Consider the following 72,089-nt stretch of genomic DNA (forward strand, 5'->3'; position numbering starts at 1 on the left):
TCTCCCTCCTCTTCAACTTCAGTGACTTTATTAATGCATGTAATAATTTTAGCACATTTGTTTCCAGATTAACTACCAGTTGCTCAAGTTTACTGCTATTGAAGTGAACAAAAATGTCATGAGTTTGTGTTAACACTGCCGACACATTTTGCTATGTGTGTGGAGAAGTGACATTTGCTTCACAAAAACAGCAAATAACTCCATTGATTAAAAAAACTTACAGTTGTTATTTTGGGTGCAAAATAGGTGATCAGGATAAACCCTGGGCTCCACATGTGATCTGTAACACTTGTGCCAGCAACCTCAAGAATTGGATGCATGGGAAAGGACCTTCAATGCCCTTTGCAGTGCCCATGATCTGGCGTGAGCCAACTAACCATATCAGGGACTGCTACTTTTATATGGTTCCTCCTATCAAGAAGGATCTAAGAAGAAGAAGCAGACAGAGATCAATCCTAACATTCCATCTGCCATATGTCCAGTTCTACATGGGGGAGGATTGCCAATACCTGAACCACCGACAGAGTATGAGATTACTTCTCATGGGGATCCTGAATGTCCTGAACCATGAACTTTCTTCCAAATATATCATCACCTGATGATCCACAAAAATTGTCTCAAAATGAGTTAAGTGATCTCATTAGAGATTTGGAGCTCTCTAAAGCTAAGGCTGAGATTATAGTATCAAGATTGCAGCAGCACAATTTTCTGGAAAGCAATGTAAATGTTACGTTCTGCTATAGAAGAGAGCAACAATTCACTCCTTATTTTAATATGCAACGTAGTCTTGTGGCATATGTAGACATAAATAGTCCAATGAAGGCTCTCAGAATTAGGCCAATTACAACCCTGATGAGTGGAGACTCTTTATTGATGTGTCAAAGTTGAGCTTAAAAGCAGTGCTTTGACATATTGATAATGAGCTTCCTTCTATTCCAGTTGGGCATAGTGTGCATATGAAAGAGTCACACCAAAACATGAAAATTTAACTGGAAGCCATCAAGTATAATGACTCTCAATGGCAGACCTGTGGTGACTTGAAAGCGGTTGTACTGCTATTAGGTATGCAATTAAGGTTTATGCTAAATATTGCTGCTTTCTCTGTGAATGGGATAGCAGAGTTCATGCATCTCATTACAGTAAACATAAATGGCCCACCAGAAAATCTCTTCAACCAGGTATAAAGAACATTAAGATTCAACCTCTAGTAGACCCTAAAAATATTCTTCTTCCATCCTTGCACATCAAGTTGGGTCTCATGAAAAATTTTGTTAAGGGTATGAACAAAGATGGTGTCACATTTAAGTACTTAAGGCAAAAATTCCCTTACTTAAGTGATGCCAAAGTAAAGGTGGGCATCTTTGTAGGTCCACCAATTCGAGAGCTTTTTGCAGACCATACTTTTGGTGGAATCACACAAGGTGATGAGAAGCATGCATGGGAATGCTTTAAGACAGTCTGTTTACAGTTTTTTAGGGAACAAATGAGCAATAAACTACAAGGAGATTGTAGATAACATGTTGTCATCTCACGAAAACTTGGATGCAACATGTCATTGAAAATGCATTTCTTACAACGTCATCTTCACTTCTTCCCCAAAGATTGTGGTGAGGTAAGTGATGAATATGGGGAGCAATTTCATCAAGATATTGCCACATTTGAGAAGAGGTATGTCAGAAAGTGGAGCCCTACTATTTTAACAGATTACTGCTGGACTGTCATAAGGGATGCTCCTGAGTTTGAGGATAAACATCAAGCCAAGCGGAAACAGTCATCTTCTGCATTTATCTCTGAACAAAATATGTAATTGTTTGTACTGTACATACGAACATTTAACAGTTGTAATCCTTCATATACATTTGTGACCATGGCGTCTGGTGTAGTAGGATTAATGAATCGCTCCATGAAAATTAATTGCATAGTGTCTATAAAGTGTGTATTATGTAGTGAAATAGTACATAAAGGAATAAAAATTTGTTCTACATTGCAAAAATGGTACCACACATAATGTTTTGGTGTTACTAACTTTAATAATCCAAGTTGTGAGTGCGGGGTAACAACATGTAAATACGCAGAGTGAAATAACAACAGGTAGGCCTACCGGTACTGTAGACCACACAAAGGAACATGCGCAAATTAATACAGTGTTACATGCGCAAATTTCTGAATCAAATGTGTGTATATATTCTGACAGTCACGGACGTGGTCTTGCTGAAATCTTACGTGATAATTATCGTGTAAATGCAACCACCATTGTAAAACCGAGGGCACCCATGTCAGAAATCACAACGAACATAAAAGTCTGAAATCGCCCCAGCTCAACTCAGTGTACAATTACAATAGGTGGAGCTAATGATGTCTACAGGAATGAACTTTACAAATCCACTAACAATTTGAAAGAAATTTTGAGCTTTGCTAGAACACCTGTAATTGTCGTTGGTATTCCCCATAGACACGATCTTATGACTACTTCTATTGTAAATAAAGAAATTATTAAAGCTAACAGACAGTTCAAGAAGATATGCAAAGCATTTCAGAACTCACATTTCATTAGTGTAGATTCACTGGAGAGAGAACATTATACCCAACATGGCCTGCATTTAAACAACAGGGGAAAGATTGTATTAGGACAAAAAATCCGAGACTTCCTTTGTTCACTAGGCAGATGCAAGAAAAGTGAGCACATTATTCTTCCACCTCCAGTAACCCAGTCTACAGCATCGTGTGTAGGACAACAATCACCATCTTCAACAGAAGCAGATCAGCCTACACTTCTGGCAGCTTCAACAACAGTACCTACTAAGGAAAGTGAGCCCACTATTCTTCTGCCTCCAGTAGCCCAGTCTACCGCATCTTCTCCAGTACTACAATCACCATCTTCAGTAGAAGCAGATCAACTTACATCACTAACAGGTTCAACAACAGTACCAACTACCCGAGCAGAAGCAATGAAAACCACCCGCCCCTTAAGCAAAAGAAGAGTGTCACCACCAGGCCATCTCAAAGATTTTTTATTGGAGGCAGGCACCAATCAGCCAATGCGGTGAGCACTGCAACAGATGCCAAGCATAAAAAATTAGTAGTTTTGTATCAAAATCTACAGGGTATAATTAGTAAGATTCCAGAATTAGAAGTACTATTGCTTGATGAACTAAAGGATGTTTCAGTTTTATGTGTATGTGAACATTGGTTAAAAGAAAATCAAGCTTTTGCTGCCAGAATAACAGGATATGAAATGGTTAGTAGCTTCAGTAGAGAAACTTTTAAAGGGGGAGGAACATGCATTTATGTCAGACAAGGAATTGAATATAAAGAAATCAAGTTTAGTAAGATAAAAAACATTGAAAAAGTATTTGAATATTGCGTTTGCAAACAGACCTTAAAATAATTATTGTGTGTGTATACCATTCCCCATCAGGTAATTTTATGGAATTTTTGGACAGTGTTGAAAGTCTTTTTAGTGAGTTAAGACATTCTACAGAAAGCATTATTGTACTTGGAGATTTCAATGTCAACTTCAAAATCAACTGTTTAAATGTTACAAAATTGACCAATGTCTTTTGTTTGCATAATTTAGCACCAACTATCTTTGAATACACTAGACATGGAAAGAACTCTGAAACAATAATAGACCAAATATTTCTTGACTTACATAAACTAGACAATGTTGTAGAAGTGATTGACACTGGATTCTCTTATCATAAAGCACTAAAACTTAGTATAAATAATGTACTCTGTAAAAACTCTAGGCCTAGTGAGAAACACATCCACAGGAGGTGTATTAATGACAACATTAGGATTTTTAATTCCTTGTTAAAAAATACAAGTTGGGATCTAGATAAACATGATAGTATAGACATGAAGTTTGAGTCATTTCTAGCTGATTACAAACATAACTTTGAAATTGCTTTCCTCCTTAAGAAAATGAAAGTAAAAGGCAAAATTAACACATGGATAACACAGGGCATAAGAAAATCTGGAGAGCAACTCAGAATGTTAAGTAAATCAGCAACGCAAAATCCTGCTCTGAAACGTGTTAAGTGTTATAGGAAATTATACAAGAAAGTAATCACTGCAGCAAAAAAGTTAAATAATGATTCATATCTCAGTAGAAATAATGGCAACAAAAAAATGAAATCAGTTTGGAAAGTGATCAATAGTACCTTAGGAAGAAGCAAAGTAAGAAACAACATTGTTATTAAAACTGAGGACAAAACTATAAATGATCCATTACAAATTGCCAATATATTCAACTGTCATTTTACAAGTGTAGTTCAAAACCTCATACAAACCCAAAGTAGTACAGACATCAGTCATAACATCACATTGAATTCCGAAACTATGTTTTTGTATCCTGTAACAGTACATGAGGTAGAGAATGCCATCAGCAAACTAAAAAATAAATTATCCTGTGGCACCGATGGCATTCCAGACAAAATCATTAAACACAGCAGATATATTTCTCCTCTTCTTGTAGATATAATTAATGCATCATTCAGTACTGGCACTTTCCCTAGAAAGCTGAAACATCATTATGATGTAAAAAACTACAGGCCTTTATCGATGTTATCTTGTTTTTCAAAAATTATAGAAAGAGTAATGTATGGAAGACTCTCTACTTTCCTAAAAAAAAAGTGGAATATTGGTCGATGAACAAAATGGCTTTCGAAAGAATAGATCAACTGAAACAGCTATATACAACTTTCTAAAACTTGTCCTAAATTCCATTGATAATAATGAAGTAAATTGTGGGGTCTTTTTAGATTTATCAAAGGCTTTTGACGTTATTGATCATAAACTACTGCTCGAAAAACTTAGTTGCTATGGACTCCGTGGTACTGCTCATGCATGGTTTAAGTCATATTTATCTGGCAGATCCCAGAAAGTAGAAATAGTTCATGATGGAAAGTCATACTTTTCTGGTTATAAGGAAGTTAGTGATGGGGTGCCCCAAGGATCGGTGTTGGGACCCCCGTTGTTCTTGATCTTTATAAATGACTTGCCAAACTATTTAACACAAGCTGATTGTGTACTTTTTCCTGATGATACAAGTCTCTTTATAAAAGCTCAGAATGAGACTGACCTTAACAGCAAAATTGAAACAACAGCAGTTGAAGCAAGTAAATGGTTCAGGGACAACAGTTTATTTGTGAATGAGGGGAAAACATTATGGATGAATTACAGACATGTTTCAAATAACATGAAGCCCAATATAACTGTGAAGCTAGGCCAACAGAATATACTACAAACGCCAAATACAAAATTCTTAGGAATTTGGTTAGATGAGCATCTAAAATGGGACAAGCATATAGATGTGCTCAATAAAAAGTTAAGTAAATGTTGCTATGTATTTAGAATGCTCAAAAATTGCTGCAGTGATCAAACAGTATTGTGTACATATTATGCATTTATGCATAGTCTTTTGCGATATGGTGTCATATTTTGGGGCAATTCAAGTCAGGCAAAACGCTCCTTTATTATTCAAAAACGAGCGATAAGAATCATAAAAGAAGCTGCACCTAGAGATCCATGTAGGGAAATTTTCAAGGAATATAAAATCATGATTCTTCCATCCATTTACATCTATGAAAGTATATGCTTTCTGAAGTCTCACCCCCAGTTTTCTTCTTTAAACAGTGAGTTCCATGACTATACAACAAGACAGAGTAATGAATTTCACAGAGAAGTGCATAAGAAAGCGCAATACAACAAGAGTGCAATATACCACCCAAAAATTCTCTATAGTGCTCTTCCCTTAAAAATAAAAAGGATTCAGCAGCTGAGCAGTTTTAAAAGTGAACTCAAAAGAATGTTAATCAGTAATAGTTTTTACAGTGTTAGTGAATATACGAATTCTTCAGAAAGATAGCGTGCCTTCACCTATCTTATAAGTTACTCATATACAAACTTGTGTCGTGGGGTAGACTCTTTTATGTACACACCAAAATTAATTAATCTGTCAATATAGAGTGTTATAATCATTGTTTCTTGTTGCTGTCCATTATACACAGAATATATGTAACTTATTTGTGTCCTATATTGTTACAAATTTATATCATGTAAGCTATAATTGTTTTGCCCATATATTTAATTCAGATTATTCACTGATAGTTTTTACGTAATATGTTGTTATTCATATTTTTTCTGTATGTAACATATGACAAATCCCATATCATTGTACATGATAAAACGGGTGCTCAATTAACTGAAACTGTGCTTTACATAGTTCTGGTACAAAGTAGGCTTGTAAAGTCTTTTCGTTCATATAATATATTTTCTACATTTTTTTCTTAATATTTCACTTTTCTACTTCCAGAATGGCACTGAAATTTATCAATACGTAACACGTAACATAATTCAAGCAATTATTCACTTCAAATTTGTTATGTTGAATCTTGGAACATGAATGCATATCTAGTTAGTGAGTTATTTGTACAAAAATGGAGATTACTTTTTTAAAAAAACTAGAGCTAAATATTTATGAAGATGATGATTTTGTATTATTTTATACTGAAATAAACATAAATAACTCAAAATTATGCCATTTACATACTTTCACTTCAAATTTGTTTTTCAGTGTAATCATTGTCTGGCACTGAAACCTACCACAGGATTTTCTTTCTACACCTCAATGATCTGAGAAATATAAAGAAAATTTCACACCAAATAGTAAACCATCTTTTTGTTCCTATTCCTTTACAGAGTAAAGGACTGGACATTTCACATCAGATATTGTTCTGTTCATCAAAGATGTTGATAATCTGTTTTCACTTTGATGTCTAGGCTACATGAGAGGATCTTGCAAGTTGTCAGAATCATCAGCACTTCAGAGCTATGATATAGTTCTATTGTATAAACTAGAACTACTATTTTGCTTCCAGAAAGGAGAATAGTTCTGTTTGACAAAACAAAGTTGATTCTGTTTATGAGTCAGTTGCAGCTGCACCTCAAGAAGAAAATAGGTTGTTTCTTAAACATTTAAAAATATATTTGAGGTGAAAAAGTCAATGAACTTAAGCTGTATGGGCATTTGAAGAAAAAATTATTCACTATGTGCAGTACGTTGCTTTCATACTTCTCAAATCATATGACATGTTTCAGTCCCATCTATTCATTATTAAAAATATGCTGGGATAAAGAATTCCACTGAAATTGCAATGCAAGTGGTGATTCTATTCTCCCCAGGCTTGTTAGTTTTTTTTTCATAAAATTATCATCAGTGATGAGTTTTAAGTAACACCTACATTATTATTTAGCCAAAATACAGCAGTTTACAAAAATTTATCTTCTAGCATTCTAATACAGTTGCACATCACAACAGAATACCGAAAAAGTGTATCGTTAAACTATCAGGGCGAGATCAAGACAGCTCAACACTTTATGACAAAACTCATTCTTGGTGGGTTTAATTTCTTCACTTATATTCTTGCAAACCATACCCAATCTTTACATGGCCAGTCCCACCACTTCCCGAATGATGATGTGATGATGGGGACAACTCAGACACCCAGTCCACTGGCGGAGAAAATCCCCGACCCAACCGGGAATCGAACCCAGAACCCCATGATCCAGCGGCAGCAAATCTAGCCAGTAGACCATGAGCTGCAGACACAGTAGATAAGGAAGTTTTGCACATTGACCACATGGCAAAATACTCTTTCTTTTGCATGCTACCATTTGCCAAAATCTCCTTTCAATAGCTCAAACCTTTTCATACTCGATTTGTGCACATGATCAAAAGTGAGAGCACTTTATGCAATCCACTTTCTCAAGATTGTAGGTAGTGTGAAAACATCGTTATTTTCTATAGATATATATTTATCGTGTTTTTTTCCCTTTTTTCCGTATGTTCATATATCTTTGATGTTGTAGCGCATTTTTCGTTATTATTTCTATTTTGTAAGTAGATAAATATGTTAAGAGTTTATTGATTGAAAGCTTTAATTTTTTTGTTAATCGTTTACTGTAATAAGTTTGGTAGAAAATAGTTTTTTAAAGATATATGTAATTTACTTTGATGTTGTATAAACTATGGGCGAGAGTAGTGAGAGAGAGCAATATCGATAGTCGATCCAACAAAGCGGGTGTGTGTGTTGGGTAGCTAGAGGGACGTACATGTTTTTCTGTGGGGGTCGTGACTTTCACGAGCTGGTGAAGATTGAGTTTAGTGGCAAGCGACGTACGTTTTTAATGACTGTTTTATACCGGGACGTGATATGATAATAGTAAGTGTAGAAACTGGGCGAAGTAAATACTGAGACTGTGCCGTGAGTCGAAGTAACTATGACAATGCAACCGAGAATGGACGGTATTGTAGCTCTGTGTCTGTGAATTGAACTGCGCTTATATTTTGACTGTGTTTTCGTACACTCAAGTACTGTGAACTTACGTATTTATTCGCGTTTCGGTTAACTACCGGGCGCCTATAATCAGTAACAGTCGTTCTGAACTTATGCGAACTGTCTATTGTGTGTGAGTACATTCCCGCACAGGACGGTCTTTCGCGATCGCGGCACTCATAATATAAATTGACTCTCTACAGAATTTGGGGTCGGCAAGTTTTATAAACTGTGTGGCATAAGTAAACTTAAATTGTGTGTTCTAGAAACATTAAAACTGTGCACATACGAACATCTGTAACAACAATTACATCGACCAGCCTGTGGCCTGCAAAACGCCACTGTAATCACATTTGCAGCTTAATGAATACCACCGCCCGCCCGATTACTATGAAATATCATCAGCTGCAATTACACGACCGTGGGAGCAGATCTCAAAGAGTTTGACCAGGACCAGCCAGCTGCCGTCGGTATCGCGACCATCGTCACAACACACAAGATAAGATTTAAAAGCAGCGCTCTCCTCTCAAAGACTCAAAATTATTGCAAACAATTTTAATTTGTAATTTCGTTTTCTTTTGGCTGACGTTCACATAATGTTTTAAAAATGTTCTCCACGAAGTGGTGAGATCTATGTAGACATTGTTGACTTTCTTTAGCAGTATCCATTTCCCTTTTAATTATTTCCATTTTTTATTTTATTTTTAATCCGCTGTCGCTGCATATATATTTTTTTATGCTTTTTGGAGGGTATATGTCGAAATTCGTGTGCCGTAACATTTACCAGAAGTATTGTAATGTTTGGTACTTGGACAAGGGCGCCCGCCATTAATTTCTTAAACGTCGACCAATGACAGTGAAGCTCGCTTGCTATGTGCTAACATTCTATAGTGGGTAATTCAAAGGTGGGTAGCTGTCAAACCACACGGGTTGTGATTACTTTGAATGAGAGTCGTGTAAAATTGTGGATTCATCACTGAACTTTGGTATTCTTTTGTTTACTGATGTTAGAAGCAAATTCGTTTTTTTTTTTTCATTAAATCTTAATTAATATGGTTATTCTCTGCTAAACTGGGATAAATGCACAGTCAGTTATTGTGTTGAGAAGTAAAATTTGGAGAAACGTCTATTTAGATACGACTTGATTTTGATTGCATTAGTTAACACGGTACTTTTCGGGTATTTTGGCGATACTTAGTGACAGGATAGAATCGCAGTCGTTACAGTAGACAGATCTCCTCCAAAAACTGAACATGTAAGCATTTCATACACAGCAATGAATAACTTGGAATGCAGCAAATGTAAACTCATAGGTCCCCTGTTTTCCATTGCAGACTATTCAAATTTTGTGTAACAAATTACTTAATTTTATAATATCACAAAAACTGTGACAATTGACAAACTTCGTCATGAAACTGATCTGAGAGAACCAAATTTATTTGTGAAATAGTTTCTTTAAAATTGTTTAAGAAAGACCACAGAGCAGCAAGCTTGTGAATGCTGCTGTTCGTGCTGCTGCTGTCTGCTGCGTTTTCCACCAGCTGCAACAAATATTACACTGTGTGAGACCTTCAGAGACCGAGGTAACTCTCTCTACTCCCTGACAGCCAACAGTCAGGTGTGGCGGCCAGCAAACTTACGGCTAACCTTACTCCATCTGAGACAGGTTTAAATATGGAGACTCACTGATGCCTCATTCCTTCTGGTTTATCTCAAGCTCCAAACAATTCAGTGCTCAAGGGAGAATCATGCTATAATTGTGGCAGGTAGTGATGGTATGAAGCCAGAGTGTATCACACCCAGTGGTTCAAAAATGGCTCGGAGCACTATGGGACTCAACTGCTGACGTCATTAGTCCCCTAGAACTTAGAAGTAGTTAAACCTAACAAACCTAAGGACATCACAAACATCCATGCCCGAGGCAGGATTCGAACCTGCGACCGTAGTGGTCTTGCGGTTCCAAACTGCAGCGCCTTTAACCGCACGGCCCCAGTGGTTAACAATATGAATATTCACCTTTAAAGTTATACACTTTGACATTCATTGAGTGAAATTATTATTATTTAACAAAGCTTACAATTTTGTAGGGTGTACTCATCCATTTTCTTTAAATCTGCTGCTGCCTCAGACTCATGTTGTCAACTGCAAATGGTTGTTATGCCATGAATAATAAATACAAACATTAAGTTTCAGAACTTTTATTCTGTCATTTTATAATTGCACTGACATGCTTACAACACTGAAGTACAACTTTCTTAACTCATTAAATGCTTCTTGCACGGAAATTAATAAGACACTGCTCTCCCATACCAACATGGCTCCCCCTTTATATTACATAAATCTGAACAATCCTTAGTATTGTTATAAAGGGTTTTTAAATAAAATTACAATTAAACCTGTTGTCTTCACATCAATGACGAATTTCAACAGTTGCACTGACATTTAGGCCTATAGAGTAACTACATCTATCGAATTTTACGCATTTAACATTTTAGAAGTGTGAAAATATTCAAATATGAAATATTAACAATACTTTTACTATTTTTATAAAATGCTAAAGGGTCATTCCATGTCAAGTCACCCAGTCCTTGACACCAACCATGTCAGATTTTGATGAAACTTGGTACAACTACTTCTTTTATCATCCTGAAAGCGCTTGTAAAATTTTTTTGCTCTGTGTCTTAATAGTTTTTTTTTTTATAAATTTTTAAAGTTTTTAGATTTGGCGTTGTTTCAGCAGTCGGAAATCGTAACTTAAATGTGTCCTCCCAACTAAAAAAATTGGTACATTAAAGAATACTCAAGATATCAGTATGAAATTTTGGAATAAGTTTGTGTATTATATCTAAATGTTAAAAAAAAAATTACCATAAAGATATATTAAAATCTTCCAAATGAAAAAAAATTTACAAGTTGTTTTTTTTTAGCCAACAGATGTTTAGTTTTGCAAAAACTGCAATATCTAGAGTCTCAGACCTGATAGAAAGCTCAAATTTGTTTTAAAATACTCTTAATTGTATAGGCTATTAGATAAAAGAAAAATTATGTTGGCTTTTTAACCTGTTTAATAGTTATCTAATTTTTAAAATAATATTAATTATATTTTAAAAATAAAAACTACCAAGTGACTTGGACACCGAAATAAGTTTCTGTCTTCTTGGAGTAACAATGTATGCTTGGATTTTGTTTTGTTACTCATGTGTTTTGAAGTAAAAATTTATTACAGTGTTAAATAGTGCTTGGATAGTATTTTATTAAGTTTATTCGAACTTTCAGTAAGTACTGTTACTTGGTTTACAAAGATTCTTTTCCAATATCCTATAAAAGTAACCAGAATAGTAATCAGACCAAAAGTGAAATCAGTATGCCAGATATTCAAACCGGTAGCGTAGGGTTATTTAAGTAATCCGACTGTTTCCAAACAACCTACACACCTTCAAAAAAGTTACAACCGGTATCTGAATTGAGTGAGGAAGAAAAAGATTTGATCCACTTACGATCTGGAACTAATCTGTGTGAATTTAAGAATATATGTTCACACCACAGCTACTACTTTTTAAATGTTTTTGAAAAGTATGAAACAACATGTGTAGACCCACTAAAAAACACAAAAAGCCCATCAAAAAATCGTTGAGAAGTGTAGGCTTGGATCTTTCTAAACAATCACTGACAAAAAATATTAGCATAAAACCTGGACAAAAGCTTTCCTCAATATGCCGTATCTTTTGTGAGGAAAAATTAAGAGTTGAAGTCAATGAAAGTGAAACAGATGATGAAGTCATGGATGAATTAGAATCATTGGAATCCAGAAATGAATTCCTCGTACAAACAAACATTGCTCTTGATAATTTAGGTTTAACACCGATAATGCTTCATGGCTTGTCAGAACAAAGTAAAGGGTCTTATTTTAAAAGGAAGGTTAGCAGTATTGAAAAGACTGCAAAAAAAAAAAAAAAAAAAAAAAAAAAAAAAAAAACGGTTTCAAAAGCATTAAAATATTATGCACCAAGTTCTGATGATGACGAAGAAGATACAAGTGTGGTTGAGAAAGCAAGGGATTTTGATGTAATGATTTCTCTTATGAATGAGAAGATTTCATCTGTTGGGAGGTCTAGAAAAATCCAGATTCTGACCTTGGTTCCAGATTCTTGGAGTCGAAATAAAGTGATGAAAGAATTTAATGTACGTGAGTACATGGTGCGACAAGCTAGAAATCTGAAATCTGAAAACGGTATTTTGGAAACTCCTGGTCCAAAAAAAGGTAAAAACTCTTTCTGAAAGTACAGTAAGACTTGTAGCAGATTTTTATGAAAAGGATGAAAGTTCCAGAGTGCTACCTGGAACAAAAGACAAAGTAACTGTTCAAAAAAATGTGTACATGCAAAAAAGACTCATTTTGTGTAACTTGAGAAAACTCTTATTCTTTCAAATGGGAGAATCCCGAGGTAGAAGTAGGATTTTCAAAATTTTGTTTCTTGAGACCTAAATGGTGTATCCTTACTGGTGCTGCAGGCACACACACTGTATGTGTACGCAGTATCCACCAGAACGTAAACTATTACTGGATGCTGTGAAAATTGAAGAATCTTATAAAGACCTAATTAAGATGCTTGTGTGCAACACGGAAAACCAAAACTGCATGCTACATCATTGCGACAGCTGTCCTGCAAATACTGCACTAACTGAGTACTTAACTGAAAAACTAAGTGAAGATTATGATTTAGAAGAAGAAATTGTAATCGGTCAGTGGGTTAACACAGACAGGGCAGAAATGATCAAACAGTCTATCAGTGTTGATGACTACATTTCTTTATTGGTTAGGTCATTGGAAAAGCTCACCCCGCACTCGTTTATAGCAAAATCCCAATCAGCAGCCTTTAAAAGATTGGAAGAAGACCCACCACCCAAAACAGCAATTATTGTGATGGATTTCAGTGAAAATTATTCCTTTGTTATACAAAATGAGATCCAAAGTTACCACTGGAATAGAGGTGGTTGTACTCTGCACCCAGTTGGAGTTTTTCTAAGAAATGAGGAAAACAATGTTTTTGTTTCCAACCACTGTTTTATTAGTGATGACCAAGAACATGACACTGGTTTTGTTAACTTTGTACAAAAAGAAATTACAAAGTGGCTGTCATTACATCATACTGACGTTGACTCAGTTCACTACTTTACAGATGGTTGTGCTGGGCAGTACAAAAATAGAAACAGTTTTAAAAATTTGACTGAACACTTGAGAGACTTTAATTTGAAGGCACAACACTCTTTTTTTGCAACAAGTCATGGGAAGTCAATTTGTGATGGCCTAGGAGGAACTATTAAAAGAATTTTAAGGAAAGCCAGTCTACAGCTTTCAGACAAAGAACAAATAATGACAGCAATTGATGTGTTCAAGTTTTGTGAAAAAAATATTGAAAACATTCATTTTCACTTTATTGACAAAAAAGAAGCTGATTTGCTACAGTTAAAACTAGAAAAACGTTTTTCAGCAACCCGAACCATTCCTGGAACAAGAAGTTTTCATAACTTCAAACCATTTCCAACAAACAACCTTGAAATTAGAAGGACTACAGATAGTGTAAAACCCTCCTTTGGCTTTCCTTTCCATTCTTCTTCTGATTGGGTTCTTGTTGAACCATCCATAAATAGCTATGTGGCTGCAAATTATGATGGTAACTGGTACTTTGAACTGGTAAAAACAATATTCAATGATGAAGAAGATGCAGAAATTCTATTTCTACATCCTTCAGGACCAGCTGCATCATTTTATTGGCCTGAAAGAGAAGATTCTTGCATAGTGCCTTTGGAGCACATAGTCTGTGTAGTAGACGCATCTCAATCAAGCAGCACTGGAATAATGTATTACTTCAAAAAAGACTGTATCAAAAGAACTGAAAGCTCTTGGATGAAGTGGAGAAACAGTTTGAATAAGCATTAATGTTTATTAAAAAGACAAAATTACTCAAAAAATTCAATGTTTCAAGCAATCAGTTGGGTTATACATAAGTGTCGTAAGTACACTATCTTTGTACATAATTATTATTATTATTATTAGTAGTCGTAAAGCTCCCAACATGGAAGACGCTAAGTAAAGATGGTTCACTTCTGGGGCTTCTTATTCTTCTTGTTTGCCCACCAGGTCTTCATTCTTTGCGAGAATTCAGCTTTTCTTTCTTCGCTCCATTTTGTTTCAGTTCTCAGCGCTTTTGTCTCTGGTTTGACCTCCCATTTGTCAACTTTAAGTTTGAAATTGTTTCTTTTGTTCATGTCTTCAGTAGTAATGTTGGCTAATTCCAGATCTTTCTTTACATTTTTGATCCATTCTCCTCCATTAACAAGGGATGCTACGTATCTTACTATTTTTTTTTGTAAGTCTGTGATCGGGAAGTCTCATTATGTGGCCATAGAATTTTAGACGCCTCTTCCTCATGTCTATCTCTATGTTAGAATATTCTTCAATTTTAGAATTTTTCTGTAATCTATACCCCTCTTTGGTCCATCTTGGTCCCAGAATTTTCCTAATGATTTTCCTTTCCTCTTTCTTCAGGTTTTCCATATCTGTTTTCCTTTTAAGTGTCAAGGTTTCGCTGGCATATAGCATTATTGGTTTAATTACCGACTTATAATGTTTAATTTTTGTATTTATAGATAGACATTTTTTATTGTAAATGTTTTGGACCAGCCCTAGACCCCTACGAGCTTTTAATATTCTTTCTTGTTGTGAGTATTTTTCAGAAATTATCTCTCCTAAATATTTAAAGTATGGTACCCTCTTAATTTCTCCATATTTGGTTTGTAACTTAGAAATTTCTAGATTTGTTGTTGTAAACACCGTTTTCTCAAAAGATATTTGTAGGCCAACTTTTCCTGCACACTCTTTTCAGGTTTCTATCTGTTTGACTGCCATTTCACTAGAATCTGCCATTATTGCAAGATCGTCTGCGTAGGCTAAGTAGGGGATTTGTAGGTCATCTTTTTTGGTTCCCAGTGATATTGGTTTCCAGTACTTTTCTTTTTTGAGTTCTTTTTCCCATTCTGCCATGACTCTATCCAGAACTAAGTTAAATAACAGAGGTGATAATCCATCACCTTGTCTAACCCCAATTTTTATCTCAAATGATTTTGAAAGTTTTCCCATGAATTTCACTTTGCATTTTGTATCTCTTAATGTCTGCTCTATGATGTTCCATGTCTTCTTATCCAGTCCTTGTTCTTCAAGAATTTTAAATAGTGTGGGTCTGTGAATTGAATCATATGCCTTTTTAAAGTCGACAAAGACATATACTGTAGGCTTCCTTCGCATTTGTCTCATCCTTGTAATCAATTTCAAGTTTAAAATTTGTTCTGGACATGATCTGTTTGGTCTGAAACCAGCTTGGAAATCTGAGATTTTGGGTTCTAGCAGTTTTTGTGTTCTTTCAAGAAGACAAGCTGATAATATCTTGTATGTGACGGCAAGTAAGGAGATTCCTCTATAGTTGTTCACATCCGATTTATCCCCTTTTTTATGTAACGGATGTATTAGGGTACATTTCCTATCTTCTGGTATTTCTTCAGTAACCCATATGTTTTGAATAATTTTAACTAGCTCATTTCTTGAGTTAGACCCTAGACTTTTGAGAAATTCGGCTACAATTCCATCTTCTCCTGATGCTTTGTTATTTTTGAGTTTGTTTATGTGTTTGATAATTTCTTCTTCAGTTGGCGGTACAGAGTCTTGCAGTTGCGGGGCATTAGTGCTGGATATTGGAAGAGCTTCTGTTGGTTCTGGACAGTTTAGTAGCGTTTCAAAATATTTGGCTAATTCTTCACAGTTTTCTTCGTCGCTTAGTGCCAGATTCCCATCTGATTTCCGAAAACAGACATTTTGAGGGATATACCCTTTAATTTGGTTTGCAAAAGTTTTGTAGAATCCATGCGTATTATAATTTTTTAAATCTGCTTCTATTGATTCCAGTTGCTGAGTTACATACTTTCTCTTCTCTTGTCTAATAAGTTTATTTGAAAGTTTCCGTGTTTCTAAAAAGTTTTGAAGAGTTTTCTCATTTTTATTTGAACTGTACTTCGCAAAGGCTTCTGTACGAACTTGAATTGCCTTTTCGCATTCCATATTCCACCATGGATGTTTGTGCTTCTTCTTCAGTGGTATTTGCTCCTTCGCTATTTTTGTGATTTTTTCCTTGAATGTTTCCCAGTTGTTTGCGGGAGAATTTTCCCATTTTTTAATTGTTTCTGATTCTGTTAGTTTTTGTAGGTCAAATTTAGGGATTGCTGGTGGAATTCTTGGTGTTTTCCTTCTTGGGGTGAATTGGACCCGAACTCTTGTGAGATAATGATCTGAGTCAATATTTGCACCTCTCCTAACCTGGATATCTCTGATCTCTTTTTGGAAGTTATATGAGATGGCCACATGGTCAATTTGAAATTCTCCCAATTGGCTTATAGGGGATCTCCAGGTCTTCTGTTTTCTTGGTTTCTTATTGAACGACGTTGAGCTGATTTTCATGTTGAATTGTTGACAAAGTTGGATTAGTCGCATGCCATTTTTGTTGGTCAATTTGTGTGCTGGGTATAGCCCAACCGTCTTCCTGTATTTCTTTTCTCTGCCAATCTGTGCATTGAAATCTCCAAGAAGTATTTTGACATCATTCCTCGGTATCTTTGACATTTCAAGTTCTAATCATTCCCAAAATTTATCCACATTGTCTAGGTCCTTTCTATTGTCAACGTTCAGGGTGCGTGAACATTAATTAGGGTGTAATATTTATTCTTGTGTTTCAACCTAAGAAACATTAGTCTATTGCTAATAGTTTTTACAGATTTTACAAATTTAACTGAGGATTTTTCGACCATAAAGGCCATACCAAGCATGTTTGCCCCTTTACCAATTTTTCTGTCCGTTCCACTTTTGAAAATTCTGAAGCCATTGTAGTCAGTGATTTGATTATCAGGAAATCTGGTCTCTTGTACTGCTAGGATTTGGATTTTCAGCTTCTTTAATTCTTCTGTTAATGTGTATAATTTTCCGGTTTGTATTAGTGTCCGTATGTTTACTGTCCCAATGTAATCTCCATTTTTGGGAAGTTTTCCAGAGTGCTCCGATCCACTCACAAGTCGTGTAGGTCCGGTCTCCCCAGAATCCGATAGACCGGTTGCCACCTTTCTGCTAGGTGGGTGGATTTCACCACCTGGGGTACTTTTGTTATTACATACACGAACCATGATTTTACTTGTAATTGTATTTTGGTCTGACATGTGCCAGTTGGTAGGATCAAGGTTGTGGAGCCTTGAAACACAAATCAGCCGCCACTAACATGTGGAACAGACACTGTCGGGAAACTGCCACTGACATGTGGAACCGTCGTGCCCTAGTTTGCTAGTTTTGGTCCACCCCGGGTATTTTATTTCCCCGGTACCCACCATATCTGGTGAGCATTCCCCTATCCGCCACCTGGGGAGGCGCCTGGTAGGAGACTAGCAACTCCCCCAGGCTTTGTACTTAATTCTAATGTAATCTACTATATTTAATAAACATGTTAAAAAGCCATCATTATTTTTGTTTTATCAAGTAGCCTATATGTTTAAGAGTAAATTAAAACAAATTTGAGTATTCTATCAGGTCTGGGACTCTAGATATTGCAATTCTTATAAAACAAAACATCCGTTAAAAAAAAAAAAAAAAAAAAAAGAAAAAGAAAAAATACATATAATTTTTTTCATAGAAAATATTAATATATTTTAATAGTATCATTTTTATCTTCAGATATGTATAATAAATAAACTTGCTGCAAAAATTCATGATGTTATCTAAAAGAGTTTTTAAGATAAGCAAATTTAAAGTTTTGAATACAAATTAAATCTACCATTTCCGAAGGTTCGGAAAACGCAAAACATAAAAACTTTAAAAATTAAAAAAAAAAACCTATAAGAGATACAGCAAAAAAAATTGCAGGTGTTGTCAGGATGGTATTAGAACCATTTGAGCCACATTTAATGAAAATCTAAGGAGGTGGGTGTAAAATTTATTTTTTATTGGGTGATTTGATGTGGAATGACCCTAAAGATACATGGATCAGAAAAAGTTCCTACCAATATATATGTTTCAAAGTCTCCCATTGGGTGTGGCAAAATATGTGTTTTATTTATTATTGACAAAATATGTAAAGAACTACCTATGTGTACACACCACTTATAACATTTTCGCTAATTACATTTTAATTTTCTAATCAATTCTGATTCTCTCAGTTGGTTTCTCATTTAAATACAACAGACTAATTTAGTTACTGTTTTAACTCAAATCCATCTCAGTTTCAAACAAATGACTTTGACCAATGTACTCAATCATTTGTTCCAGATTTCACTTAATTACATTAATCCTAAATGTTCCTACCAATTACAGGACTTATATACTTTAAATTGATTTCAGTATACTGTTATTATGTCTCAGTTGGAACCAGTTCTGAGAACATTTGTTTCCACTTTGATGTTGGTACTTCAAAAATGTATTTTTTATAGGATTCAGCACCTTCGCGAGGACATGAAATTCACTGACCATGGTTATTTTGGTTTGGCACAGAGGGGCAAAATTAAGTCTTATCATGTTAAGTCAGGTAAACACAGAAAATGAGGCATTAATTTTGATGGTTTTTCAGTTCTGAAATAATGAACTGTTTGACATGTTCTGTGACTGGAGGAGTGGTTATGATGAATAATGATGCAACATGGTTGCTCCACAGTTTCCACTTTGTGTGTAGATATCCAAGCCCTGTCCACATGTATGTGGATTTTGTTTTTCCTGCGTCAAATTCTGGAGCATTTCCTCTTACCAACTGAAGCTAGCCTGTTTTTGAGCTGTTGTCAAATTATGCAGAATCCGTCAGATCAGATCACACGTAAATCATCTTCTTACCGTATTTACTCGAATCTAAGCCGCACTTTTTTTCCGGTTTTTGTAATCCAAAAAACCGCCTTCGGCTTAGAATCGAGTGCAAAGCAAGCGGAAGTTCTGAAAAATGTTGATAGGTGCCGCCACAACTAACTTCTGCCGTCGAATATATGTAGCGCTACACAAGTATGCTTTGTGGGCACAAAGATAAATACTGGCGCCAAAACCTCTGCGTCAGTAAATAAATTTTAAAAAAGGTAGAAGACGAGCTTTTTTTTTCTCCGCCCCGAGTTTCGACACTGCGTTTTCATACATTATCCAACGAAGTAAATACAAATTCCGTATTGTTCATCTTAGAATGTAGCAGAATTTCAATGTACTACAAAAATCCGACTGGCAAGACTGTTAGGGATGTTTTGACAAACATGGCCAACACTACGTTCCGAGTTTTATTCCTACCTGTGAGAAGAGATGGTTAGATGGTTGCTAATAGGAACCTGATGAAACGTGAATCACATGCAGTATTCTCTTCACCATAAGAATAATACGAATATAAACATTTTGCCATGCATTCTTTCGTGTTTGCTGCTATCTCATTTAAATCCTGTCTGCCTAATAAACTACGAAACTAGATTGAGACAACAGCAAATGCGGAAGAATATACGTATCGTGTCATGTTTATATTCGTATTATTCTTATGCCTAATAGTGATACAGTCAGAAATGAAGCACGGCAACTGACTAGATTTTAAATGTAAGATGACTAATTTCTGTGCAGAATTTGATGTACTTAAGAAGCGGAGAAAAATTTTCGCTAAACACTCGTTCAGAACATGTTCTATCATACGCAGTCTATTATTTGGTTCTTGTTGATCATTATCAAAGAAAGCAGCAGCAGTGTAAGTAACAACAAATAGCAGTCTCTTGCCATTGTTTCGCTAATGAGACGATTCCTCTTTTTTTTTAAGCGGCGGTAGCGGGCACAAAAGCAAGTCATCCCGCGAGCGGCGACAGGTCGTAAACACGCACTATCAAAATGCGACAAACAATGCATGACACAATACAGTAATGCATTTTCAGCTTAGAGTGACGTAAACACCTATAACAAAGAAGACGGCACTTATCAGATCAAAGGAAAATAAGCAATCGATTCAAACCTGATGAAGCACGTGAAAAAGGAAGGGTACCCGTATAAATACGGACGGAGTGCCTGACGCATAGCAATGGCTACCTGGTAAAGCTTAACTGCTAAGCTTACGACTCGAACCAAACTACTGTAGCTGTATCGTCTTTCATTCGACCTAAATTGTGTCTCATATTACAATGGACCAACTTTGTTTCGATTTGGAGGTGCGGCCTAAAACTTTTCTCTCCCCTTGAATTTCGAGTCTCAAATTTCAGGTGCGGCTTAGATTCGGGAATTTTTTTTTTTCTTTCCCCTTCATTTCGAGTCTCATTTTTCAGGTGCGGCTTAGATTCAAGTGCAACTTAGATTCGAGTAAATACGGTATTTTCATTTGGCTTTTTCTGCTCTTGTGGAGGTGATGTTCTTGGCGAGTCTTCTCCATTTTCCTTGGTTCTGTATTCGCTTTCCCTTAGCTATTTCTCCCTAAAGTCCTCTGTTCACAGTCCATCCATCTTCTTCTCAGTCTTCCTCTCCTTTGTCACCTTCTACTACTATTTCCACCAACCTCTTGCCAACATAGTTGTCATCCCTTCTCATGGTGTATCCATACCATTACAGTGTTCTATCTTGAACCTTTTGTGGTATCTTGATCAGCTGCCTCTTATTCTCTTATCTCTGATACTACTGGCTCTAGAGACTATACAAGTTCGTCTTAACATTCTCATTTCAACCACATCTATTGCCATGCAGCGTGCCTTAGTTGGTGCCCATTTCTCTGCTTCATGAGCATTGCATATCTCACTACTTCTTTACTTTCCTGATTTATTCCTCTACAGCACAATGAACATGACAGCCTTTTCCAGTTAATCCACCCTATCTGCACTCTATGGGGTTTTTGCTGTATCTGAATTGCCCTTACTAGACACTGTTGATCCTCAGTAGTTAAAGTTAAATACTTACGTATAACTGAAAGTACTGAAATCTTTGATGTGGGATAAGGATGCCGATACCCAAATATAAGAGATGTGTTGATCCTGTTCCATTGTGTTGCACACAGCAACAATGTTTTTACAAACAACAGCCAATTTAGTTGGATCTTCATGAAAGTCATTGGTAATGGAAGTATGACGACACCAAATTCTGCAAAGCTATTGTAAATGTTCTTTGCAGAAGGTTGTTCATCAAAAGTTGTAGTAACAACTGATGTCAGGGACTGCTACTCGATGAGTTTCTTATGAAAATTGTAAAAAAAAAATCCTCCAATGAAAAACTTCACATGAAATCTTTAGTTTCTCACTTGGGTTCTTCTTCAACTGCTAGCTCTAAAGAAAGTACTCAGCCAGTTACTGAGCTGTGCATTGTTTTCATAATTTAATTCATAAATTTTAAAACAACAGTAATGTCACATTTCTACTGTGCCATCTAGCAGTCATTTGTAGATAATCAAAACTTTGTAACAATAAATTCCAAATTAGAACACCTTTATGTTAATGGCTAGTACCTATCACCTCTTTCAATAAAGGGGAGCAGTGACAGGGCACTGATGACCTTGCTGTGTAGTATCTTCAACCAAAAATCATCACCATCATTATCCATCATAGTGTGGCCACTACAAGATTCTAAAATCAATGGAAAGACATCCTGATCTGTGTCTGCTTCACCATCAAGGCTGTCTCTACGGTGCTGGTATGCAGGTGAACTGGTCAGTCACACTCACGTGATTTTCTATTGCCTGTTTATCCTACCTGAAAAGTATAAACAAAATACCTTATCAATTCATGTGAATGTGGCTGTGTAGGCTCTCATAAGGTATGGAACTGCAATAAACAATCGTTATTGACAGATTATGATAGCAATTACTTCCATAATCAGACAGTCTGTATAATGGATGAAATGTTCTCTGGCTTCCAGCCACTTCAAGTAGTTAAAATGCCATGAGCTTTTGACACAGAACTCCTTGGCCATTGTTAGGTGCAATGACTGCTGATGGGCTACTGGTACACCCTTTGTACTCTAGCTGTTGGTTGTGACGTCACGGGTCCTCTTGGCACTGTCGTATATGGGTACACATAGACTCTGCTTTCAGTGCACCTGCTTCAACTTTGTGACTGCTGGGTCCCATACTGTACTGAGCTGCAGGCTGCCATCTCTATTATTGGTGTTATCTCTGACTTTTATTTTGGTGGCTTCCGTTATTACACTGTCCCAAAGGCTATCAGTGTGATACACGACAGAAGTTTCATCAAATTCTAGAATCAGCCCAGCTAAAGCAGATTTTTCGGGGTAGCATAGGCAATAAAACCTCTTATGCTCTATCATACATTGCTCTATACTGTGCATCACTTGTCTGACGTAAAATTGGTCACATTTACAAGGTATCTCATACACAAGAGCAGTTCCGAGACATTCTGTTTCTTCAACTGGTCTCAGTAATTGTCAGATTTTTGTTGGTAGCCTGAAGGCTGATTTGATTGTGTGTCTTTTCAGCATGCGGCTTATCTTCCTGAACTCAGAGTCATAGAATGGACAAACAGTGCACACTGCAGAACTACACACTAAGGAAGGAGAATGAGAGGTTTTATCACCTTATTTACACTGAAAAAAATCTTCTTTATCTGAGCATGTTGAGTCACCTTATCAGGTTTGACCAAACCTCTACCGTGGCTCACACTGAAGGCTTACAGCAATTTAAATGCTGCACTGATGCAACATGTGCATGTCATGTTGTGTGGCCGTAAAATGGCACTGATAGAGCTCACCTCTAGGAAAACAAGCTTTTTGGATGTGTACTGATCTGTGTGGTGGATTTTCATCCTGGCCCATGTGAGGATGATGGGTTAGAGAAGAAAACATGATGACAGTGAACCCTAGGAGGCTAAATGCTTGGGCCCTTGGATGAATTTTAATTGATGTGCTAGAACTGTGGCTGGTGGAGCATTATTTGAGTAATAAGTCTAGTGATTGCATTGTGGTACATGGGCATCCACAGGAATTTTTCTAAGAGGTTGACAAGACTCAGAACTTGCAAGTTTTCATATATCTCATTCAGTTACTTTGAAACATGCCATGCCCCAGGAACTAAATTCGACAAGAAAAGATTGATAGTTATCCACTTAGTATTTTCAAGTATCTGTGGTGTCTAAATGGCAAGCATATTTCAATGTTCCATACAAAGTACATATTTTTATAAAATAAATATGGATGCCACCTTTTTCACTCTACTATCTGAAATTACATCCTCGTATGATGAAAATCCAGGGTATCAAACAGCTTATGAAGTAAATATAGGACATAATTTACTAGTGTTAAGTTGAAACTGAAAAATAAATGTCTGGGATGGGAACAAATGTGAAATGATTGTGAAAATACTGCTGAATAACCACAAACATACTTCAGTACTACTCCTCAAAGTAGACCAATGGAGAATAAACTCTAGAAAAGGATTAGTCGGCTTTGGTACCAACTAGGACACTTTATTTGCTTGTAAAACTTCACCTCTGTTCACATTAATGCTTTCATGTTTTCTATATTTTATTGTTGACTCATGACTGGCATAACTGTACATCAACAAAATGCTATTTGAAAGCCACATTTTGCTGAGGTGGTTTGATAAACTGTAGTCCATGACCAATAAAGGACTAAATGAATATCAGCATGATTCTAAAACCATCGTCAAATTATCCCTTAGAATCAGATTGCACGAACATAATCCTTGTCTTTCCAGTTCACTACATTATTGTGCAGCTCTGTGACTACATATGGTACTCTGCTGTTCCCATGTACTTTGAGAAGGTCCCAGTCCTGTAGAGCACCTTTTTTTGACATTGAAATTTCACACTTTTTCCCTACGTTATAACACAGAAATACCGTTTTTCAAACTGATGTGTTTGGAATTATGATCAGATTTACACATTTAGCATAAAACATGGCCATATTCTTCCATGTGTACCACAATTGCTCTGTCACATAAAACTGAATGCAGAATCAGCAGCTGTCATATTTTCTTTTTTGATAAACATATGATAAACTACAGTTGCGATTCAACTGTCTGTCAAGGAGAGGGAGTGCATTTATGGGAATTGTGAACAGGAGGAGGTGCATTTCTGGGAATTGTGAATGGCAGACTTATGTTTTGAGAATTAGTGATGGAATCCATGTGCCAAGATGTTAGAGCAACTCCTTTCTGCAGTTCCATAAAGGCTAAATGAACTGAATGAACAAGCAACAGAGAAAGACTGAGACATTATTTCAGCATGAGTGTTTAAAAGACCATATCTATCTTAACTGCAGATAAGTGCCAAAATTGCAGTCACATCAATGAATTGATCTAATTTCTGGTGAACTGAATGACCAAGGAGAAAAAAAAGTCAGCAATGTTAAATCTGCAGTTTACTGGAGCCCCAGACAGTGACTGCTGGAAATTTGTGAGAATTCTGTAATGAATAAAAAGTCTGTAACCCTGATTTCTGGATGGAGAAAGTGCCCCTTTCCCTCCCTCCCTTATGGATGCCCATGTTACAGTACAATTTTATTTAATTCTAAATAGATGCTAAGTCTGTGTTATGTTCTTTGTGATTTGTAAATGCATTCTAAGTTTTTCTATTTTGTTTATTATTGATCAGTTGATGACTGTTAAGTCTTAAGCGCACAACCCTGAAATCAATATAGTTCCTTTTTTGATGCTTTTAACAATATTATGAAAAGGAAAGTTGCTACTCACCATATAGTGGGGATGCTGAGTCACAGATAGGCACAACTAAAATAGTGTCACAAATAAAGCTTTTAGCCAGTAAGTCACACACACACACACACATATACACACACTCAAGCAAACGCAACTCACACACATGACTGCAGTCTCAGACAATGAAACCACACTGCAAGCTGCAGCACCAGTGCATGATGGGAGTGGAAACTGGGTGGGGATAATGAGGAGGCTGGGGAAGGGAGGGGAAGTGATAGTAGATAAGGGTGACAGAGAGTGAAGTGCTGCAGCTTAGATGGTGAGCAGGGGAAAGGTGGGGAGGACGGGGCGGTAGCGGAAAAGGAGAGAAGTAAAAAGACTGGGTGAAATGGTGGAATGAGATCTGTGTACTGCTGGAATGGGTACAGGGAGGTTGCTGGATGGGTGAGGACAGTGACTAATGAAGGTTGAGGCCAGGAGGGTTATGAGAATGTAGGATGTATTGCAGGCAAAGTTCCCACCTGCACAATTCGGAAAATCTGGTGGTGATGGGAAGGATCCATATGGCACACGCTGTGAAGCAGTCATTGAAATGAAGGATATCATGTTTGGCAGCGTGCTCAGCAACAGGGTGCCCCACTTGTTTGTTTCTTGGCCACAGTTTGTTGGTGACCATTCATGCGGACAGACAGCTTGTTGGTTGTCATGTCCACATAGATTGCAGGACAGTGGTTGCAGCTTATCTTGTAGATAACATGGCTGATTTCACAGATAGCGCTGCCTTTGATGGGATAGGTGGAGCAGGTCATGGTGGGGCGAATTATGGGACAGGTCTAGCATCTAGGTCTATTACAGGTGTATGAGCCTTCAGGTAAGGGGTTCGGAGCAGGGGTTGTGTAGGGACAGATGAGTATATTGTGTAGGTTCGGTAGATGGCAGAATACAACTGCGGGAGTGGTAGAAAGGATAGTGAGCAGGACATTTCTCATTTCAAGGCACGACGAGAGGTAGTCAAAACCCTGGCAGAGAATGTAATTCAGTTGCTCCAGTCCTTGGTGGTACTGAGTTATGAGGGGAATGCTCCTCTGTGGCCAGACATGGGACTTTGGCAGGTGGTGAGAGGTTGGAGAGATAAGGCACAGGAGATGTATTTTGAACAAGTTTGGGGGGATAATTACAGTCTGTGAAGGATTCAGTGAGACCCTCATTATATTTCGAGAGGGACTGCTTGTCTCTGCAGATGCAACAACCATGGGTGGCTAGGCTGTAAGGAAAGGACTTCTTGGTATGGAATGGGTGGCAACTGTCGAAGTGGAGGTATTGCTGGTGGTTAGTAGGTCTGATATGGACGGAGGTACTGATGTAACAAGTGGACCAACCTGTTGCTGCGCACGCTATCAAACATGACATCCTTCATTTCAGTGACTGCTTCACAGCCTGTGCCATATAGATCCTTCCCAACAACACCAGCTTTTCTGAATTTCGCAGGTGGGAACATTCCTTGCAATACATGCTACGTTCCCATAATCCTCCTGGGCTCAATATTCATTAGTCACTGTCTTCACCTATCCAGCCCTTTCCTGTTCCCATTCCAGCAGTAAACAGCCCTCATTCCACCACACCCAGTCTTTTTACTTCTCTCATATTCTACAACCCCTCCCCCCCCCTCCCCTTCCCCACTCTCTGCCCACCATCTAACCTGCAGCACTTCACTGTCTGCCACCCCCACCATACTATCCCTCCCCCTCCCTGCCCCAGCCTCCTCATTACCCCCACCCAATTGCCACTCCCATTATGCACTGGTGCTGCTGCTCACAGTGTGGTTTCAGTTGTCTGAGCCAGCAGTTGTTTGTGAGTGTGAGTTGCGTTTGCATAATTGAGTGAGTGTGTGTGTGTGTGTGTGTGTGTGTGTGTGTGTGTGTCTGTTGTCTATTTTTGATGAAGGCCTTATAGGCGAAAAGCTTTATTTGTGACAGTCTTTTAGTTGTGTCTATCTGTGACTCAGCATCTCCGCTATATGGTGAGTAGCAACTTTGTTTTTCATGATATTGTTACTTTCCATCCTGGATTTTCCATTGTTTGATTTTTTGATGCTTGAGAATTTGTGTGGAATAAAGTGTTCAATAGGAATAGTCATTCGCATCTCAACCCAGCCCCATACTATTTTTCTGTCCAATTACATTTTGGTAGCAGAGTGTGCTGAGTTGTGTGAGTAATTATATACAAAATTTTACAATATTTCTTAATTGAAAAGTTCAGGGTGCTATAAATTTTGCTTGGTATGTACTAATCTGTTGTGGTTTCTGTTTCAGTACTGTGTGAGATGTCTATTCTGTAGAATAATTTGTTCCACTTCTAATACTCAGCCCAACAAAAGATCCTCATGGAAACCGGAAATGTAGTTTAGGTAGTTGTTAGGTGTGGAACATTCCACTATGTGCACTCTGGCTTGCCATATGTGTAGATGGGGTGTAAAAGACATCAGCTTAGAACACTGACAACATGCAGTTGGGAGTGGGGGTCCCCACTTGCTGTGGAGGGCAGATTATGCTTTGCATCATAGTTTGTCAGTGCCTTGGAAGTCATGGAGCCGAAGGATGGTCAATAATTTCAACACCATAACAATTCAAGATTATATATGAGAAGCGTCAATCTGTAATGTCATGTCAGTTAATGAAGTGTGCAATGGAAAGATTGCCTTCACAATACAGAAGAGTTACCACAGAAGGGACTACATCATTTTAGTAGCTTGAATGGACTGGACCTCACTTTCAGCATGTGCCCCAGCAAAAATAGAAGAAATCTATTGTCAAGTGAACATGTCACTGTCTAGTCGTGCTGTAAAGTACTTCCACTACACAGAATAACATCAAGAATGGTGACCATGAGATATGTATAATGTAAAAGTTGGTACACATATCAGCAGGTTGACAGATCATATGTGGAGTGGGAAGCGTCATACCAAAAACACCTGTTGTATCACTCCATTTTGGTGCCTGAGGTGGAAGGACATGGAAATGTGATGCTGCAGGAAGAGAGCTTTAATAATAACGAAAGGAATTTTCTGGTATTTTGACAAAACTAATGGATGAGAACATGATGTTGCCCAGAGCAACCCAAATCAACAGCTGACGAAATATCTGTAGGTCACACAGTGATGTTGCCGGAATTAAGTTGAATATTTAAGAAGAAATAATGTAATTTGGTTGAGACAGAAGAAGTGTTACGTGTTACGAAGAGTTAGTCAAAGCATATTAAGTGACCATAGCAATCAGTTCTACAGTAGAAAATATCCACGCTCTAGTAACATTTGACTCATAAGTAGAGAATTTCATCAATGACACAGAGGAATTGCACTTTGCGATTTTGGGACTAAAATTGCAGAAGCGATCTCCAGCTGCATCCCTGTGATGACAGACCAGCAGAATAATATAGCAGCTCTCCTTCCCAATGCAGTGGCCAATAAGCTGGCTATGCACTGGCTTTGCAGGGGTTGTCATTACATCACTTAGCCCATTCATGTCACATTGTCAGCACATTGCAGCTAGCTGAGTGCCTGTTAAGTGAGCTGTAAATTGCACTGACCTGATATTCGTTTTTAAATTAGTAATTCATTCTGTGAAGAATGAATATGCATTTTACTGACTTTGGATAGCCAGGTCAGAATCTAGTGATATACAGATGAGGATATAACTTTTGTTGTTAAAGTTATATGCCAATTTGGGTGAAGAAGATGAGGTAGTAGTGGCTTTTATTAATGCTGAAGAGTAAGATTTTAAAAATTTAAACACAACTTTGTTGAATTAAAGAATACAGGGGGGGGGGGGGGGGGGGGGCGGTTTGATAGCTACCAAAGTAGACTCTTCAAAAGAGGAAATAAATGATAAAATTTCAAATATGGAAGTGACATTATGAAACCTACAAAGTGAGATACAAACTGAAGTAGAAAACAGTGGATCTTAGTACAGGAAGTACAGTTTAAGAATGTAAACCATAAGATAAAACAAACAGAGGAGTTTTCAACCCATGAATTTAAAAGTACACATACTCAAATCCCAGATACACGAAGGTGAGTGGAGGTGTTGGAATAAAACAGAGAATTTGGTAAAGTAATTAATTAACAGAACACTTGGACTAATTTGGACCCAAATTTACAGGAACGAACTGAAAATAAAATACAAGAGAAGGTTGAGTGTAGCAGCAGAAGAAATTCATTGAGTAGCATATAACTCAGCCTAAACATTTAGATAACCCATTAGAGAAATCACTTATTGTGAAAGTATTTGTACAGATATTAGCACACTATGTAAGAAAGGAAATTTGATATAGAGGATGGACAACTGCAAGTGATTTTCTGACCTTCATTGAAGGCCTAGATACTGTAAATAAAGAATACAGTGAGAATGTCCAGGAAGAAACCTTGGGAAATGACAACACTGTGGGTAAGTGTTTCCTCGAACAATCTGCAAAGAAAAGAGAAACTTTCATGTGCATAATCACCATGTTCAAAGTAATTCAAAAGACAGGAAAAAGAAGTGTTTGTATCAAACTCAGTCAACAACTGTATGGATAATACAATACTTGTATGTGGACATGTGTCAAATAACAAGGTAATCAAAGGGAATTATCTTGCAATGGTAATGGAAAATGTGGAACGTCCTGGGACAGGGGCCAGGATCCATGACATGACAATGCAGACATATGTCCATGTATAGAAAAGTTCATTGCTTTTGCACATGAGATACCTATGCGAGAGTGGTTGTTGGATGAGGAGGAGGAAACAGAAGAAATTCTGTCAAAACCCATATTAGATGGGAAAATTTTCAGAAGGGAAGTGTATATTTATATAGGCTCTAGGATTTCACTGATCTCAGTAGATTTATTACAAACGATGAGAAACAAAGACCTGTGCCCCATACTATCAGATGCTGGTGTATATATTGCAGGTATTATGGGAAGCAACCATAAGTTAATCAGACAAGAAATATGTGTACCTTCCACTAGAGGAAGTTTTCAATTTACACAAAATTTTCTAATTGAAGGGTTGTGCCAGAGATAGTCAGAAGTCACATTCCAAACAATTTAGAGTTTTGTAAGTGGTTATATTTTTAACCAACATATGTTTCTGTCTACATATCTTTTAGTGACATCTGTTGGCCAAAGAAGTAATTATAAGTCAGTGTTATTGTCTGCTATAACATATCACTCACACAAATTCTAGAGGGATAATCACAAGCCACTGCAAAATGGCAGGAGTTAAGGAGAAGGTTTTGCTTCCATCTAAAGAAAATTAAGATTTAAGCATTACTTACGCTTTGACAGAGTGTGATGCTGTGAATCCCTTGGATCAGATTTGGAATGTGAACAGTTACAGCATATTTTTGCCTACTTGTTTGAAAATAACCTTAAAAACTTATAACTTTATCTTAAAAATTATGTAAAACCATTATCCAGATTCATTAAAATAATACTGAGCAGAAATATCAGACTTAAAATTGTATTAAATATGTGAATATGTAGACTGAAGCAAAAAATGTTTATTAATTAATGTTAATATATTTTAAATGGAGACTTGAATAGCCATATTACTTTTTGTGGCTTGTGTTCATCTTTCTGTGAAATATGGTATGTTGATTTTCTTCTGCAGGTTAGTCCAAAAACCAGAGAAAGTGAAGTGGCTCCATCTAAATGGCCAAAAAACTGGGAGAGAATTGGAAATGTCAAAACTTGGTCTTCAGCCAAATGCAAAAACAGAAGAAATGGAGGAAGAGTTTTTGTATCAGATATAACCCATAAAAAATGGAGGCAAAATCCATGTGAAAATCATGCTTTGTTCAAGAAATGTTTCGAAAAAATTGAAGATAAAGAATCCACTTCTGATGCATTTTGGGATTTGGCTGATTTTAATGGTCAAAATGCAAACCTTGTGGGGCAAATGGAATTGACTGGAGTAAAGAGAAGGTAAGAAAGCTGACCTCAGAGTACTTGAATATAATATTATACTTGTTTATCATAATGAGACAATTTAAACAAAGCAGTTTTCATATGAGTAATTAATGCTTTCAATTTATTTCAGGTATCCAGAAAAGAGAAAGCATGACTTTTTATCAGGTGAGTTACATTCCAGTACCAAATACGTAGCAGAGGCTTATTAATAAATGTTTGCAAATGGCGCTTTTAAACGTCGTTTGTGTATAGAGTCATATCAGAAGAATTCAGATTTTACAGAAACAACTCTTCTCCAAAACTAGATCAGAGAACTGAAGTAAATATTTGTAACATAGAAGACAGCAAAAATAAAAATAAAAAATAAAAAAAAAAGAAGATGTTAGAGATTTTCTGAACAGTATTCCAAAATACTCCAGCCATTACAATAGGTCAAGAAATCCGAGTAAGCAGTATTTTGACTGTGAGATGAATGTTTCTGTTCTGAACAAAAAAACTACGATGATTATTGAAACCAGAAGAATGTTGGCATTGTTTCAGAAGGGAACTTTAGAAAGATCTTTTACATTGAATTCAATATTGGCAATAAATTACCAAGGTCAGATGCACGTGGTAAGTATGACTCCTTTGCAAAACAGTTCAATGATGCAAAATCTATGTATTGTCCCAGAAATAAATTTGTTCCAATCCCACAATTTCTCTCAAGGTTTTCGTGAAATTTTCTCACATCAGGCATAGGAACAAAAGAATCTGTAAGTAAGGGTCTCGTCTCTGAGCCACCTTTCTGCAAGATTTCATCTATGGTGTGTCCTTGTTTTGCCTGACCAGCTCTGATTTTTAATACTACGGATATGATTAGTCCTTAGTGATTTCCGTTTCCCTCAAGTAACAAGCTCATTTTCCCACGCGAAAAACTCCCACTTGGCGAAAAATGTCCCCTGTAAGATCAGATCACTGCCAGTAACTCTTCTCGTCACCTGCGCTCTCGCAAACCTCCGTGTCCAGTACTGGTGTTATTCTGTGGCTGCTCCCCTATTTACTGCTGTGTTCGTTCTGCCTGCAAGTTCTGAGAAAGAAAATGACAGTCCTTGGTTAAGGAGTTGAAGTATCTGTGTTTGTTGGTGCTATTATTGGCTGACACACAGGTAAAAGAAATTCTGTGATACGTTCCTCTTTCATAATACGTAGTTTATTTGTTGCTATTGTTTGGGGACGCGTAAAAATGTGTTCAATTTAGAGGCTAAACATTCAAAAACAAACGAAGCAATCTAGAATTAAGAGACACTTTTCAAATAACTGTAAAACTTCTCATGTTAATAACCATGTGTAAAATTATAAATCAATTCCCCAAAATTGACTGTGTGGCAGATTTAGCATTTAAAGGAAGTGAAAGTGTGAAACTAAGTTAAAATTGTCGTTTTAACACACGCACTTCACAACATTCTGTTATTAAGAATAACACTAAAATAATGCAATATTTCTAGGACTTTGCTAACACATTGATCTCGGATTTCCTCGAACAATTTCTCATTCTAACCAGTTTGTTTTTTGTTCTTCTTTGCAGCTTGTCACAACAGCAGCATCTTACGTCGACATGTAAGTAAATTTATTATCATCCCAGTTGGAGATTACTTTTAAGTGTTATCTACAGTTAGCGGCATCATTGACTCATACAGGGATTGTACAGAAATTGGGGAACACAGCGACAAATGTATGCTCAAACAAAAATACAGACGATAGCCGAGCACGCAGGTTGCGCCGTTGTATTCGACTACGAGCGGTGCCTGTGGAATGTCTTCAACAGGTCGCAGGAGTCAATAGTGGTCGGAACAGTGTTCTGTGTAGGTGGGAGAGCGTTATGTTGGCGCCAAGTGAATTCGAGCATTTGCAGATGGTCGGCGGTCGTGTGATGGGTGCTTCCATAACCAATGCAGACGGTGTGTTTTAAGAGGCACCCTATCGAAAATATATACGCATACTGGGAAAGCGGAGAAACTTCATCCACTAAGCCACAGCATGGACGATGGTGTGTCGAGTGATTGTGCCACAAAGTCGTGAAGAGAATTGTGACGTAAAATTAGAGGACAAGAGATGCAAAAGTCGCTGCAGAACTGAGCATTGCACTCACGATCCCTGCCAGCCCCAAAACAACACGGAGGCTGCTCCACAGGCTGGAACTGCAGGGCACGTTGGAACTGCAAAACCACTGATCAGTGATGTAAATGCGGTTAACAGGAAGACGTAACGACAAAGCCACAAAACCTGAACTATGATGCAATGGCTGTGTTTTCGTCCCTATAGTGAAGAATGGGTGATTATAAGGGCAGCCACATCGTGCTATTCCGTGGACCCCAAGATAACTCTGCATTCTCGCGTTACTACCAAGGGTTATCTGGCTGATCAGGTGCATCCCAATGCACAAATTTGTTCTACAATGGTGTTTTTATAATCCAAGGCGACAGTTTCCCTGTTTGCACAGCTGGTATCGTCTGCAAGCATGAGGATGAAATGTCACACGTTCCCTGGCCACCACAATCACAAGATCTCAATATTATTGAGCCTTTGGAGAGAGGGTGATCAACATATTAATGGTGATTTTTTAGAGACAGGTGGACAACGTTGAAGAGCTGCCGCAAAATGTAGCTAGGAATAGAGCCATGTACATTCTCTAAGTAAGCAAAGACTATGCAGCCAGTAACTTGTTCACAAATCAGGTCTGAGTGCTGGTTATTAGCGAGAACATCGTGTTATGCCTCCTGTGAGAGGGAGAAACTTCCACAACATTCAGCATTGACAGAGGCAGAATCGTGACCAATCGGGGCTGTGGTTCGTTGTTTGCCGCTGTCGCTCTTCGCGTCGGTCGGGATCCCACAGCTGCCATGCGGATGCGGGATGGCTGGGTTCGGCAGGGCCACACTCGATGCCTAGCCGGATGCCACCAGCTTTACAAGACTGGTGCCCAGGCGGACAGACGCGTTATGCCGTTCGCTCGGCAGTGTAGAATGCTACAGCGGTGTCACGTGCCTCGTGTGTGTCAGTACCAGTGGCAACAGGCAGAGTGCAACGCTGTCTGTGGCACCGCCGATTGTCACACTGGCCACCACTGCTGTGGCAACAGAGGAAGACAGTGGTGCATCCAACAGCAACAGGCACAGCAGCAGTGTCACGTCCTGTTCCAAGCAAGCCTCGGTGTCTTCAACAAGTGCCTGTTCTATGGCACCATCGCGTTGGCCATATCTGTATTTGGGGGCTACAAGAAGAAACGTTGCCACATTGGATTTGCAATCATCGCGCTGCCCTTGCATGTGGGGTGATGGGATGGAGCATGACTCGGGTGCAACACGATCACGTCTGTTCTGCACATCATCTAATTTGGGCAGCAGCCGTTACATTTCTGACATGTTACAGCGAATGGTTGGGCTCTGTCATCGAGCACTCTGTGATGCTGGCTTTTGATCAGATAACGCAAGACCGCCTGTTGCCCGAGTTGTCCTGACCAACCTGGCTTCCAGAATGTTCTCCAAATCTCTCACCCACTTAGAACATCTGGTCGTGGGGTGCCGTGAGGCTAGCTCGACAACTCTCGATAGCCGCTGCCGCTTATGTACTCCGGCGTTATACATTGCACAAAAGAGTTTCTCATTTTCGAAAGGCCGTAATTGTCTCCCATTGTGGCACATAAGTTTGAAATTCTGCTTATAGATGCTTACGACCCTCCTTTCTTATGATGCTAGAGCGTGTCGACTTATGATGTCACCCTCGGACTCAGTGAAGCTTCAAAGAGCAATGTGTCAACACATGGGGAAACGGGCCACAGCTCTGAAGTTCACTTGAGGTGTAAGGTGGAGTAATGAAGTTACATTGGCACCAAATTTCACCACGATTCTGCCCAATGCCATCGTGGACGTCTCACGCGATGGGAATGTTGTCACACTCCGTTTTACCCACAATTGATCCCTTCTTTTGAGACTTCTGCGATTTGTGATGGAAGCCTGAACTCCAACACCCAGTGTTGCAATCGCACGTTTTTATTACGAGTGTCCGAGGAAAACGTTTCAGACACATCGCTGCCCAGAATCGACACGAAAACCTCGTCAGGAGGAGATGCAGTCGGCGAGAATGAGACCACCCCTTCCCTTGGGGTGTAGATTCCCACGTATTTTGCCGTCGAAAACGACAGTTGGCAGGGTGATGAGCAGCAGGACCCACATTATCGTCAACCTTCGACACTGATGACCCACCCTGGATGATTCATCCGTTCTTTAAAGACATCGTTGGACCGCAACCTCACTGAACGTGATGTGACCCCTTTGGAGTGCAGTGCAAATGAAAGTTGAGCTGTAGTACACTGCGTGAGACTACTAAGAATGTGCAAAACCATTCGACGATATGTGAACGTGGTCCGAAGCATCAAAGCGTGTTTACACGTGGGAGGCTCTCTTGTTTCACGCCCTCCTGTGACATGATCACTCTGGGGTGCAACACTGACCTGTGCGTGAAGAAAACGGCAGAGGGTCCCGCTAAAGTCCCGCTCCCACCACCCACCCACTCTGGCAACACCCTTGGTGCCAGCCACGCACTTTCACATGTAGCTAAGTGGTGCCTCACGGCTGCTCCAGTGTGCCCTCCTTAGCGGTCCTATTTAGTGTAGCAGAGAAAAAGATGTGGTAGCGCTACACTCCAGAGGGTCGTATCACGTGCGGTGTGGTTGCAGCCCCACGATGTCCTTAGAGTGGGGATGAATTGTATGAGGGGAGTGAGAAGTGTCGAACATTATTAAGAACAACGTCCCATTGCTCAATATAATGCAAACTCTCGTGGAATCAAGGCCTCATGGGAAGATGTGGTTTCATTAATGCCATCTCCTGACAGGATTTTCGTGTCGACTCTTGGCAGCGGTGTGTCTGAAATGTTTTCCCGGCTACTCATAAAAAAACTGACCGATTTCAACGCTGTGTGTTGCAGTTCTGACTTCCATCGCAAATCCCAGAGGTCTCAAAAGAAGGGATGAATTGTGGGTAAAAGTGAGTGTGACAACCTTGCCACCGTGTGACCCATCCATGTTAGCGTTGAGCAGAATTGTGGTGAAATTTGGTGCCAATGTGACGTCGATAATCCACCTTCCAACTCATGTGACCTTCGGAGCTGCGGCCTTTTTTCGCCATGTGTCGACACGTTGCTATTTCAAGCATCGGCGATCCCGAGAGCGAGGTCACGAGGCGCTATGCTCCTGCACCATTACAGACGGAGACCTAAGGCACCTTTGAGCCATATTCCAAACTTACGCGTTGCAATGGGAGATAGTTATGTGGTTTCGAAAAAGTCATACCCTTTTTTGAGCAGTGTAGTTGCAGGATTTGTGGAATCAGATACGTACGTGAACAAACCATATACCAACTGAAGGATAAAATTAAAAGGGTTCTTAACGGCATCCCACCAGATGTTTGTGAATGCGTCATCGAGAAATTCAACGAACGGGCTCAAAAAAAAAAAAAAAAAAAGATCTATTAATATTCGTTCCTACTTCCCTGGCACCTTCTATGTGCTACATGCTCCCTTATGCTTTGTATTAACTCAGTTGTGCTTGTAGCAAATGAAATCATGTGAATACTAGATTTTGTGGTATTTGCTTATCAATAAGATTTTCAACTGCCGATATGTATGCTGTTTCACCATTGTAGAAACTTAATATGGATATTTTCGTTTTCAGGGCACTGAATATAAGTTGGCGCCATCTTGGTGAGTACTTCAGAGGGTAAGTGGTGAGCCTGGAATTGTATCCATAGTAGCTGAGTACCTGTCTTTGCCAAGGTACGTTTTTAACATCTGAGGTCATCCGTCCCCTTCCCCTAGAATTTAGAACTACTTAAACCTAACTAACCTAAGGACATCACACACTTCCATGCTCGAGGTAGGATTCAAACCGCGGTCATGCGGTTCAAGACTGAAGCGCCTAGAACTGCTCGGCCACACCAGCTGGCTAATTGTGTTGCTCAAGAACGATATTTTCTGAAATCCGTGCTGACTATGTGTCAGTAAATCATTTTCTTCTATATAATTCATAATGTTCAAACACAGTATATGTTCCAAACCCTACTACAAATCAACGTTAGTGATATGGGCCTGTAATTGAGTGGATTACTCCTATTTTCCTTTTTGCGTATTGGTATGACTTGAGCAATTTTCCAGTCTTTAGGTAAGGATCTTTCTGTGAGCGAGCGGTTGTGTATAATTTCTATATATGGAGCTATTGTATCAGCATATTCTGAAAGGAACCTGACTGGTATACAATCTGGACCGGAGACCTTGCCTTTATTAAGCGATTTATGCTGCTTTGCTACACTGAGGTTATCTACTTCTATAATTTCTCATCTTGGCAGTTGTTCTTGATTGGAATTCAGGAATATTTACTTCGTCTTCTTTGGTGGAGTTTCGGATAACCTTGTTTCATAACACTGCTATAGTGTGTATGTTATCGCTGATTTCACCATTGTTATCCCGCAGTGAAGGTATTTGTGTCTTGCCACTGGTGTGCTTTATGTATGACCAGAATCTCTTTGGTTTTTCTGCCAGATTCCGAGACAGAATTTCGTCATGGAAATTATTAAAAACATCTTGAAGTACGTGCTATCTTTCGAACCCCTGCAAAACTTTGAAATCTTGGTGATTTTGTGTTCTTTTAAATTTGGCATGCTTTTTTCGTTACTCCTGCAACAACGATCTGAACCATTTTGTGAATCATGGGGGATCAGTACCATACCTTATTAATTTATCTGGTGTATATCTCTTGATTGCCGTCGATACTATACACTATACACAGCTTTTCTACGCTTACGTGATCAGGTGGGAAGGAATGGAGACTGTCTGTTAAAATGGCGTTAAGAGCATTTATGCCTGCCGCTGGCTTTAAACGTATAATTTTTCCAGTATACCGAGGGCAGACTGAAGTCACCATCGACTACATCTGTATGAGTGGGGTACCTAATTGAAATGAGGCTCAAGTTTTCTTTGAACTGATCAGCAACTATTTCTTCTGAATCATGGGGGGGGGGGGCAGTAAAACGATCCAGTTAATGGCTTAGTTGTCAAATATAATCACTACCCATACTATTTCGCAGGAACTATCTACTTCAATTTCACTGCAAGGTAAACTACTTCTGACAGCAATAAATACTCCACTACCAACAGTATTTAATCTATCCTTTCTGAACACTGTTAGGTCGTTTCTGCACACCTTTTGTTTTAGTAATTCCCTGAGGAAAGGAGGTCACTACATCTTGCCTTCTTACCTTGAGAAGGTACTTGGTCGAGTACCACATCCAATGATGTGGTATGGTCTTTGTGATCGTCAAGTTCCTGAAACGAATGTAAATTAGGTAAAAATGCTGTACAAAAACACCAGTCTGCGTACCATGCTCAGCAGCACTGACTCAAGCTCCCTGTGACAGTTGAAATTCATCAAGATTCATCAGCTCTATCTCCACTGCTCTTTGTTACCATAAAGGATAACCATAAGGCTGGCCTACAGAAATGTGTAACGTGGGCAATGCTGTACACTGATGACTTTATGCTTGCAGCAGACACCAGGGAGCATCTTGAAACTCAAGTGTGAATGTGGTATGTTCGTCTACAACGTATGGCCATCATTTAAATATTCGCAAGACTGAGTACCTCGAAACGATTCCATCTTCAGGAACTACACAGATTAATGGAGCTCCTCTTACCAAGTTGGACACATTCCATTATCTAGGTTTCCGACTATAGGCTGACTGCTATGTGAATGAAGATGTGCGAGTAAGAGTCAAAGTTACTTGGATGTGATTCAGAGACATCACTGGTGTCCTCTGGGATAAGAAGATGCCTGTCCACATGAAATTGTAAGTTTTGCCACACAATAGTGCAGCCAGTTCTGTGACATGGTGCCAAGTGTTGGCCCACAACTAGAAGTGCTGAGCACTTACGCAATGTTATGGAAATGTGGATACTGAGAGGATTGTTCGACATTTATCTGCTCTACCTTAACAATATATTGACCTAACAACTAGCTGGACTGGCTCCAATCAGTGAGAAGATTCAAGAATGAAGACCTCACTGGTATGGACACATCGTATGGACACAACCTAGTGCAGCCTGTGATGACAGTGTCGAAGGCCAGAGACTGCTGGGGACTTCAAAGTACAGTGGCAAGATGCTGTAAGATCACGTCCAAGATGAAGAAGCATAGGTCTAGAGGAAGCGTTGCGTGATTGACCCAAAAAGTGGACCCTGATCCAACAGGAGAGCACAAGGTAGAAGAAGAAGTTGAAGCTAAAGAAGAAGATTTTTATTATTACTATTACCATTATCGCCATCTATATTATTATTAACTATCTGTTACCCATGGCTGCACTCACATATCAGTAGTTCTGGTATGAAGTGTGATGGTGAAGAAGTAACCTATTATACATGCAGTAACATCAGCTGCCTTCAAATGTCTGCCTGTTCAGCTGAGAAAGCCATGATGTGATGTGTGGTCACCTCTCAAACTGTTTCAAAGCACAATCCATCAGCAGCGTCACTGTCGAGCAGTGCATACACAGAGGCATGGGCAGGAGTGCTCGTGTACGCAGTGTGCTACTGAAGTACCTATGTGTTACACAACGTGTACATTATGCAGCAAACAGTGTTGAAGTATGGATTAAACACAATGAAGATTGTGTAAGTATTATATTCATTACTTTAAATCATATCACGTAGCGCACATCAACCAATAAATGCATCTCACAAAAACGATAAATATCAAAAGTCAAAGAGTAAGTAGCTTTCTCAAAGAGTAAATATTTTTTCTTCTTCGTGTGATACTCTTCAAAGCAACATGTATCATGTACCATACACTTTCTAAAGACACCTATCTTCTTTCTCAGGGTAGTAAACTTGAATCTCATTACAAATATGTTCCCCACTCATACAATTATAATTGGTGGAGACGTCAATGTACCCTCGATTTGTTGGTGAAAATACATGTCAAAGCCAGTGGTAGACAGAAAACATCTTCCGAAATTATACTAAATGCTTTCTCTGAGAATTACTTTGAACAATTAGTTCATGAGCCCACATGAACTGTAAATGGTTGCGAAAACACACTTGACCTCTTAGCCACAAATAATCCTGATCTAATAGAGAGCGTCATGACAGATACAGGGATTAGTGAACACAAGGTCACTGTAGCAAGGCTCAAAACCATATCAACCAAAACCACTAAAAATAAATGCAAAATATATCTATCTAAAACAGCACATAAAAATTCACTTTATGCCTTCCTAAGAGAGAGTTTCCATTCCTTCCAAGCTTATTATGTAAGTGTAGATTGGCTCAAATTCAGTGAAACAGTATTGCCAGCTATAGATAGAGTCATACTGCATAAGTTAATAAGAGACGGGACTGATCCACCATGGTACACAAAACACGTCAGAACGCTGTAGCAGAAGCAACGAAAAAAGCATGCCAAATTCAGAAGAACGCAAAATTCCCAAGACTGGCTAAGTTTCACAGAAGCTCAAATTTTAGTGCGGACATCAATGCAAAATGTTTTTAATATCCACAATGAAATATTGTCTCAAATACGGTAGAAAACCCAAAGAGATTCTGGTCGTATGTAAAGTACACCAAGGTAAAACACAGTCAATACCGTCACTGCGCTATAACGATGGAAATGTTTCTGATTATGGTGCCACTAAAGCGGAGTTACTAAATACAGTTTTCCATAATTCCTTCACGAAAGAAAACGAACTAAATATTCCAGAATTCGAAACCAGAGCCGCTGTTAGCATGAGTGACAGAAATGTAGATATCTTAGGTGTTGCGAAACAACTCAAATCACTTAAGAATGGCAAGTCTTCCGATCCAGATGGTATACCAATCAGGTTCCTCTCAGAGTATGCAGACACAATAGCGCCTTTCTTAGCAGTCATATACAACAGCTCACTTGACGTAAGGTCTGTTCCTAAAGACTGGAAAGTACCACAGGTCACACCAATATTCAAGAAAGGAAATAGGAGTTACCCATTGAATTACAGACCCATATCACTGACCACAATTTGCAATACGATTTTGGAGCATATACTATACTCGAACATTTTGAATCACCTTAAGGAAAATGACTTACTGATACATAATCAACACGGATTCAGAAAATATCGTTCTTGGCAACACAGCTAGCTCTTTATTCCCGTGAAGTAATGAGTGCTGTAAACAAGAGATCTCAGATCGATTCCATATTCCTAGATTTTCAGAAGGCTTTTGATACCGTTCCTCAAAGCGAATATTAATCAAATTGCATGAATATGGAGTATCGTCTCTGTTGTGTGACTGGATTCGTGATTTCGTCTCAGAGAGGGGACAGTTCGTAGTGATAGAAGGTAAATCATCGAGTAGAACAGAAGTGATATCTGGCGTTCCGCAAGGTAGTGTCATAGGCCCTCTGCTGTTCCTGATTTATATAAACGATCTAGGTGATAACTGAGCAGCCCCCTTATATTGTTTGCAGATGACGCTGTAATTTACCATCTAGTAAAAATCATCAGATGATCAATTACAATTACAAAATGATCTAGAGAGAATTTCTGTATGGTGCGAATAGCAGCAATTGGCACTAAACAAAGAAAAGTGCGAGGTCATACACATGGGTACTAAAAGAAATCCGATACATTTTGGCTAAATGATAAATCGCACAAATCCAAGGGCTGTCAATTCTACTAAATACCCAGGAATTACAATTATGAGCAACTTAAATCAGAAAGACCACATAGATAATATTGTGGGGAAGGCGAAACAAAGACAGCGCTTTGTGGCACAGCACTTAGAAAATTCGACAAACCCACTAAAGGGGCTTCCTACATTACACTTGTTCGTCCTCTGCTGGAATATTTCTGCACGGTATAGGGTCCTTACCAAGTAGGATTGACGGAGGACATCGAAAAAGTGCAAAGAAGGGCAGCTCGTTTCGTGTTATGGTGCAACAGAGGTGAGAGTGTCACTGATATGATATGCGAGTTGGGATGGAAGTCACTGAAACAAAGGCGGTTTTCTTTGAGGCTCGATCTATTTACGAAATTTCAACCACCAACTCTCTGTTCCGAATGCATAAATATTTTGTTGACACCCACCTATGTAGGGAGAAATGAACATCTTCATAAAATAAGAGACATCAGAGCTCAAACGGTAATATTTAGGTGTTCCTTATTCCCACGCACCATTCAAGAATGGAATGGTAAAGAAGTAGTATGAAAAAGGTTCGATGAACCTTCTGCCAGGCACTTAAGTGTGAGTTGCAAAGTAACCGTGTATACGTTGTTGTAGATGTAGATGTAGAAGCTATCTCCATACCAAATGTCACTGAAATCGATTTAGTGCGTTAGTTGTGAAAATGTAACAGGCAGAGCTACTTTTGCATTTATAATAGTAGTTGGATGAAGCTTTCAGGTACGATATCTTTCTATACCATGATCCGATTTTGAATGAAATAAGGCCCATACAGCGTCCCAAGCTAAGCTCAAGTTATCTTTGATGACCTCATACATATTCGTCTGGTAGTTTTCGAGAAGCATGTGCAAACAGACAAGCAGACACACACGACAGCTCTATGGATTTATTATTATTAAAATCATAGTATCTCTGACCCTGAGCTTGTACAGTACGCATTTCTGCCACTTGGCGTGTCAGTGCTGTTTTGTTCCTATTTCATTTTTCATGATGGCAAGTTTAAGCGAACAAAGTGCAGCTGTGAAATTTTGTTTTCTCCTTGGTACAAATGCTGCTGAAACTGTTTTAATCTTGAAAACAGCTTACCAAGGTTACTTCAGGGGGAAAGCTCAAGTGTATGAGATGGTTTGCTCGATTTAAAAATGGCGACATGTCGATTGATGACGAAGCTCATTCTGGACGTCGATCAAGTGCGTGAATAGAGAAAATATTGAAAAAATTCGAGACTTGTGCTCACAGACCGTCGACAGAGAATTGGTCAACTGTCAAGAGATTAGTTCAGCAAATTTTAATGGAAGATTTGGGAATGAAAAACGGTACTGCCAAGTTTGTTCTGACTGACAATAAAAACCAACGCCGAGTTTTTGGCTACAAATGCCACGGTTCCACTGCCCCACGCACCTTACTGGCCTGACCTGGCACTGTGCAACTTTTCTTATTTCCATGTGTGGAAAGGATCATCAAAGGGCAACGTTTTGACAACGCTGAAGACGACAAGAAGAAAACCAGGGAAGAGCTGCCAGCCATTTCGAAAGATGGCTACAGAAAATGTCCCAAATGGTGGAAGCACAAGTGGTGCAATGTATCAATTGTAATGGGGAGTATTTTTAATGGGATAAGGTGGTTTTGCAAACAATTTGAAAGTATATAGCTTTCAAAAAATAATTCCATTTGTTTTGGGTGCTCCATCGTATGATGAATATCTATGCCCCCTTCGACCCAATCCCAGAACTGCTCCCTGGCAGCACGCCAGCTGCACCTAGCGTGTGTGGAGTGTGTGACAGCCAGTGTGTCGCACAGCACGAGGAGCGTGGACTTCCTGTCAGCGCTGGCCCACTTCAGCCTGGAGAGGCTGGGCCTGCACGAGAGTCCGGACTGGCCCTGGGAAGACCAGCGGCTGCCCTCCCTGGCCGCCATCTAGTGAGAGGAGCGTTTCGACTGTGCGCTGGCCTCGACGAGCTGGGTGAGTTAGCATGAGTGGTCGGGGCCCTCGGTGTAGTTGCTACAATCTCAATCAGTGGTTCCCAGTGTGGAGGCTATTATTCCCTGACGGTGAAATGAAATTTCCTGAGGTCTGAAAACAGACAGGTTCAATTGTGTTATGATCACGGAGCAAAATTATTTGAGAAAGATCACTATTTCGTAAAACTGTAATGCTTATTATACGATTTACCAGTAAATAACCCATTATTTATTTCAAATACTAGCATTGCCATGTTAGACAATGTGTTGGACGTTTAGCTAGTGAAACGAAGGTTTGAACATCTTCCTCAAATACGTAGTTGACCCACTGCACACGTCCTTTGTATCATGAACGTACAACAGTAAAACTTTGACATGTATATCAAATATGTCAAATAATCTCATGGAAACGCCACCTCAAATTTGGTAGTTTTCACGACAGACCATGAAATTGCTGCATTACTTACTTCGCAGCAGATAAACAAACTATTGACACCACTATAGAAACACATATAGAGCTTACACAGTGTTGTAATTATTGTTATAATTAGCGACAGTCGTCATGCACAAAGGAAAGACAGGGTGAAGTCTTCCAGCGTCTGCATGTTCAGAAGTATGGCATCCAAGAATTAGGTGATATACAGACAGTAGGCTCAAGTATAGTGCACCCATTTTAACTTCGTAAATTTTAATTGAAAGATGAGGGTGTGGGTGGAACAAGTGTAGCAGAGAAACCATGTTTTGTATCGAGTATCTACTCTCAATGTGGATAGTTAACCTTAACTGCCAAGGAGGAGTTGTGTGTAGCACTCTTCATACACTGAGAATTGCTTCATCATTTTATAAAAGAGGTTGTTGGAAATAAGCAGTACCAATTATCTCATTGACTCATTAACTATCGGTTTATCTACAAACACTAAATATTCATCTTTCAGCATTTTGAAAATAAAAGTGTTCTAAGAACATTCTTTCTCATTCTAAAATTTATTTAGGTGCTAGCATTGAAGATGGGGGAAGGAGAGGGCGAGGAATGGCTGATATGTGATTTCACTTAGGGGTAATGGTCTCGGAGAGGCAGGGGACCACCTATTTCATTCCATTCAGTTATTTCTACTCTGAGGTTAATAAGTTTGCTGCATATCTCACAATAAACATGCAATATTTGAAATTTCGTCGGAAGGTATAGCCGCAGCGGAAAACGCCCTTATTTTAAGCCACGTTACTGTTTCTGACTAACAGTTTTCCTTGTACCACTATCTTTTTAGCCCCCCTTCTCCTGTTCCACTCTCGAACGGCGTGTGGGAAGAATGAATGTCTGTAATCCTCCGTATGGGTTCTGATTTTATCATCTTGTTCGTGAGACATAACATGTTGTCCTACTCTTAATGGAAACTATCCTCCCGAAATTTCTATGATACCCGTCTCTGCGATGTACAACGGCTCTTGTACCATCACCACTGACATTTGTTAAGGGAGGGGGATATACGATGGCTCAGCTACGAGAGCAGGAGAAACGGAGGTGCATCCCCATGTGTGGTTGATCAGCTATCTTCTACACAAGAATGAAAAGTTTACTTAACTGTTGTCTCTGATCTTCTACATCCCTGCATCCATTTTGGAAGATCTTGCAGTCACAATTGCTGTAATCACTGAGATATTGTGTACTGAATAGTCATGGGGAGGCACTATGACACGAGTCAGTCATTGCCTGCTGAAGCTTACACATTTCGTTTGCTTCCTTACAGTCCCGGTTGAAATGGGTTCATCTCACCCCACATTCAAATGGCATGCAATTTGGCTATGAGCGGACTGTCAGTCTCCCTGTAAGGTTGTGTGAAGGCGACGCAACTTTCGTACATAATGTTCTTCTAGTTATCATGTGGGTGGTTTTATCCATCTGGCTTCCCGAGTTCTTGTGTAATCCGTGATATGCTAGGAGCAGTGCATCTGGTACCCATTATCATCCCACGTTCCAAGTTTGTCATCTCGCAACATGCAGCCAGGTCCACTACGTGGCAGCCTCTAACAGACAGTTCAGACGCAGTGCCTACACCCGTACCATACGTAACATCTATCCGAAAACTTCGGGAGTCATACACAGCACATCTTTAAATAGGGTAACCGTTCGCATAACTTTTGGCCTCATAGTTTAGTTCACGTACCGTCCAAACAATGTGTGTGTGTGTGTGTGTGTGTGTGTGTGTGTGTGTGTGTGTGCGAGAGAGAGAAGAGACGCAGACCAGTCACGAGTCTCTGCTGTCTGTATTCCAGATGCAGATAGAGACCAGCCCCAGCAGTGCGTCCAGTTGGCAGCCGCTCTCCCCACCGCTACGCGCGAAGCACACAGCGGCGGCTGGTGCTGCGGGGTGCGGAGCGCCGCCACTGCCGTGACGTCACACTGCGGCTTTGCACTGCCGAGCTGTCCGTGGAGTGGTGGCTGAGCAGCAGTGTGCGGCCCACCACAGTCTGGTCGTTTTACGACCTTTATAATTTATAAACTTTTGCAGTTTTCTGTGTTTTCCTGTTCGGCCCCGGACCTCGAGTGTCTCTGACGGCTGATAGCGTCGCCCTGCCAAATCTCCAGTCCAGCCCCACTATAATTCCTCAGTTTATTGTGTTTCTCTGGGCTGAATGCCTTGTTGTTGGATCGACCAACGAGGTCCCCAAAATTCACTGTTATTCGACTGAGGACCACAGTGTAAAAGACACTGGGAGACTTTGAACTCGGTGGAAGTCACAGCGACTGGCTTCTCCAGTTGGGCCTGTGCATTCCACTCGTTCAGCGTTGCAGAGTCCCGTGCTTTCTGCACTCGTGGGGTCTTCAGGAGGCAGTGTAGTGCTATGCAATGAACAAAGAACTTCATTATGATGATGCCGCCTGTCATGCAACAGGGAAGAAACATATTGAAGAAAAATATTTTGAAGGAAAAAAAAGGATTTTATATTTTGAGGCAGTCTCTGCCTTCGTGTATAAACAGGGACTTAAATTAATAACACGTCAACTGTCAACAATGTTACAAAAACCTTTAAAAACCAAGCATTATGTATCCCATAATTAATTAAACATAGGAACAATAACATTTCGTTGTATATAAAGTCCCATATATTTAATGGTTTGTTAAAAGTTTTGTCTTGTTAAATAAATCACAATATGAGAAGCTTTAAAGTTATTTTTTATGTATTTGTGTGTAAAATACTACCCAAAATAGTTTTCTGATTACATAGCACAAAATTTTTTAAGAGCAGTGTATGCGACATAACTCAGTTAACTGCTGCACATTTGTGTCCACGGTCACACTTCAGCAAACTAATCAAGTAATATCCCTCACATTGAAAACTTGCGAAACCTGTGCACAGTGAAATCTGTTTTCGAGGTGATATCAGAGATGATTTGTTACTAACAGGTGACAGTCTGAGCTTTGACGTCATCTGTGCATCTCTTTGTAAGCGTGAAAACCGTACATTATGAACAAAAAGTTTTCAGCAGAACGTTGCATGTTTTACTTTACTTTATGGATGTGGTACATGTAATTAAGATGAAAGACAACCTTTCATTGAAAACTTCCTGCAAATACAGCCACCATGTAGGCGAGCTAACTACAAATCAAATGACAGGTTAGAGGTGACAGGTTCTGTAGCTGACATACCTCGCAATGGCCACCCAAAATTACTAACTACTGATGAAAATCTGCAACTCATTGCAAAGACTTTCATTCAACCATCCAAGAAATCTGCAATAAGAGGTTCTAAGCAACTACAGAAGTTCAAGTAGAATGTTAAAAATATTACATCGGAAGCCTATGCCGTAAATGACGTTATCATCATCGAAGACGTGAATTGTGTGTGTCGCCGTAGGGAAAGTGACTCTAACTTTTGCAAAACAATCATGTGGTCTGATACAGCATGTTTTAAGTCAAGTGGAAGATTTAACAACTAAAACTGAGTGTACTTGTCTTCTGAAAGTGTTGTTGAGGAGGTAATTGTTTCTAGAGGTTCGATTGATCTGGGGTATGCAGCAAAGCAGTGAACGGCCGTTACTTTATTGATGCGATCGTGATTGCTGTACCACGTCATGAAATGTTCAGAGAAGTTATTAATGTGTCACCTGTTGATTTAATAAGAATTTGAAAACATTTTTGATGATAATGGGAAGTCATATGACAAGATACGTAAATCAGTGTTTAAACGACGTGTTACATGCCTAAATAACAATGGAGGGACACTGGGAACATTCTGAGTAGGACAGATTACTTTGCATGAACTTTTAAAGATACCAAACACTGTAGTGCTTTTTCGGATAACGGACTTTTGTCGAACTCTGTATATAATTACGAGATCAGGAAGGAGACATACTCCTGAAATGGATGGATTCCCCATTTAACCAATCAGTTTTGGTCATGTGACTGATGAACCACGTCCAACACAATATCAACACTAAAGTTTGAGAAAACTGCATATCAAAATGAAACTGTGGTGCCCACATCTGTTTTTATGTTATTTAAACATACAGCATCAGTAAACGATGTCCGTACACCCAGTCGACGAAAACTTTTAATCAGGTTCATATAATAACTCAGCCTGACCATTTCGGACTTTCTTTCCAGAGGGGAGCAACACAATGGATTTGAATTCCTTCCGTCAGTTACCAGATAGTTTAAGTTTTATTTGTGGCGGCAGCGGCGTAGTGTGCTGACGTTGGCAATGACCGCTGAATGCTGGGAAGTATGTGACTTTCATACTAACACAAACGTTTTGTTATGAAATATTTGCTTTAAAAGGATAATAATATTAATTTACTGAGCATAGCTCATGGTTTTGCGGTAGCGTTTCCGCTTCCCGAGCCCGTGTCATGGAATCAATTCCCAGTGATGTCAGGGATTTTCACCTACCCCGAGATGACTGGGTAGTGTTGTGTTGTCATCATCTTTCATCCCCATTGCAGTCGGAGGAAGGCAACTGCAAACCACCTCCATTAGGACCCTGCCTTGTACAGCAGTGCGGGTCTCCTGCATTGTTCCCCTACGGGGCTGTCAAGAAGCATGGGACTTCATTTAAATTTAGAGGGCACAAGGGTACATACAAGAATCTGTCAATCACAGAGTAGAAAAAGCATTAATTATTTACTTCACAGCCGGTCGTTGAAAACACTGACATACTACGCCGTCGTTGCCATAAGAAAATTTATACCATGAAACAGATTAACTTTCTGCAAGCTCAGATGTGTAGAGAAAATTTAAGTGATTTTGCGTGTCACCCATTCCACAAAAGTTCCGTGCCTTCACAAAGATTTGTAGTTGGGGTGTTATCTCTACTCTAGCTTTTAACTACGGACCGCCGATTCACTTCAGACGTCAAGAACTTCAAAAGTTTCAATAATACTTGATCATAAAAAAAATCAACGTTGTCGTCGTGCAGTCAGATTCATATTCAAATTATTATTTCAGATATGCATTTACTTTAGAAAACTTGTGATGGTTAAATAAATAAATTCACACGTCCACCAACACATTTTATTTCAGCATAAGTATTACGTTAACACCGATGTTAGTCATATGACATCAAGATGAGAACTAACAAATCATCATTGCAATTTCCACTTGCATCATTGATCGACCATTATCATGCTTGTTGTACACAGTTAAATTAATTTCACCTTATGTGAATCAGAGCACCGTGACACACGCTGACAGAATCTTGTCACAGCGTGATGGCCTTCACTTGGTGTGCAACAGCGCCCAGCCTTCTGCTTGTTGGCAGCGCCGAAGATGCGCCCGACGTCTGTTACGGCGTTCACCTTCGACATGAAACAGATACGGAAGAATCTTTTAAAAACACAGTTGAATCTTTACAATCACACTGACAATAAACATACAAATAGTTGACGTACACGTATAACACATGCAATATATTATTACCTGCAAATCGAGTGGTAGGTGACATGTTGTAACTTCATTTGGAGGTTTCAGAACTACGATTAGTTTCTGGAAACCCAACGGAAATTGCGCAACCATTCAGATGCACCAACGATACTTAGCATGATTCATTATCAGCTTTCAGCACCCATTTTTCAGGCGATGTCATTGTATGTGTGGTATGCATTAAAATCCATTTCCAAAAAGGAAAGATTTTTAAATGTAAACTAAATTTGTTTTTCGTCAAATAGTCGGAATGAACGATATAGTTGGGGGAAGATGGCATTCATTTGCAGTTCTTTGTGTTGCAAATATATTTGCTTTGAATGTTTACATAGCATGTATTGTAGATGTAGTTGTTTGAAGGGAACTGAGGACTTATAACGAGTATGTGAAAGAGCTGTGGTAATTCGTTACTAACTCAAGTCGTTCGGGAAATTTACCTACCTACCTTGTTGTTGCTTACTTATTATGTTACTGAACTCCTAATCCTAACAGTTTCGGTGGAGAAAAGAACACAAATGAAAACTGCGTATGGAAATCGAACACAGGTTCTCTCCTGTCCAGCCAGATACCCTGGTCGCTATACCAGCAGCGCTTTTGTCGAACAGATTTTACCCTATGGGCACTATGGCACTGTCCAAATATCGCGTTCCCACACCAAAGTAGAACGCTCTTCAATACTTCAGACACCACGCGCAGGGTAACCACGCAGTCTCACGCGCCTTGCCTTAAATTTGCTTCGGAATACTCAGTTGTGCGATATCATGTTGATTCTAACGTCACGTCAAGCATTGTTGTGACTTCTGCATTGCTCTGTAACTAATGATTAATGACAGGGAATCTTGGTATGAATACTAACGATGGACTGGCTCTAGAAATGATTAAGGATTGTGTGTAAATTAACTCAACTTTCTACATCAGGGGAATGAAAATTTTATGAGTCCTGTAACTGTGTTTAGAAATTGGATAGTTAAGTACAGTTAACCATTTTTCAGTTACGTAGTAGATATTTTATTTTCTAATAAAATAAGTGTGAAGAATTTTTGCAGCTTGCTGCATTTTCCATTATCGTTTTGTTGCCTTACATTAACATTTTTATATCTGTATAATAACTGAACTATGTTTGAATGGACTGAGACTAGGACTTAGGCAGGAATGGGCATTGAGGAGTGTCAGGAAATTTGTTAAAAACGTGAAACCAGAGGTTTCCTTCCCCGTGGCTGGAATTTATTGCTCTGTCATTTACTACCTAAGGGTTACATGTGATGATCTGTCGTGGCTACCACAGCCAGATTGATGGAGTATGATGCACAAGAGATGAGCGGGGAAGAACGTGTGGCAATGGGTGAGTGCTGGCGGACAAGAGAGTGGTCCCGTAAAGCTCCCAGCCTGACCCCTACCCCCACGTAACCATTCGATTTATTTATTTAACACGTATAGTTCCATAGGACCAAATTTAGGAGCAAATCTCCAGGTCATGGAATGTGTCAGTACATTAAATTACAACATAAAACTAATAACAGACAAAAATAAATGATCATGAACCTGAAAAAAGTCAGTCCATAAGTCTAAGTAAATGCTATCCGCAATACAAAAGAATCAGCTTAATTTTTCAAGGAACTCCTGGACAGAATAGAAGGAGTGACCCACGAGGAAACTCTTCAGTTTCGACTTGAAAGCGCGTGGATTACTGTTAAGATTTTTGAATTCAAGTGGCAGCTTATTGAAAATGGATGCAGCAATATACTGCACACCTTTTTGCACAAGAGTTACAGAAGTCCGATCCAAATGCAGGTTTGATTTCTGCTGAGTATTAACCGAGTGAAAGCTGCTTATTCTTGGGAATAAACTAATATTAGTAACAAGAAATGACAAAGTAAGGAAATATACATATTGAGAGACCAATGTCAAAATACCCAGACTCATCAATAAAACGGTAGAAGGCATGAAAAGCTCCTTTGGACAGGCTATGCTGATACCTAAATGGGGCATAATCTAATGGAGGGCAATTTTCAGTAGAAGAAATCTTTGAAATTACTAAAAGGTGTAAGATGACAAAGTTTTGTAACAATTTGCTTTATAAAATTTTGTCACAATTAGTTGGTATCACAACAAAAGTGCAACGGCAGGGAGATATTTCAGTTTCCTCTAAAAACTGTACAATTTCACAGTTCATTACCCCAGTGCTAAGTGACAGGTTAGGACACATGTAATGATTTGTATCAACACAACGCTGAAACTCAAGATATACTGGTCATTTAAACATTAGCGACGTAAGGGAGGTTCGAATAATGTGGATTATTTTCAGGTGTGTGGCTGGTAGATACTTTTGCCAGCAGCAATTCAGCAATTTCACTCATCCCCTCAGGGGTTCAGTATCCATTTGCTGGTATGAGGTTGGCAACTCCAGTGTTCCTGATACCACTGCTAGTCCTCTATCACCGTAAGCTCCGGTTACACTTCCGCAACCACCGTGCAGCTCGGCAGTGGAACATTGTGCATCTCAGGGAACGGGGATCTTGGCCTCACTGCCTGGTTCCCGAGGATGGAATAAACCTCTATAAAAATAAACCAATCCCAAGGTGTGCTGCACACTGATGAGATGCGTGGCTGTAAGGTGGAACAGTCATTAGCAGGCAACCTGTGGGGAACCTGCTACACCACAGTTGTATAAGACTTACTCAGGCACGTGGGGCTCTGTCAGAGTGGACCCTTATTTCCCCAGCTGCTCATGGAACCAGCACGGATCCTTCAAAATCTTTTATTCCCTCTTGCAGTGGAAAGTATGGGTCACTAGTAGGTACCAACACCCAGTCAAACAAGAGGGCTCGCGTAGCCAGTCCTTCAGACTTGAGCATCACACAGACATTCTCAGTATCGAGTAACATAATGCATGCCGGTGGTCGGAATGTGTTTTTTATTATAATTAAACTGAAAGGGGGGAGCTTTGAGAAAGAGTCACATTTCTACATACAAGAAGGGTTAGAGGGAATTGCTGGAAGTTGCAAATCTGTCAAGTGCTTGTGAAATGGAACCATGTTGGTAGAAACATCCAATTCCAAACAAGTGAAAAACATCGAAAAAGCTCAGTGCCTCACGGAGTATGCAATAGAAAATGAACTGAACACCAACTTGAAATACAGAAAAGGTGTTGTGACTTGGAGGGATCTGGTAGACATTTCCCAAGAGGAAGTGAAAGATGAGTGGTCCCAGGATGGTATCGCTGATGAACAGAATGTAATGAAATGGGTGAATAGCGATTTCATGAAATTGGACTCATTTATACTGACTGTCAGCAGCACAAAGCTTCCAGAGCATGTTAAGGCTGGTTTCTTCCGCCTCAGCATGCGGCCCTTATTTTCCTAACCCCGTACCCTGTTTTACGTGCCAGCACTTTGGGCACACCAAGTCAGGTTGTAAGGTAGCATCCACTTGTAGTAAATATGTTAAGGCCGCCCACGAAGGTGTTGGTTGTTCATCTTCACCAAAGTGCGTAAACTGCTCTGGTGGTACCCTGTCTTGAGTGGGAACTGCAGTATCTTTCTTGTAGAAAGGCAGATACAGGAAATAAAAACAACTAAATATATCTCATATGGAGAGACGAAAAACATCTATAAGGCCGTGCAGTGCCGAAGTTTGCTATCTCCTCTGCATCTGCTCTTAAGCAACCAGTTCAGAAGACTGGTGCTCGTACCCAAATGGAGATTGCTAGTGTCAACACCAGCACCTGTGTTTTCCAATGCCCTTGTGCCACTGCAGTTCCATGAAAGCTCATACTTCCTCACAAAACATCAAAGTCTGTTGTCTTGTCACTAACATTGCGGAGCTCCCTGCTCCTCCAGAGGTCCAGTCTGATCCACCGTGCAGTGGCACCACTGCCTCTGCCGTGGTTTTGGCTCCAGAGTACACCCACGAATAAAAACCAAAGGCCAAGTGTCCACCATGGACAGAATTGGGAAGTAAACAGTCAGAAGATGTCAATGTCATACTATCTGACATCTCTCTTGACTCTTTGGTAAAACTAATGAACCTAGATGTTGGACTAGGTCAATCATCTCGCCTCAAGACAGCCCGCAGCCATTACAGGCTACCCTCCCCGGCAGAAAGACGAGGTGGAAGTGCAACCCCCTTGATAGGTGGCTCTCACATTACAGTGGAACATTAATGGGTTCAGGACCTGTGTAGAGGAACTGGAACTGCCAGTGCAGCAATGCCCCCTGTGCCTGTGTTTTCAAGAAACACATTTTAAAGCCAGTGATGTCCATGTGCCACGTGGCTGTACTCTTCACCGAAAGGATGACTTGACTGACGAAAGAGCCAAGGAAGGTGTTGCTGTGTTGGTCAATAACATGCATCCCTCCTTTGCTCTCTCCCTGGCTACTGACCTGCAAGCACTTGCTTATGAAAATAATTTGTGTCGGAGGCTCACTGTTTGCTTGCTGTGTCTACCTCCATAAGATGCAATATACTCTGAGTATCTCGTAGATCTTGTGGAACAACTCATGTGGCCATTTCTCTTACTGGGAGACTTCAGTGCCCATCACATTTTGCAGAGCTTGACCTCTACTTGCCCTTAGCATTGGGTTTTGCAGAGCCTCATGACATCTCATGAGCTGTGCATCCTGAACACAGGTGCTCAGTCTTTTCTGCACTGCTACTGATTCATTCTCTGCCATCAATCTCTTTTTCTGCTCTCCAGCCCACAAAGATTCCGTTCAGTGGGAGGTCACTGATGACCACACCCAATTCAATGTTCGCGTACTGGATGGAGTACTACCAGAAGAGAAGCCACCAACATGGATGGTCAGCAGGGCTAACTGGACACTGTTCAGCCAGCTGGTTGTGTTTGAACATCGCAGCGTCATCCAGGACTGGGTGGAACACACCACGCAAGTGATGCATCATGCCACTGACTTATCCATCCCAAAGTCCTCAGGACATCTTGGGAGGCAACCACAACCTCGGTGGGCAGACGAGTGCCGTTCAGTCATCTGGGACAGGCGTGCAGCTCTTCGACAATTTAAATGCTGCCCTACAGCAGACAACGTCATAGCCTTTCAAGTTGCAAGGGCCAGGCCTCAACATGTAATTAAGGAGAGCAAGAAATGATCGTGGTGAGTTTTCCTGGACTGTATCAACCTTTCCACTTGTTCTGTGAAAGTATGGGAAACTATCAGTAGGATTTCTAGCAAATGCATTTCTTTACCAATAGCAGCAGTGCTGAAACAGGGATGTCTCCAAATGGCATCCAGAGTCATCACTCAGATGCTGGCAGAGAATTTTAAACAAACTACTACCAATGCCAGCAAGGATCTGACGTTTAGTCGCTACCATGCAACTGTAGAGAGGGGAAGATTGGGGCTTCAGATCAAACAATTCCAAGTCTTACAACTACCCTTTCTCGAAATGAGATCTGGAATTGGCCCTGTCTGAGACTCTGATACTGCACCCAGTCATGACCAAATCAGGTACTGCATGCTTTGACATTTGCTACCAGAGTCAAAGGAAATCCTCCTTGAATGTTTTAATCTTATACAGCAGACAGGTAACTTCCCCAAACTGTCATCTTTGATAACTTTCGTCATACCAGAAAGGGACCGCACACGTCCCAGTAGTTATCAGAGTATTGCCTTAACAAGCTTTCTAAGAAAGACCCTAGTGCGAATGGTTAACCGTCATCAGGTCTGGTTGTTAGAGACCAGACAACTCCTTAGCCACCCTCAGTGTGGATTCTATATGACACTGCTTGGAGACACAGTATTATCATTCAACTGCTTCGATGGGGCTTTTATGGCCATTTCCCAATCTTCATATGGTCTTTCCTGTCTCAGCGACTTTTTTAGGACCCAAGTTGGTGATTGACTGTCAGACTGTTTTGAGCAGGAGAATGGTTCCCCTCAGGGCATTGTTTTAACTGTTACCCTCTTTGCTATAGCCATAAACAGTATCACATTTATGGTTACGGGTCCTGTATAGTGCTCCTTATTTGTTGACAATTTTGCAGTTTTCTGTTCCTCCTCTAGTGTTGATACAATGAACCATTAGTTGCAACTCCCACTACAGAGGTTAGAGGAGTGGGCTGCAAAGAGGGGTTTTCAGTTTTCTGCAGATATGTGTGTGTGTTTATCTTAATCGTTCTCTTCACATTATTACTGTCTTGTGTATGAGGGCACCATACTACATTGTGGAGACACAGTGAGGTTTTTGGGCCTCATTTTTTACTCAAAATTATTGTGATTGTCAAACCTTAGAAACCTGCCAGCTGGAACCCTGGAGGTACTGAATATCATAAAGTGCCTTATCCACAGGTCTTGGGGAGCAGACAGGGTGTGTCTGCTCTAGTTGTATAGGGTTTTCATGCATCCGTGGCTGGACTATGGGTGCACGAAGTATGGATCAGTGGGGCCTTCTTATTTGAAGATCATTGGTGCTGTCCACCATATGGGCATTCAGCTGGCCCCCAGTGCTTATAGGAACAGCCCCATACCCAGTATCTCTGCTGAGGTTGGGGAACCACCACTTACTATCTGGCCAGAGGTCCTAATGGTGCAGCAAGCATGTAAGTTACTCACATCTCCAACTTCATTGTATACCATTCTATTGCTTGTCCACCTCTGGAATGCCTTTTCTCCAACCATCCATGAGCCACAATGCCATTTGAGATCTGCGTGTAGCGTCTGCTGGAGTCACTCAGTGTGGAGCAAATTGAGCCCAGATCCAAGGTTTTAACCATCTGCTGCACTGATAACTGCAGAGGCCCAGTGTCATTTTAGATTTAGTGGAGTACAGGAGAGATTGCACGCCTGCTTCTGTTTTCAATGCAATATTTTCTGACATTTTGTGTGAGCACCACAACTATGTAGCTGTCGTTATGAATGGGTGTAGGGGGAGGAAGGGGGGGGGGGGGAGATCTGTGGGTTGCTCTGTCATTTTCCCAGATAATGTCCTTAAGGTCCTTCTGCCTCAAGAATTTACTGTCTTTGAAGCACAATTATATGCTGTCTTGCCAGCGCTGGAACAGATGAGACATTTATCCAGTGCTAAATTTCTTGTCTGTTCCAAGTTCCTGAGTGTCCTTCACTCTCTCCATTGTTTGTACCCTGCAGATAAAGTAATACAGGGTGCCCTCCTCCAATTACAATGACTGGTGAAGGAGGCTTCATTCTGCTGGGCACCATGACACATGGGTTTTGCAGGGAACAAAAGGGTGGATCTAGCAGCCAAGGAGGCGAGTTGTAATCCTCAGTTATTTCAGTACACCATCCCTCTGCGTGCTAGCATCTCACTGTTGAGGTACAGAGTCATGCAAACATCATGTGTTGATGGGAAAATGAGCGGTTGGAAGTGACCAACAATAAGCTCTGCATGGTAAAGACCACAAGTCAGCCATTGCATACCTCCTTCCAGCCACACTGACGGGACGAGGTCCTTCTTACTCGCCTTCACATAGGCCACAGCCCGATGACGCATGGCTTCTTATTCTGGTGAGAGGAACTTCCAATGTGTGGTGCTTGTGGTGTGCAAATCACTGTGTGCCACATTTTACTGGACTGTGTTTTATTTTCTGACCAGTGGACCACAGTGGATTTGCTGATGAATCTACCCTCTGTTTTAAGTAACTTCCAAACAAATGTGGTTCAAGTTTTAAAGTTTTGTGAATTGTCCAACATTTTTCCCAAGATTTTAGGAAGATGGTTCTAATGTGTCAACAGGGTGAATGGCTCACCCAAGTTTTTTTGTAAGTTGTCAGCCACTCACATTTCCCTGTGTTTTTCTTTTAGCTCTTCTGTGTTTTGTTTTCTCTGTGTTTTAATTTAATATATAGCTACAGTTCCTCTTTCTAAGTTGTTTTAGAGCATGTGAGATACAGTGAGTGTGTGGTCATTTAGAGTGCTAGGTGTGCAACAGTTTTAAAGTTTATCTTCACCTTCGTTTTTTAATGAATTTAAGGGTGCTAATGACCTCGCTATTGACCACCTGTCATTAATACAAATCAATTGTCTAAGTTCGCACTTCCACAGTCTCCTTTTAACAGAATTATATTCACTTCTTCTGTGTTGAAGAAAAGAAAATGTGCCCATTGCTCTGATACAGAATGCAGTATAGTACAATTGTAATGATGTCACTATTATACGAGGGTGGTTTGAAAAGTTCTGGGAATCACCACGAGAGGTCAGCACTGGCGCAACAAGTTATTCACATGATATTCATTGGACTGTTGCCTGTAAACACATGCCACGTCAGTGCCTTTGAAAGAGAGCTGTGGCGGTGACGTGGCTGTTTTGTTCCCGTGAAGTGATTTGCAAAGATGGAAAGAATTGAGATTCGAGCAGTGATTAAGAACTTCATAAAGAAAGGTATGAAAGCAAAGGACATTCATGCTGATTTCCAGAATACCCTGAGGGACTCTGCTCCTTCATATTCAACTGTTGCTAAGTGGGCAAATGAATTGAAATTAGGTTGGGAGGGCTTAGATGATGATCCACCCAGTGGTCAGCCAAAATGTGTCACTACTCCAGAAATCATTGCAGAAGTGCTCAAAATGGTCATGGAGTATCGTCAACTGAAAGTGCATGAAATTGCTCACGCTTGCCAGGTGTCATCTGAAAGGATATATCACATTTTAACTGAAGAATTAGAAATGAAAAAGTTATCCGTAAGATGGGTGCCACAACTCTGGATGCTGGATCAAAAACAAATCATAATGGACATACCGGTTCAATGTTTGGCTTGTTTTAAGAGAAACGATCAAGATTTTTTGCTCCAGTTTGTGACAACATATGAAACTTGGTTGCACTACTATACCCCAGAGACAAAACAACAGTCAAAGCAGTGGAAACATGCTGATTCTCCGCCACCAAAGAAAGCAAAGACAATTCCTTCTGCAGGAAAGTTCATGGCATCAGTGTTCTGGTATGCGAAGGGGATTCTGTTTGTAGATTATCTCCCCATTCGGCAAACAATTACTAAAGAATACTGTGCTAACCTCCTGGTCAAATTGCAACAAAAGATACACAGAAGAAGGCCAGGTTTAGCAAGGAAGAAAGTCGTCGTCCTTCAAGACGATGCACGTCCACACACATGTACCATTGCCACGGCAAAGTTACATGAACTAAGGTATGAATTGTAGCCACACCTACCTTATTCACTTGATATGGCTCCGTCAGACTACCATCTCTTCCCAAAACTGAAGAAAATTTTTCTTGGTTGATGAAGATTCACTTCAAATGAAGAATTGATAGCCGAAGTTGATAACTGTTTTTCAGGCCTGGAGAAAACTCATTTTTGAGATGAAATCAAGGTACTGGAACATCGTTGGACCAAGTGCATTAATCTACAAGGAGACTATGTTGAAAAATAAAAAAAAGTTTTAGTGATGTAAGTACTTTTGTTCTATTCTGTTCTAAGAACTTCTCTAACCATCCTTGGACTTGAAGAATGCAGGCTGTGGTTCATCCAGGTACCATTTTGAGGATGAATAATTTAGAAATGAAAGAAACTGCCTCTCTTTGCAGAAAATACATTGTAAAATACTTTTACACAAATAAACATAGCTGTCAGACACACATGCACCCAGAATCATAGACAGGACGAGTCAGATAGTTGAAGAGTGAAAAATTTGATATTGGCTTAAAGATACATGAGAATATAGACATATGTTAATTTTGCCTTTCGTACATCTCTCTGTTTGGCATAGGCTTGTTTATATTGCATCTCTGCCCTGAACAGTGTTCCAATACTTATTAAATGAATATACTTAATGGTTAAGCCAAAGTAAGATCTGCCCCCTACTGTATATTGCTATTGTCCATGATTACTAGATGACAGTATACAGTAGTGGTGCATTTTACAAAAATACATAACATAAATAGCCGAATTTCATTTGAAAGTACCACTTAAACTACTTTTTGGCCTTTCTGGGGATCAAATCCCTTTATTTGTGAACAAGTTTATATCTTATTTATCTTCTGCACTTGTCAGATTTATTTATATTACAATTAATTTATGTGAAATTTAAAAAAATTTAAAAGTTCGGTTTATGAGAGACCATGACTCAGCAAGGCATGTTTGAATTAGAGTGTTTTGCACCATTGTTGAGGCATAACCATCATACATAGTTTGTGCAGCAGTATCTCAACATGCTAAGCACTGTTCATTGTGGGTGGGCCTTGTGGTACCATCAGTGCAACTACAGAGAACAGTTGAGCATCAAGTCTAAAACTTTGCAGACAATGATGAACTGCATGTCATTATATATGGTGTCCAGAAAGTATCTCCGAAGGATAAGTGCATGTTGACGTCTGTTTAGTTGAAAAGTCTGATCCTGTGATGGAAAAGCCATAAAGTTCTGCCATTGTTATATAGACCACGTCATCCATCACATATTTCCATGTCCAAAAGGCCATCCCCTGTCACATTGAGAGCTCACAATATTCCAGGTAAGTCCATAAATTACTTACTTTAATTCCTCCTCCATAGTAAAGTTCAGTGTCCGGTGCCACTACAAAGGACACTTACTTGTGGAACATTTTCGTCATTTTTTGTAGATATGTGCAAGTTTGATCACTGCTCCACATGAGGGCGTATTCATCATTTAACACATGCTAAACCTATGATGTGCCAACAGTTTTTCTGAAAGTTCCTTTTCATTTAAAATATGTAAAACTTCATTTTCATATACATTTTTCCTTATATGTCTTTGTACACATGCATAAAATTTTATGTGACTCACACAAAGAGATTAAAACATGACATAAATTTGCTCCATCTAACTACACACAAGTGTCATTTTTATATTAGCTGACGTATGAGGTCTAATATATTTCACTTGTTTACAAATTTACACATAAATTTGTTGCATCATTTTCCATGTTTGCATAACAATATTTAAATAGAAATGAATAACATATAAGAAGTTGTTTTCGCCTTCAAAATTCATAAGGCAACATTTCAGTGACAAGTTGTTTCATATTCTCATCACTGATGAATCATTTATGTGTACAACTGTTACGATGAGCTAGTACTCCCTTTAACTTTTAAACTCATGACATAATCTTTGTTTACACGATTTGCAAAACATGTTACATGTCAAGACTGAAAAAACAATATACATATATGCAATCAGATGATATCCATGAACTCCTACCTGTATCATCATCTCATTTAACTCAAGCATTTGTAATTCAAGATTGCTAAAAAAGGAATACAGAACTTCATTCTCGTGTTTCCCACACATGCAATCCAGGAGATGGACTATGAATCTACAGGGAGTTATGGTAAGGAATGGAAAGTAGTGTCTCCTGCTGAAATCCATTATTTACACATCATACAATATTTGAGCAAACTATCTGTGAATGCTTCTTCATGTTTTACAAAAAAACTATTTACTCAGTGCTTGGAGTACTATAGATAAAATTTTAACATTGTTGGGTCATACAAGTTTATTAATGTCATTTGCTTAAAAGTGCCGTAATAATTATACTTCATTGTACTTAATTTGTACTTTTCACCACAGGATACGGCCCCTATGTACTATAATATGTATATGTATAAATATTTTGCTACAGAAGTTGTCTCAAAAGGAATATTAGTGGAAGGACATACAGGTAAGCGATGGTCATGGGTAATTGTGTCTTGAACACTTATAGTTGGCATTCCTATTTGTTACTTGTATTCTTCAATGTACAGTCTGACCTCCTTTTTTATTCTCGACATGACCTCAACTTTATTTCACAACATTTGCTATACTAGAACTTCTTAATATTCACACACACCATTCAAACACATATTTATATGTAAATAATAACTCATATCATGGTGCGGCCTGTTTCTTTTGGTATCAGATAACTAAATTCTCTTTCTTCTCATTACTGGGACACATCCTTGCATCGTTCCCTGTATAAAAACTTAATATCAACTTATAAACTAAGTATGTAGTTGCTCCAAGGCCAACCAACATATCACACTTATAACATACATATTTTCATTCAGTATGCAGATGGTTTTAGTTCATTATTTTGCTGACTGATTTTCAGAATTCAACTCTTTTTTGTGAGATAGCAAATATTAACAGCCTGTCTATTGTTTTGACTTACCTTTTCCATCTCTTCCATATTCATACATTGAGTGCACATGAAACTAGTAGGTATCTCTCTAGGTGAGGTACAATGTCATTATCCCCTCACACAACTTATTCAGAGTGTGAGCATATCCCAAGAATTATTCATTCTTTCATGGTATATACAGATTTCCTATACTACAGTGCGTAATTTATTTTATATATAGCCATAACATAGACTTTTGTGTACATATTGTAAATTGTAACCTAGTGTGTAGAGTTCTCCCCATTGTTATTCATTTTCTTTCCTTCCATGTAAATATTTCCTTATCTTAGTTCTCTTTTCTTATATTAATTTTATTCATATAATGTAGACCTTGGTATTTATTTTAGTAATCAATTTATATTCATAAGCTTTTGGGTGTATTCTACTTGGTATACAAATACTAATGTTAGCTGAGCATCTGGCATGTTGAGCAGCGTGTTGAATTCATTTTGTCTTTGCATGTGTGCCAAGGTTACTGTCCTGTGATGGATATTTCTACAGTACTTGTGCATTGCATATCATCATAATGCTACATCATTTATTTCTCCCCACCTCATTTATCAGTTTGTGGTTGGAAGGTGTATGTGTGTAGTTGAGACTCGGCATCATGGCAATCAAACTCAGCTTGTTACTGATTTTCACAACATCCTTTTGTCAGCAAACAAAATTGTAAATAACAAACAACTTATCTCATTTCTGTTTACACACATATACACACACCAAAAAAAGTTTTGTAGCACCCCATTCTGAGAGTTCTGGAACCTGTACAGAAAATTGGAATAGAGTTCAACATTAGCATCATTTCTGCCCTTTTTATTGCTCATGAAAACTACATGTGAACTGTCATCCACGGAGACGAATGCCTCACCAATATGCTGCTGATATGGTTGCACTATCAGTCGGAGGATGGCATTCATGTATCATACAACCATTTCTGTGCCTTCCATGAGCACCAGTGGCATACGTTGGCCCCACATAATGGCGCCCCAAAACAGCAGGGAACCTCCACCTTGCTGCACTCGCGGGAAATTGTGTCTAAGGCGTTCAGCCTGACCAGGTTGCCTCCAAACACATCTCCAATGATTGTGTGTTTGAAGGCATTTGCGACACTCGTCGGTGAAGAGAACTGATGCCAATCCTGAGGGGTCTATTCGGCATGTTGTTGGGCCCATCTGTACCATACTGCGTGGTGTCATGGTTGCAAAGTTGGACGTCGGGAGTGAAGTTGCGCATCATGCAGCCTATTGCGCACAGTTTGAGTCACGACGCAACGTCCTGTGGCTGCACAAAAAGCATTTTTCACCATGGTGGCATTGCTGTCAGTGTTCCTCCGAGCCATAATCCGTCGGTAGTGCTCATCCACTGCTTTGGGTGACCTGAGCAAGGCATGTCATCAACAGTCCCTGTCTCTCTGTATCTCCTCCATCTCCGAACAACATCACTTGGTTCACTCTGAGATGCCTGGAAACTTCCCTTATTGAGAGCCCTACCTGGCACAAAGTAACGATGCAGACACAGTCAAACCGCTGTATTGACCATCTAGACATGGATGAACTACAGACAACACAAGCTGTGTGGAATGATTGGAACACATTGACTGTCGGACTCCCTCCATTTAATAGGTGCTGCTCATGCATGGTTGTTTACATCTTTGGGCTGGTTTAATGACATCTCTGAACAGTGAAAGGGACTGTGTCTGTGATGTAATACCCAGTCAACATCTATCTTCAGGAGTTTTGGGGACTGGGTTGATGCAAAACTTTTTTTTTTTTATGTGTGTAAATAACAAGAGAGGAACTTATCCTAAAACTAAGTGAACATCTTTCATAATTTATTGTGAAATATGTTTACTGTACCTAAGCATAACCACTTCATGAGTTGGTTTAACCAATTGTCAAACCCTTCAGCGTACAAATTCCTTCAGATCCTTGTGTGGATAGAGGTCCTTGTCCTTTACATTTATAGGGTAAACTAGTCTATATGAGGACTAGATGTGGGACTTATGCAATTACAGATGGGCCAGTGTGTAATAGTTGCTATTTGTGATTAAGTTTTCCATGTTGGGTAGACTTGGGTGCATTTGCAGTGCTTCCTGTCCTCTGTGGAATTATACAATGCACCCTAATCTATTGCTGTAAGACTTTTTTCTCTACCTGGCCTTATCTCCTAGATTAATGAAGACACGGCGAATTTTTCCCTCCCAAATAACATATCTCCCTTAGGTACTTCAGCCAGTGGTTTTTCGCACTTGTCCAGTTCTCACTTCTCAAGCATTAATTCAGTTGTGACTCTTCGAGATTTCCTGGTGGATATGTTGTAAATATTCTTAACGGGTTTGCTGCCAGATGACGTGCAAATTCCACAACATTTCAACCACCTGAAGATGTTTTATATTTCTTGTAAAGTGTGATGTGATTGGGGAGGGTTTATATCTAATTTTGAAAGGGGTGGGGAGCATAGGCACAGACACGACCTACACACCACGCCCTTCATACAACCCTCACAAACAAGTGTGACTGGTTCTTCATCATTTGCCGTTCCATAGCAGTTGCTAAGATCTTTTCTTCGGGGATTCAAAGGTGACGGTGAGAATGTCTGTTCTGCAGGAGACACCGAACATCATACCTCCTCCAGCTTCTCACTTAAGTGCCGACGAAATGGAGATCCTGGGGAAGGGGGGTGGGAAGGATTTCCTGTGTTTGGGGCTGTCTTCTTTCTTTCTTTGATCTTAGCAACCAATTCTTTTATTTCCTTTCTTACTTCTCTTAAGAGTACCAATCTACCTTTCCCTCTGTCCACATTCATATACTTCTATCGCTGAAGTCTTTCTCTTTTCCATGATTTCTATAAATCTTCAACTAAGAACCTTAGTGGGCCGAAGAATCAGGACGCACGATCACACTTCCACACTCAAACAATTAAATACAAAGACGCAGACAAGTAATACACAGGGAGATGTAACAACAGTCACAGAAAAGGGGGGGAAGTATTGCTCAGGAAGGGCTCGAGCACATGTACTAAGTAATGACGGTTGCACATTTCAAGTGAAATGGTATAGTAAGCTTAAGCTAAAGGAACAAGGGGGGACGAAGTGTATATCCACCTGTGTTCATAGCTATAGTAGTACAAAGTAATATGAATGGAGATAAAAAGAAATAGATATTGAGCCAGAGGTATCAAATAAGTTTCTGATGAATAATAGGATTGTGCAGACCGAATAGCCCAAAGAAAAGAAATAAAGTTACAACCATGGACGAAACATATTTAGTTATTAAGGCTATATAAGTGAGCTGTAAGCAATGAACAAGCGAAGAATTTAAGCAGGTAGGCTGAAGGACTTAGGAGGAGGAAAGGAGAGGTAGATATAAATTTTACCAGAAAATTTTAAATAAAATAGTGTGCACAGGAGTACGAAAGAGGCAAGACTATGACTCATTCTTAGAGAAGATAGGGAGGGCGCATCCGATATAGATGAAATGAGAGAAAGAGAGGCAGGTAGGCAGACCCAGAGGAGGCTGACCTATACTGTGCGGGCAGGGGCACCAAAAAGGGGATTGACCTGTACCATAGTTTAGTATAAATGGAAGGGGCGTACCTACCCAAGGATGAGGAAGAAGATGTTTTCATAGTATCAACCCTTACATAGATTGGAACCCAAAGGGGAAGGGTGATATAGTGACCTGAGATTGTAGTGGAAAGTTTCTCCTGGTAAATTTTTTAAATAGAAAAGACGAGTCATGTGCAAGGAGATAGAAAAAAGAGAAAACCCCCAGTACAACTAATTTTTTCTTCAGACCCGGAAAACCGGTGGTTATCATTGCAACAGCTTCTTAAAAAAAAGTAAAGACTCTACTCAGAATAACGCCTGAACTTTGAAACTGGCTAAGGGGGGGGATTTATTTTGGATCAATCCTGGAAACAGGAGTAGATAAATCTATTGGAAATAGCTAATACTTGTTGTACTTTTAGTTTATAATACTACTATGTCTATGAAAGATATTACCAAAAGGTTAATGAAATACCAGAGATGGAAGAGAGTTTTTGTACCTAATGTTTCTATGTAGTACAAAATAACAAGGTAAGTGTTAAGAAAAAATTATTAAAATATATGTTGTGTGCAAAATAATGAGTGTTCGAACTAAGGGGAAGGATATGTAGTGCGCCCAGAATTTCACGAAAGTCTGGAGACACTTGTGTTCCAGCCGTTTCGTACACGCATTATTTTAAAGCAGGGCATAAGGATGAGCAGGGGATACTGCACCCATTTATTGTTTGTGCAGGTGAAACTGGAAGGGAGATAATTCATCAGCGCTGGCAGGTGTTCAGCACAACCTGCCAAGAATAAGCAAATATGGCCTGGAAGCTCCGTGGCCGGTTGCAAAGAGTAATGTAGCACTGTATTGTTAAAAAACAAATGGAGAGACTCGAAATAGTGACTGTTTATTAGGCGTTGAACTGCTATTGAGAGTACGTGGACTGGACGTGGATAGTCAGCCACGATAAAAGCTTATGTATTAATAGTGTTTAAAAATGTGTAATTAACTGATTCTGGGTGTCCGGTAATGTGTGGGCTTACATCATTAAGTTTAGTTGTCTCTTTGTACAAAATGGAAATAAATATGTTCTGATGCATTGAATGATATTCCAAGAGTAGCGTATTTTTTAAATAAGAAGAGAGAGAGTGAAAATTTCCCCTTCCTAGCAGTGAAATCTTCAGAGAAGCGTCTGGTGCTAGCAGAAGACATCGGCACTGCAAGAAAGCAGAACCAGCAATCTTCAAGAAGTAAGTGCACGAAAACACTTAAGCTGTATAGAGAGAGCTTAACATTACACCAAGCCACCGCAGCATGCCCCAAGACTGTGTGAAGAAGCATTAGTGGTTAAACAAAACTCTTGTGACATGCCTGGGTGATGCAAAATACAGGGTGTACATAAAGTCCAGGAACACTTTCAATTATTTATTGCACAAGAACTAACCGTTGCACAGATGGCATACATATTGCATTTTGAAGAAAAACTCTGAACTTTTTTTTTTCCAACATTCAATATGAGTGACTCAGCAGACATCAATATGGTAATTGAATTCTTGCCATACCCATCCCAGCACGGAATCGTCGACTGTGGCAGTTGCTTCCTGTATTCTCTCCCAGAGCTCTGCTACATCATGTGGTAGAGGTGGTACATACGCCAGATCGTTAATGTGGCCCATAGAGAAAAGTCACACAGAGTGAGATCTGGGGATCAGGGAGGCCATTTCCCCCTTCTGTAGCATGGCCGATCCATCGATGCGGCAGCTTCATGTTCAGGTACCCACGAACTTCATGATCAAAATGGAGTGGAGCACCATCCTGCTGAAAAATGAATAGAGAGCCTGATTGCATTTGAGGCATCAGCCATTGTGGCAACACGTTTTTGTCGAACTCCAGCACGCAGAAAGCTCGCTCCACACCTGAACTCACCATGTTTGCAACTAGCACTGACTATTCGAAAATTACCAAAATACACTGTGGCAGTATACATGAAAAAAAAGAAAAAGAAAAAACTTTCAGCATTTCTCTTCAAATTGACATATGAATGATATCTGTACAATGTTTGGTTCTTGTACAATAAATAATTGTAAGTGTTCCGGGACTTTATGTACACCCTATATTTGCATTGAGTAGAGCTTCTTTTATGTTTTCGAAGTTTGTTTGACATTGTTTGGTTCTTTTTCATGGGTTATTCCTTTTCAACAAGTTCAACAGGGCATGTTCACAACTGGTCAGTAATAAATTTTCTAAAGATAGACACTAAGCCCAAATAAGCTTTAAGTTGATTCTTGTTCTGAGGCATGGGAAAATGTCTGATTGCAGCTAGTTTCCCCAAATTTGGCAAAATACCTCGGGGTGATATGATGTGTCCTAGGAATTTTACCTTTTCCTTCTCAAATCCAAAATTCTTTAAACTTGCTGTAACACCACATTCTTAGAGTCAGTATAGTTCTTGTCACAAAAGTCATAAATGCTCTTCACAGGTAGGTGTTGCTATTAGCACATCATCCACAGACACACTGACTTTATTAAGTTCTTTTGGATCTAAAACTTAGTCTAACGTAGAAATGAGGACACCTGTGCTAACATTTAATCTGAAAGGCAAGACACAAAATTCATAGCTTCTGGCCCCACGTTCAAAGGCTGGCACTTCCTACTGCCTTCATGGAGAGTTATCTGCCAATGTGATTCCTTTAAAGGCATGATAAGGCACTGGTTTTTCTGGAGCTGTAGTAATTGTTTTTCTGAGTTGTTGGGACATGTCCTAACAGGAACAACAATATTTATATTCCCTGAGTGGTCAGCGTGACAGACTGTCAATCCTAAGGGCCCGGGTTCGATTCCCGGCTGGGTCGGAAATTTTCTCCGCTCAGGGACTGGGTGTTGTGTTGTCCTAATCATCATCATTTCATCCTCATCGACGCGCAGGTCGCCGAAGTGGCGTCAAATCGAAAGACCTGCACCAGGCGAACGGTCTACCCGATGGGAGGCCCTAGCCACACGACATTTCCATTTATTCCCTGTGTCGAGTACAAACTTGACACTACTGTTGGATTTGGCTATAGCTATAATAGGATGGCAAATTTGGCATTGTATGACACCCCAATCTATCATCCCATTTACTTCCTCACTGCCTCCTTTCTGGGCCAGGGTAGGGGATATGATGAAAACCAGAACATTTTGTATGGGTAAATGTCCATTTTATAGGTGCAATGTTTTGTTACTACTGGGCGTGTTTGAAGTACATGTAAATACCAAAGTGTTAATTCCTGTAGTTCCTCTTTCTCATCTTCCAACAAACAAACTGATTCATTTACCTTTGCTTGTACTACTTCTGGATCCATACTTATTCTGTGTAGTGGTTCATCTTTTGTGCACTGTGGAACAATACATCCAAATAAGACAACTGTAATCTAATGTCTGTTTTTGTCAGAGGTTTGTTTTCTACTTTACTAGTTCTGATGAAATCCACTGGTAGCCTTTGTTCGTTAATTATAAAGAAACACTTTCCCACCCTATGTGACTGTGTACCTTGTACACTCCTGGAAATGGAAAAAAGAACACATTGACACCGGTGTGTCAGACCCACCATACTTGCTCCGGACACTGCGAGAGGGCTGTACAAGCAATGATCACACGCACGGCACAGCGGACACACCAGGAACCGCGGTGTTGGCCGTCGAATGGCGCTAGCTGCGCAGCATTTGTGCACTGCCGCCGTCAGTGTCAGCCAGTTTGCCGTGGCATACGGAGCTCCATCGCAGTCTTTAACACTGGTAGCATGCCGCGACAGCGTGGACGTGAACCGTATGTGCAGTTGACGGACTTTGAGCGAGGGCGTATAGTGGGCATGCGGGAGGCCGAGTGGACGTACCGCCGAATAGCTCAACATGTGGGGCATGAGGTCTCCACAGTACATCGATGTTGTCGCCAGTGGTCGGCGGAAGGTACACGTGCCGGTCGACCTGGGACCGGACCGCAGCGACGCACGGATGCACGCCAAGACCGTAGGATCTTACGCAGTGCCGTAGGGGACCGCACCGCCACTTCCCAGCAAATTAGGGACACTGTTGCTCCTGGGGTATCAGCGAGGACCATTCGCAACCGTCTCCATGAAGCTGGGCTACGGTCCCGCACACCGTTAGGCCATCTTCCGCTCACGCCCCAACATCGTGCAGCCCGCCTCCAGTGGTGTCGCGACAGGCGTGAATGGAGGGACGAATGGAGACGTGTCGTCTTCAGCGATGAGAGTCACTTCTGCCTTGGTGCCAATGATGGTCGTATGCGTGTTTGGCGCCGTGCAGGTGAGCGCCACAATCAGGACTGCATACGACCGAGGCACACAGGGCCAACACCCGGCATCATGGTGTGGGGAGCGATCTCCTACACTGGCCGTACACCACTGGTGATCGTCGAGGGGACACTGAATAGTGCACGGTACATCCAAACCGTCATCGAACCCATCATTCTACCATTCCTAGACCGGCAAGGGAACTTGCTGTTCCAACAGGACAATGCACGTCCGCATGTATCCCGTGCCACCCAACGTACTCTAGAAGGTGTAAGTCAACTACCCTGGCCAGCAAGATCTCCGGATCTGTCCCCCGTTGAGCATGTTTGGGACTGGATGAAGCGTCGTCTCATGCGGTCTGCACGTCCAGCACGAACGCTGCTCCAACTGAGGCGCCAGGTGGAAATGGCATGGCAAGCCGTTCCACAGGACTACATCCAGCATCTCTACGATCGTCTCCATGGGAGAATAGCAGCCTGCATTGCTGCGAAAGGTGGATATACACTGTACTAGTGCCGACATTGTGCATGCTCTGTTGCCTGTGTCTATGTGCCTGTGGTTCTGTCAGTGTGATCATGTGATGTATCTGACCCCAGGAATGTGTCAATAAAGTTTCCCCTTCCTGGGACAATGAATTCACGGTGTTCTTATTTCAATTTCCAGGAGTGTAGTATCAGAAGGTATCCATACTAATAAGACAGTTAACTACAAGCTTTTACCACCAGAAAAATGCATTTTAAAGAAAATTATTTGCTAATAATGGATATTAATGCTTGAAGCTTCACCCCTTTGGATTTTTTCTCTACTGCAGTAAAGATCTGACAGTTCTGCAGAGGGAAAGGAAGTATGTGTGTTCACTTTTGTAACATTAAATAAACCTTTTTAGATTGCATCTGTCAATGTACCTGTATCCAGTGCAATTTAGATATCTAAATCAGCTATCCTGGCATTCATTAGTGCCTGTACAGACTCCCTTCTGCTGTCTCCCAAATTGTCCCGATTTTCCTGACACAAGCCCTACTTGATATCCACTTATTTATAATATGTCAGAAAATAATTAGGAATTTATTGTACGATGCCCCCCTAAATGTGCAAATAGATGCCCACCACGCACTGTTTTAGTTTTCCAGTTTAGTCAGGAGTGAGGGGGGTGGGGTGGGGGGACTGTAATCTCTTCATCTTTGGTAACCTCCACTATATGCACAGTGTTGTCTTAACTCGTAACTTTGCTGATTTGTGTCTTGCTATGCCTGTGAATTAATGACATGATTTCCACCCAATACATAATTCCTGTTCCACTGGTTGTAGCTACCAGGAGGAGGACTGCCTGGCAGTCAACCACTGATTAGGCCTTGCCAATTATTGTATTAGTTATTACCGCACACTGGGGTTACATTTTGAATCTGTTGCCCGAAACCTCTCTGTTCGGTATATGCTGGTCTGTTGTAGTTATGGTTATGGTTAACTTTAAAAACTCGTTCGTGTCCTTGGTTTCCCCAGTTACCATAGTTACCTCCTGTGTGATTATCATTATGCAGGTGGTATGGGTGCCAACATGTTGGTTGCTTTCACTGTTACTATTTTGTAGAACACTATTTCATGGATGTTCACTTTGCATATGTTATTGAATGGGATTGCAACTTAACTTCTTCGTAAATCAGGTCACTCAAATCCAGAATGAATAAAAAGTATTCTACATCATTCTCAGGTATTATGGTAAATTTTTCCTTGAGATTTGCTGGTAAATGGCTGAGTAGTTTTTAGTTTGTTCACATGAGAGACTGGATTTGTCCATACCTGTTCTTGTTTGGGTATTTTCCAAAATACATCCATAGTCGTCCCCCATGTTTACCATTGAAAGGTGCTGTGCTAACCCTCTATTGCATGACATTTTTTAGGAAACCAGTTTGAGATACAAAAATTAACTGCAACAACGTGCAAGTACAGACAACCACTGGGGTCTCACCACAATATGAGTTGACTGTATATCATGCCTTTTCAGTAGCATAAAAAACCATCTGTTCCTTACTGTGGGTAAGAATCAACATCTTTACACAAATTAGTTAGCAGGTGACCATGTTCAAAAAGGCCAATACAATTTCCATCAGTGCTGTAGTACGATGAAGTACCTTTCGTATCTCTGTCCACAGCTCCAGTGTTGTGATAGGATTATTCTACTACAATACTGATCATTCAACATTCATCTACATCTACATCTATACTCCGCGAGCCACCTTACGGTGTGTGGCGGAGGGTACTTATTGTACCACTATCTGATCCCCCCTTCCCTGTTCCATTCACGAATTGTGCGTGGAAAGAACGACTGCTTGTAAGTCTCCGTATTTGCTCTAATTTCTCGGATCTTTTCGTTGTGATCATTACGCGAGATATATGTGGGCGGTAGTAATATGTTGCCCATCTCTTCCCGGAATGTGCTCTCTCGTAATTTCGATAATAAACCTCTCCGTATTGCGTAACGCCTTTCTTGAAGTGTCCGCCACCGGAGCTTGTTCAGCATCTCCGTAACGCTCTCGCGCTGACTAAATGTCCCCATGACGAATCGCG

The 72,089-nt window shown here is 39.8% G+C and overlaps 1 protein-coding gene across 5 annotated transcripts; it reads left to right on the forward strand.

Moving 5' to 3' along the window:
* Positions 1 to 8,102: 8,102 nt before the first annotated feature.
* On the forward strand, positions 8,103 to 46,780 carry LOC124802700. 5 transcript variants are annotated; one of them, XM_047263644.1, is made up of 7 exons: positions 8,153 to 8,225; positions 18,858 to 18,952; positions 30,684 to 30,997; positions 31,113 to 31,147; positions 32,547 to 32,578; positions 36,693 to 36,721; positions 45,956 to 46,780. In XM_047263644.1, coding segments are annotated over exons 2-7 (468 nt in total). In that variant the 5' UTR covers positions 8,153 to 8,225; positions 18,858 to 18,895; the 3' UTR covers positions 45,957 to 46,780. The 5 variants fall into 5 exon arrangements, with proteins under 5 accessions (XP_047119603.1, XP_047119600.1, XP_047119598.1 ...); XM_047263642.1 differs by having other exon boundaries at positions 8,161 to 8,225; positions 36,693 to 36,737; XM_047263643.1 differs by lacking the exon at positions 8,153 to 8,225 and adding an exon at positions 8,237 to 8,963 and having other exon boundaries at positions 36,693 to 36,737.
* The last annotated feature ends 25,309 nt before the right edge of the window (positions 46,781 to 72,089 follow it).

This window comes from Schistocerca piceifrons, chromosome 6 (genome assembly GCF_021461385.2).
Source record: "Schistocerca piceifrons isolate TAMUIC-IGC-003096 chromosome 6, iqSchPice1.1, whole genome shotgun sequence".
Lineage (NCBI taxonomy): Eukaryota > Metazoa > Arthropoda > Insecta > Orthoptera > Acrididae > Schistocerca > Schistocerca piceifrons.

Bases quoted from the DNA above. Each gene is read 5' to 3' on its own strand.
- LOC124802700 (XM_047263642.1), top strand. From the start codon at position 18,896: ATGGTTATTTTGGTTTGGCACAGAGGGGCAAAATTAAGTCTTATCATG. The intron at 18,953-30,683 runs GTAAACACAGAA...TTTCTTCTGCAG, and splicing joins GTCTTATCATGTTAAGTCAG to GTTAGTCCAAAAACCAGAGA. The intron at 30,998-31,112 runs GTAAGAAAGCTG...AATTTATTTCAG, and splicing joins TTGACTGGAGTAAAGAGAAG to GTATCCAGAAAAGAGAAAGC.